The 72,089-nt window shown below is 44.1% G+C and overlaps 2 protein-coding genes across 2 annotated transcripts; both read left to right on the top strand.

Annotated features, from left to right (window-relative positions):
• Positions 1-6,371: 6,371 nt before the first annotated feature.
• On the top strand, positions 6,372-9,354 carry LOC4338290 (receptor-like protein kinase FERONIA). Its single transcript, XM_015782894.3, has one exon. It carries the CDS (start codon positions 6,549-6,551, stop codon positions 9,156-9,158), a length of 2,610 nt encoding a protein of 869 aa, XP_015638380.1. The 5' UTR covers positions 6,372-6,548; the 3' UTR covers positions 9,159-9,354.
• A 32,517-nt stretch (positions 9,355-41,871) lies between these two features.
• LOC4338289 (probable glycerol-3-phosphate acyltransferase 3) lies at positions 41,872-45,082 on the top strand. The gene is made up of 2 exons (XM_015782746.3): positions 41,872-42,639; positions 43,970-45,082. The coding sequence occupies exons 1-2, from the start codon at positions 41,926-41,928 to the stop codon at positions 44,867-44,869; spliced, it is 1,614 nt and encodes a 537-aa protein (XP_015638232.1). The 5' UTR covers positions 41,872-41,925; the 3' UTR covers positions 44,870-45,082.
• Positions 45,083-72,089: the final 27,007 nt, after the last annotated feature.

The following is a 72,089-nucleotide window of genomic DNA, read 5'->3' as shown; positions in this document are numbered from 1 at the left end:
TTTGAACCCTTTTCTTCTGATTCTTTGTAAAGATACTTGAAGGACACCATTGAGTCTTCCTGTCTTCATTGTCCCCTCGGTTATAATCTTGGTTCACTGGGCCCAATCTTTGATGAACGGGAACTCTTGTTTTCCTTAGCCGATTGCTTCTATTATACGATCGGTTTGAACTTTCTGCGACATCACTGCACCCAGGACAGTCTTCAATAGACGGCAGCCTCATACCCTCATTCCAACAAAATCTAAAGAACTCACAACCCCAATGAGGATCAAAGCCATCATCATCTTCTTCATAATGCTTCTCCTGCTGCCTGTCATATTTCTTCTGATACTTATTGATAATCTTAGCCGAATTCACCTGAAAACCTCTTCCACGTCCTCCATCGGCTGTTCGGCCAGCTATATGCACCATATTAACAGGAAAAGGATTACCATCAACCTTCATCGGCCTTTTAGAATCATCAAACTTGATTTTGCCTCCCTCAATAGCTGCTTGGATCTGCTGCCTGAAGACTTTGCAATCATTAGTAGTATGAGACCCAGAATTATGCCACTTGCAATACTTTTCTTGCCCAATTCTTCTGCCGATGGAATTGTATGACCAGCAGGAAGTTGAATCTGTTTCTCCCAAAGTAGCAAATCAAAAATCTTATCAGCCTTAGTAACATCAAAGTCATATATCTCCTTTCCAGAACCCTTAACCCATTGGCATGGTATAACTTTCTTGCTTCTAACCCATTCGGCTGCTGCTATTTCGGAGTCATCTTCATCCTCATCATCCGATCCATATATATAAGGACAGACATGATTAACCTTTCTAGAGTTTTTCCTGGCCTATGCAAACCTCTGTTCATGTAAGGTTACCTTCTGCGTAAGATGCGACAAGCTATCAAAGTCTTCAGATGAGAACTTTTCCCTAATCGGAGCAATCATACCCTGAAAAGCCAAATCGGCTAACTGGGCATCAGTCAAACTCAAGCTGTAGCACTTATTCCTCATCTCTCTGAATCTCTGAATATACTCATGCACAGGCTCATCATGTCTTTGCTTGATTGCTGTTAAATCGGACAGTTTCATCTCATGTACCCCACTGTAGAAATAGCTGTGAAAATGTTTCTCCAAATCGGCCCAACTGTTAATTGATCCATATGGTAAAGAAGAAAACCAAGTAAAAGCCGATCCAGATAAAGACAATCAGAACAACCTAACCCTTAAGGCATCCACAGCCGATGCTTCACCACACTGGGCCAAAAACCGGCTAATGTGTTCATAAGTTGACGTACTATCCTGCCCCGAGAATTTTAAAAAGTCTGGATCTTTAAACCGATTAGGTAGAGGAACTCTCTCAAACCATTTAGGGTGAGGCTGTCGGCACAAATTTCCAGCATCTTTCGGCCTAAGCCCAAACTACTCCTTCATCATATCCGCAATCATATCGGCCCATGGTAGTTGCTGAGGTGCTCTTTGAGGTTGTTGTGGTATGGGCTCGAATTGATTGTATTGAGGAACAAACTGGGGTTGAGCCGATCCTCCCTGCTGATATTGAACTTGCGGTGATGGAGGCTGATACTGATAATTCAAATTGCCCCCTTGGTAATTTTGAAAATCTGGTTGAATATTACGCACCAAATGTTCAGGAACAACTTGAGGGATCACCGTTTGATCTGGCTGTACATGATGAACCAAGTGCTCTGGGACAACTTGATTCGCAGCATGCTGCCCTAGCTGACTGCCAGGTGTTGCAAACCCAGCCGATGCATTCATCAAGCCTTGCTGTTGAATCGGCTGAATGACCTGTTGCCTTGATGGCGTTTGCTGAACTGGTTGCAAAATCTGCCGTCTTGGTGGCATCTGCTGAATTGGCTGCACAACCTATTGGACTGGGAGTGTTTGTTGAATCGGCTATACCACCTGCTGTCTTGGTGGTGTTTGCTAAATCGGCTGCTGCTAGGTTGGACCAACAGTAGGTTGAGGAGGTGAGAACATACCTGCAACCTGATCTTGCGTTAGCTGATTCACATTCTGTCCACTATGCTGTGGTTGTTCTCTCACCAGCAATTGGGGATTAACTAATTGACTTGGTGCCGATGGTGGTGTAGCAGGTGCAGGAGCCGATACTGGTGCCGTCGGCTGAACTGATGGTGCATTAAGAGGAATTGATTGAACAACTGGCTGATTATCAGTGACTAATGGCCGATAATTCGGGAACACTCCTCCTGGTAGATAAACCGGTCCTGTAGCTTGATACTCAGCCATTGAACCATCAACCATTGTTTTCACCATGTCTGACAAAGTGTTGACTAATATTCTAGATTGATTGATCAAAGCATGGTACACAACATAGTCAACCTGATCTTGGAAGTTATTAAACTGTAACCGTACTGCATTGCCATCTTGATTAGGGCCTTCACCTTGAACTCTCTGAACACCATCACCTTGAGTTCCTTGAGAGCCAACACCCTGCACTCCTTGAGAACCATCACCTCAATTTCCTTGAAAGCCATCTCCAGCACCTTTATCACTCGGTTGAGCCGCACCATCTGGAGCTTGTTTCACTCCTCCATCCTTAGAAGAACCGGTCCCAGGAACATCAACATCTACATTTACTTTATACTTCTGCACAACTGTTCCCTTGCGGGTTTGCATGAATGAGTTCAAGAATAGGTTCCGTGCTTACTTCATCATTGCTTCAAGATCCTTCTGCTGATCAGGTGTCAACTTGTCCGGAGTGATATTCACGATATTGTCTTCATCAACTTCAGATAGACCCAACTTCTGCATCTTAGCTTTAACAGAGCCAAGTTCACCAGCCGAAGACGGCGATGGTGGTGCTTTCTCATCTATGAGGAAAACTGTTGACTTCTAATCTGTCCCACCGGGCGTGCCAAAAGCGTGTTGATGAAAAACATGAGGCCTGGGAGATCTGCTTAACTCCAGTGCAGGTCCAAAACTCGCCTTCGGGTGTGCTAGCGTGCCAATTGATTTGATACTGCAATCAACAAGAAATAAAGACAAAGAAACCGTGGTTAAATACATAAACGATAGCCGATCGGCTAAGTGCCGATGACATATCATTTATCTTTGAGCCGATGTCATATATACACCGATCGACAGTTATAAATAGATAATAAAGAACTAAATCTACTCGATCGGCTGTAGATATTAACAATATATAATCCTTATGTCGATATATACTTAAATCAAGTGATTGGGATAGATCGGTCGCCATGCGGAGACAGTATAAATCACTTAGATTGAAATATATACTAACAACAAGACTATATATGTTCATAGCATAGCCGATCAGATAGATCTAGCATGTATCGGCTAATACTCCGATACCACTCTATGTTAAGATATTAGAGCAAGCAGAATATACTAAACAAAAGCCTAATATACTTAAATGCAATAAGATATTGACATAAAGGGCAGATTTAACATGTCAGTAAAGCATATAAAGCAAATATAGTTAAATCAGGTCAGATCGGCTGAAACCTCGATACTACCCTAATCGGCAACCAAGAAGCAGGCTAGAGATTGAGATTCTAATCACGACTCATAAGATCAAACAACTGATGCAACTATAAGTATGAAAAGAAGGACAATATCTAGACAATCAAGCCATTGGAAGTTTCATAGAGTGGTGGATATCGTATATAAACTAAGCCAACGTTGATATTTAACCTAATCGGCTGCCCTCTATTGATAGATGTTAGCCGATTGTAGGTTAGATAGCAATATTGCAAAGATTATATAAAATATATGATAACTCGACGAATTACATAAACAAGATTAGAGTATCATAAAGATGGAAGCACTAATCCCGAGAACGCAAGTCGTCATAACAAGTTTTACCTCTTGTTGAAGATCGAAACCGATGCAGCTCAACCCGAAAGCAAGAACTCGTCGAAATAAACTAAAGCAAAAAGGGTAGCGATGCGCCGAGATTGTATTGAACGTGTGTTAATTAATTACACGGGGTTCGGGGTCTATTTATACCCGAGAATTAGAAACTATGTCCATATCGGACACGACTCTTATCTCTAACAAACTCTAAGATACCATAAGTCTTTGCAGCAGACTTTTGCCAAACATATATCTAAAGAAATTACATAAAATATCCTAATTAATGGATACAATTGCCTACTCAGGACTCTATCCATGCGTGGCAATCATCTTGAAGCATATCAACTCGACCCGATGTCGTACACCAAGTCGTATTGTCGGAATCAGCTGTATCACTTATCCCAGTCTGACTCGGACTTAGCCAATCCCAATTGTAGCCGATTCGGACTACAGCCGATTCTTACTCTATTTCCGTGACAATCCTCATCTTCGGTTCCGCTTCGATCTAATCTTCTTTTCCGATGCTGATATTACCAAATTTGGTCATTAACAACACATTCAATAAAATCTCAGCGCATCGCCACCCTTTTACTTTCGTTTACTTTTGACGAGTTCTTGCTTTCGAGTTGAGTTGCATCGGTTTCGATCTTCAACTAGAGGTAAAACTTGATATGGCGGCTTGCGTTCTCGGGATTAGTGCTTCCATCTTTATGATACTCTAATTTTGTTTATGTAATTCGTCGAGTTATCATATATCTTATATAATCTTCGACAATACTGCTACTTAACTTTCAATCGGCTAACTTCTATCATTGGAAGGCAGCCGATTAGGTTAAATATCAATGCTGACTTAAATTATATAGGATATCTACCACCCTATGAAACATTCAATGGCTTGATTGTCTAGATATTGTCCTTCTTTTCATACTTATAGCTGCATCAGTTGAGTTTGACCTTATAAGTTGTGATTAGAATCTTAATCTCTAGCCTGTCTTTGGTTGCCGATTAGGGTAGCATCGGGGTTTCAGCCGATCTTACCTGATTTAGCCTTATATCTTATGTGCTTAATTGACATGCTAGATCTGCCATTTATATTAAGATCTTGTTGCATCTAGGTATATTACACTTCCTGTTTGATATATTTTGATTGCTTTAATATCTTAATATTGAGTGGTATCGGAGTATAGCCGATACATGCTAGATCTATCTGATCGGCTATATTATGAACGCTTATAATGTTCTTGTTAATATATATTTCGATCTAAGTGGTTTATACTGTCTCGGCATGACGACCGATCTATTCCAATCATTTGATTTAAGTATATATCGACATAAGGATTATATACTGTTAATATCTACAGTCGATCGAATAGATTTAGTTCTTTCTTGCTTATTTATGACTGCCGATCGACTCAAATATGACATCGGCTCAAAGATAAATGATATGTCATCAGTGACTGGCCGATCGGCTATCGTTTATAGATTTAACCGCTATCTTTTTGTCTTTGTTTCTTGTTGATTGCAGGATCAAATCAACTGGCACGCTCACGAACTTAAAGGCAAGATTTTTGGACCTGCACTGAAGTTAAGCAGATCTTCCAGGCCTCGTGTTTTTCGCATCAACAGTAATCCTCGACGTCCACGTGGAAGCAGATGGCGAGGGAACTTAATGGTGGTTCGGCTGAACCTTGGCCTACCCCTCAACCTGTGTGCTTCCTCCAGGGCCTTGATATTTGCCTCGCTAGCCCAATGGTGTGTTGATTGGGTCCATTTTCTGATGTTTCGATGAGTTTATAAGCCTAAATCTTCTATGGATGGTATTCTCCTCCATTTTTATTGTATTTCATCTCAACTTTGGTGGTTTATTACCTGTGTACAATTATTTACCAATACTCGTGGAAATTGTTAGAAGTAAGCCCTACCACTATATGTCTATAGCCGCATGCCGCCGCTCCTGGTGAGGAGAGGATAGGGATTGAGAAAAGGAGATTGGGCATTGTGGAGGGAAGAGGATAAGAGAGGAGTGGAGTGGACAGGAGTGGAGAGAGTAGAGAAGAGGATAAGGATGGTGGGCTGGTGGCTGGCGAGCATCTTAACAGGCTCGCCTACGAAAATTGATTTTCTCGTGGGGTACTTGAACCACCCTCGGGGCAGAAATTTTTGCATATGGAGGTAATTATGGTCCGCCTGTAATTTAGAGGGGTCTCGTCCAGACAAATCGATTATGTAGAAGTGTAAATGATGTTTTAAATTTGTTGTCTTGATGTTTACTTTTCGGACCAGGTCATATAGATGAAAGAGGTTGCAAAAAAGTGACAGCCATTTTATACTAAAATTAGCCAACATGAGTATGAGCTTTTCTTAGTCAGTTTCTACCTGTGTGCTGGTCCACACAATCGAATGGAATGACAGGTACCAAAATAAATGATACGCACAGCAGCTGTTCCCGCCAAATGCTCCCATGCGCCCGTCTTCAACGGCCACAACACATTGGTCAAGCTCCCTTGGCCCCTTATTCCCCCAAACAAACATCCTCTTCGAGGTGGAGATTGCAGAGGCATACACACCTCTGTTCTCCCTCCTTTGCTTCGTTCCCATACCAATTAATCAACCACTTTCACCTCCACATGGCCTAAGAAGCCATAATCTTCTATTGACGTCTGCATTTGCACGGCGGTCGCCAGCGATTGGGCACGACGGGCATGGCGTCCCGCCGGCATGTCCTGATTGCTGCACTTATTATGGTTGGGGTTCTCGAATTCGCCAACGCAGACAAATACAAGCCAACTGAGTCCATACTTGTGAACTGTGGTTCAGACAAGGAGGGCCAGGACATCGACGGCAGAAAATGGCTTTCTGATAAGGACAGTAAGTGGCTCATCGACGGCGAGAAGTCATCTATCATGGCAAATGCAGATTTCCAAGATCCCTCCCTCCCATCGCCGGTGCCGTATATGACGGCGCGGGTGTTCACCAAGGAGACCATGTACAACTTCTCCGTTGGGGAGGAGCGCCACTGGGTTAGGTTACACTTCTACCCTGCGTCCTACCACGATCTGCCCGCCGAGAACTTCTTCTTCTCGGTGTCTACATCCACCGGCATCACGCTGCTAAAGAATTTCAGCGTGTACATCACCGCCAAAGCGCTCAGCCAGGCGTACATCATCAGGGAGTTCACACTCCCACCATCAACAACTGGCTCCTTGTCGCTGATCTTCACACCCACGGCGATGAACAATGCGTCCTACGCCTTTGTCAATGGCATTGAGATCATCTCGATGCCCAACATCTTCAGCCAAGCAGCAGCGAGTGTTGATATCGCCGGCAACGAGGTGAGCACCACTGACAGCAGCCTGCAGACTATATACCGCCTCAACGTCGGTGGTTCATACGTGGCTCCGACAAATGATTCTGGGCTGTCACGTGACTGGTACGACGACACGCCATATATCTATGGTGCCGCAGTGGGTGTGACCTACCAGGCTAATGACACTGTCCAGATCAAGTACCCTAAAAATGACCCTGATGCAGAGTACGCTGCACCGGCAAGCGTATACCTCACCAGCCGATCAATGGGGCCTGACCCGAAGGTGAACAAGAACTACAAATTGACGTGGGTGTTCGAGGTGGATGGCAACTTCACCTACATCGTCAGGCTCCACTTTTGTGAGCTACTGCTCTCCAAGCCGAACCAGCGGGTGTTCGACATCCTGATCAATAACAAAACCGCCCAGTCCGGGGCCGATGTCATCGGGTGGGGAGGTCAATTTGTTCCAGTCTATAAGGACTACGCCACAATCATGCCTGGTGGTGCTGGTGACAAGGTCCTGTGGGTACAGCTGATGCCTAACGTTGGGAGTGGGTCAGAGTTCTTCGATTCTCTTCTCAATGGACTGGAGATCTTCAAGATGAGCGACTCTTCTGGCAACCTGGCCGGTCCGAATCCCGACCCTTCCAAGTTGCTTGAGGAAGCTGAGTCCTCAGCTCAAGGGAAGTTCAAGTCCAAGCCTAGCAACCTCAAGGCCACCGTGATCGGCGGTGCTGCAGGTGGCGCTGCCGCGTTTGGGATTGTTGCGGCCATCTGCATCGTGGTGTATCAATCAAAGAAGAGGAAGGTGCTAAATAACAGTGCATCCCACTCATCTGGATGGCTGCCAGTGTATGGTGGTAACTCGCACACAAGCACCAGCAAATCGTCTGGTGGCAGAAGCGCCGCCCTGATCAACCCAAACATCACGGCCATGTGCCGGCACTTCTCATTTGGAGAGATCAAGTCAGCAACGAAGAACTTTGATGAATCACTGGTGATTGGAGTTGGTGGGTTTGGGAAGGTGTATCGGGGTGTGGTTGACGGTGACACCAAGGTGGCTATCAAGCGGAGCAACCCGTCGTCGGAGCAGGGCGTGCTGGAGTTCCAGACTGAGATCGAGATGCTGTCCAAGCTGCGACACAAGCACCTTGTCTCGCTCATCGGCTGCTGCGAGGACGAGGGCGAGATGATCCTCGTGTATGACTACATGGCGCACGGCACGCTCCGTGAGCACCTGTACAAGGGTGGTAAGCCGGCTCTGTCATGGAAGCAACGGCTCGAGATCACAATTGGCGCCGCTCGTGGACTTCACTACCTTCACACCGGTGCCAAGTACACCATCATCCATCGTGACGTCAAGACGACCAATATCCTCGTCGACGAGAAGTGGGTCGCCAAGGTCTCTGATTTTGGCCTGTCCAAGACTGGCCCGACGGCCATGAACCAGACCCATGTCAGCACCATGGTCAAAGGAAGCTTCGGATACCTCGACCCAGAGTACTTCCGGCGGCAGCAGCTCACGGAGAAGTCCGACGTCTACTCGTTCGGTGTCGTGTTGTTCGAGGTTCTGTGTGCACGGCCTGCTTTGAACCCGAGCCTTCCACGGGAGCAGGTCAGCCTCGCCGACCACGCCATGAGCTGCCAGAGGAAAGGAACCCTTCATGACATCATCGACCCGTTGCTAAACGGCAAGATCGCACCTGACTGCCTGAAGAAGTTCGCCGAAACGGCAGAGAAGTGCCTGGCCGACCATGGCGTGGACCGCCCGTCCATGGGCGACGTCCTTTGGAACCTTGAGTTCGCGTTGCAGATGCAGGAGACATTTGAGAACGGCGGGAAGACGGAGGGAGCAGACAGCACGAGCGACAGCACCACCACTTCTGTGGCGGACAGCATGGCTGCCAACGCCGCAGCGCTGTCGCTGATCAGCGAGGATATGGACGAGGAGGACATCGCTAACAGCGTGGTGTTCTCGCAGCTCGTCCGCCCAACTGGCAGGTGAGATGGATCGATCGATGGGCATGGGAACGAGTTGTATTATTCGGCGGGGATGGTAGGTGGAACAGGCCATGCGTGCATACCGTTTGTTTGGGACTGGGATCGATTTACTGGTGTTGAACTGTTCGTATGTACGTAACATGGGAGATCAGGATATGTGTACATGTGTTGCATTATTCTTGATTTATTATTTGATTCCATTCTAGTTGTCTTACACTGGTCAGTTGTGAAAAAAGAGAGAAGAAAAGTTAAACCGCTAGTTTTTTTTTTATTTGAGAACAAAACAGCTAGTTCAGAATTCAGATTGCAGGTCAAAGGCTACTGTGCTTGGATAAGAGAGAAACTGGGGATTGTCTGTATATATTTTGCCATTTTTTTCTCCATCAACGTCAGTTTTTTTTCTTATAAACTTCTACTATGGTTGTGTTTAGTTCAGCGCAAAGTTTAGATTTTGTTTACTAAAAAGTTATGTGTGTATGATATGTTGATGTGCTGAAAAATGACTGAAATTTAGATCCAAACTTTGGATCTAAACACAGCCTATATGCATAGTGTGCACGCTGCCAAATATAGGGAAAGAGAGAGATAGAAGAGAGATTTTAGAGCTGGTCAATCCAGAGCAATTGTTATGCGGGTCTATCAAGAAATCCATTATAATTTTTTTGGGTTAAAAATATTTAGTTATAATTATAATATAATTATATGATGAATTACCAAATGAGTGGATACATACGAAAGAATGGCTGGTGTTATGATCATCTACATTATAGTCACTGAGTCGTCATCTGACTTATGCAACTCACGTAGCATTGATTCTATGTAATTGGGCGCTGCTATATACTATACCGGAGTTACATTGTCCTGTTTCGATCTCCAGCTCCTCTGCGCAAGGCCACGATTTTATTCCACCCTGCTTAGCATGGATCTCTCTGAGCGCAACAATCGAAAGTTTTCAAAATAAAAAATGTCGCTGGTATTTTTAGCAGAACCGTTATTATGCAGTTGCTTGATGTGAGGCAAGGTGAAAAATGTAGGGATACGCGTAGGTTACGATAGCATAAATCAAAATTTTTCTACCGTGTAAACCAGGAACCATACAAGTATTAGATCATAAATCGTTACCACTCGACGCGCTGCGCAGCGGAAGACGATGCTAAGAAGTCGAAGGAACACTCGCGAAGTAGCGCGCGTAGATGTAGAGGAAGTAGTCGATCGCACCGGCTCGAACTTCTCCTCCTCGTGCGTTCTTGTCATCGTACTCTCACGCCAATCAGCACCGCGCAACGCCTCTACCGGGATATATCCACATGTACAAACATGGAACGCCACACGCAGATGTGCTAGCACACACGCGCGGCTAGGGTTTTGCTCGGGAAGGGAGTGGCGGCTAGGGTTTCTCACGTGATGCAATACCTCCGCCGGTCACATCTGTCACGAATATATTGGATCCATCACTCGGGCCTCCAAGGCCCGTAGGACTCCTGTTCGGATCCCTATCCGAATTAAGCTCATATTGGATCTCCATCCAATCCCCTTATTCCGGCCCATTAAGCGTGCGAGCCTGTAGGTTCATGTACACTCGGCTATAACCCGAAAACTCCTTTTCGGTTCACGCGTCAACAGCGGCCCCTAGCAGAACGTATTGACCCACCAGGCATACATAAAGATCATATCGGCTGAACCTCTAGTGTATACTTGTATGAACCCCTTTGCCTCACGATATCGATTAAGCTCAAGGATAGATATGTGCCATCCTCTAATAGCTCAATCATTCACTCGAACCTGTGATAGATTATATAACTTGTGATTGACTCAATCACCTTTGGCATGGCCATGCACATGCATAATCTACAACATCGAGGGGTCCAGAGATATCTCTCCATAGGAGGGGCAAATCCCATCTTGATTATTCATATCCCACTACATGTTTCATAGCATACCCGAAAACTACTTTTACAACTACCCAATTACGGAGTAGCGTTTAGCAGTCCCTAAGTAAGCTACTACACATGTTGGGAACCATAATAATCTCAGGTCTAAGGATTCAACACCAACACTAAATGAGATCACTGATGACACAACACATATGGCTCTTGCAGTGTTTCATGTTGGGTCTATCCAACAACATGTGTCCACATTATTAATTTGGTATCTATATACCATGATCCATGAGACATGATCATCAATTAATACATGTGCTGATCATCTAAATATATTTGTTCCACATATGATATTTGATCAGGGATCCTTTAGAAATAGCAACATGCAACATAAAGAGTCTCATAAAAGAATCATATATTCATTAACCAATAATGAGTTATCTATTTTAAGGAACAAAGTCGGATAAATATGTAAACATAGTATGTGATACAATCATCTCTATGATTACCTCTAGGGCATATCACTAACAGAAAATGTGTGGCGGTATCTTTACTTGATAAATGAGTATGCATTACCTCCTTTTTCATTTTTATTTTGTCTTTTAATGTGAATACTTCATACCTGTAATATAAAGTTAAAATCTAAATCGAGAGACCTCTCTATTTAGTCTTAATGGAAGACATTACATACAACAAAAAAGTACTACTACACATGCATCTCTTCTTAGCTATTATGTCATACATATCCTTTTTCCCTTCTTACAATTTTTCTCTTAAACTACTTTGGCTGAGTTCGCGAGTGAGGGTCCCAACCCTCACTCCCTAGGACGCAAAACGAAATAGCGTTTAGCGCATGATTAATTAAGTATTAGCTAAAATAATTTTGAAAAATGGACTAATATGATTTTTTTAAAGTAACTTTCCTATTGAAAATTTTTGCAAAAAATGCACAGTTTGGTAGTTTGAAAAACGTGCGCACGGAAAACGAGGGAGGTGAGTTGGGAAAGTAGAGATAAGAACTCAGCCTCATCTGATATACAATCCGATTACACCATTGCGTTCGTTGCAATAAAATCTTTATAATAAGATCTAACATGACTATATATGTAAATTACTTTTATTATATATGCATGTTACTTTTATCGTATATATAAATTATAGATTTGATTAAATTACTTCTTATACATTCATAATGCTCTGAGTTGATTACTTTTATTATTGTTTTAGTCAATTCCATAATTTGTGTTGATTAAATTTAATTTCTAGATAGGCTCATGTTTTTATCTATACATCTGATTTACTTCTAATGTTTTAACAACTTACTCCCATTTTGTACTAAGTTACTTTTATGATTTTCTTAAAATTACTTTCAAACCTTACGGAATTTACTTTCATAAATGTATTTAGTTGAAAATCTTCTCTACACATTTTTTGGTGAATTTACTCCACATAGTTTGTTACTTCAACTCAGTCATAATGTAATTACTTGTGTTATAGAGAGTTACTTCTGTTGCATATCTAAGTTACTTCTACAATTTAAATAAATTATTTTAAATTAATAAAGGTTGGATTACATTCAACGTGGATCTCGTTTTTTCACATGTTTTAAGTAGAGTACAATGATGCAAATAGATCTTAAAAATAATGTGTGATTTTAAATAGATCTTAAAAAAAAACTTGTCATGGCGGTTTGCGTTCTCGGGATTAGTGCTTCCGTCTTTATGACCCTCTAATCTTGTTTATGTAATTCGTCGAGTTATCACATACACTTCGTAATCTCTGATAAGTTGCGTTATATAACTTGTCATCGGCTGGTTCTTACTGTTAGGAAGTAACCGATAGAGTTATGTTTTGTTATTAACTTAGATTATATTGTGTATCTACCATCTCTTAGAGGTTTTCATCATCTTGCCTAGATTTTATACTTCTCTTTATGCTTAATGCTGCATCGGTTGAGTTCGATCTATTAAGTAATATCTTTAATTATGATATCTGGCTTGTTTTATGATTATCGAGAGAGATAGCATCAGGGTTTCAGCCGATCTTACCTGATTTAGCTACTTTATATCTCATCCGCTTGATTGATATGCTAGGTCTGCCATTTATATTAAGATCTTATTGCATTAAGGTATATTAGGCTTCTTGTTTAATATATTATGCATGTTTTGATATCTTAGTATAAAGTGGTATCGGAGTATTAGCCGATACATCCTAGATTTATCTAATCGGCTATGCTAAAAATGTCTATATAATCATTGATTTAATGTATACTTCGACTTAAGTGATTTATATAGTCTCGGCATGGTGACCGATCTATCCCAATCACTTAGTTTAAGTATACGTCGAAAGAATGATTATATGTCGTTAATATCTACAGCCGAACGAGTAGATTTAGTTTTATCTTATTTATTTATAACTGCCGATCAATTTCACTATGACATCGGCCTGAAGATAAATGATATGTCATCGGCAACTAGCCGATCAACTATCGTTTATAGATTTAACCGCGGTTTTTCTTGTCTTTCTTTCTTGTTGATTGCACTGGCACGCTCACGAACCAAAAAGCAAGATTTTGGACCTGCACTGAAATTAAGCAGAGATTAGCCTTGTGAGCTTAATCATTCATCTGCAATTTTGGTTATATTCATTCTTGTTCTTGTTTTTGTTGTTCAATTCGCAAACAGGGATTAGCCTTCTTAGCGAGATCAACTACATTTCGACACGGTTGATAACCAGAGGAGAATTGGTGCTGCGATTGGGGCTCAAGAGCGTGTTTGCTCAAGAAGTCGGATCGATTTGTGTTGCGACTCCACCTAAATCAACTGTCTATCAGAACCTTTCGGAAGATCGGAAACCCTAGTCCACATCGCGTGCTGCCAGCGCCTCCGCCCTCCCTATCTTGCGCGTGAGAAACAGGAAGAAGGAAGCAGAGAAAGAAGCGAGAGAGAGAGAGATGGACAGAGAACGGTGAGGATGAAATCGAGGGAGGAGAAAGGGATAAGAGAGAGAGAAATAAAATAAAAAGAAAGGAAAAGAGAAAAGAGGTGGGGCCCACTAGTGGGACCCACATTCTAGGCTCTTCCTCCATGAGCACTCTCTCCATATAAGTCTATTTTACCTCCCTCTAGTTTTCTGTCTAAGCCTAAGACATCCATTCCTTATTAAAGTCTATATTACACCCCTACACTTTTGGCTGAGCCCGAGGGGTGGATGCCTCTATAGAAGTCCATAGGACGCCCTTCATCTAACCCTCGGGCAGAGCCCATCAGCAACCTCCTCCCTCTACCTAAAGTCTATATCGTGTCCCACTACAACCCAAAGGCTCTCTATAACACCTCCCCACCCGAGTTCTTCCTCCTCAGTTTATAAATCCTTCCAAACTTTGAAAATCCATATCTTTCAAACCGTAACTCCGATTGACTCCTTTCAACGTCCATAATCTCTCTAAAATTGAGATCTGTTTAATGGCACCAGTAGTTGGATTGAATGTTGCTTTATTTTCTTTCTTTTAGGATTGTGCGTGGATATTCTTTGATTGTTCATCGGACATTTCGGATATTCTGGATATTTATCGATCATGGGTATTCTGCTTATTTAATTGCTGCGGATTTCTTGAAGATATTATAATCTAAAGAAAGGCAAGTCACTACGCTCCCTTACTTGAACATATTGAACCTACATTTAGAAATTTGTTGTTTGCAAATAAAAATTGCATGCTAATTATAAAACCACGTACCTACACTTGCATAAAACCCATCCTTGATATTGTTATCACTATGTTATACATTCATCCATTGTTGCCTGAGTCTATTTATTTATACGCAGTCAATTAATGACATCGCTTAGCATTGCTATTATAGGCGATTGTACACTCTATACCTTGTGTTATATGGTTATGGATGTGAGATCACTCTTTGTGAGTGATTGATGATGTGCGGGTGGAGACATGAGCACCACCCGCCACACAAAAATCTTTTGCGAAAACTAAAACTTAATGAAACAAAACAATTTTGACTGGGGCGGCACGATCAGAATATGGGTGGAACGGTTAGTCGCCAACCCTGGTCAGTTAAGGACTGAGTCAGGAAGCTATACAGGAAACGAACCAAGTACGACCACATTTCATGAATGGATAGACCCAATGGACTAGGAAATTCTCGTGGGACGGAACCCCAGTCATGGTAGGTTCTGTATGAGTGTGATGTTGTTGTTGAAGTGTTGATAATTGGAAAATACCGGTAAAAACCTAAAATGCACCCTATAAGTATGTATATGTTAAATATCCCATGATCCCTGGAGCGCTAGGACTCAGCTCACTTCTGGCTCGAGGTAGGTTCGGTGTGCCGGGGGTGCAATGGGAGCTCATAGTCCTTGGAGCGGGTGTCGCAATGCGAGAATTACTAAAAAGCCGGGCCGTGATCAGTCTCATATGTTGGGTAAGTCACAGAATGCGGGATTAAAAGTGTACCGCCCCGATTTTGTTTCCAGATTAAAAATCAATTAATAATGCATTTTCTAGAAATTAAATAAAAGTTGAAGCAATTTAATCAAGTGAAATAATGGGAGAATTAAAATTTTCCCTTAAAAATCATTGGCTGAGAATATTTTGTAATATTCTTTGTGCCCTAAAATAATCACCGGATTTTTCTGTGAATTTTCAGAGCTCAATATCTAATTTTAATGTCACACAGTTCATTTAATCAATTAAATCAAAAAAGAAAAACAAATAAATTCATCCTTCCTCTCTTTGGGCCATTTTTGGCCCAAGATCTTTTCCCCCTCCTTGGCCCGCTCGCCCCTCTCTCCTTCCCTCCTCCCTCTCGGGCCGACCCCTCCCTTCTCGGCCCGATCGACTTTCCCTCGCACAAAGTCTAAATAACCCCCTGCCCGGCCTCCTCTCTCTTCCCCTCGCCGACAGGTGGACCCGAGGCGCCACCTGTCAAGGCCTCCTTCTACTACCCCCAGCTCCCTGAGCCAAAAACGCCGCCATGCCGCCCTTTTGCCGCCCACGTCGCCGCCGATTCCGGCTCCTCCCGCTCGTGCCCTCACGCCCAAACCGCATGAAATCGGTTCCCCTCCACCTCCTCCACCAAATCCCCCACTTTTACCCAATGTTTGGCGCCAAATCGAGTCCCCACTCTGCCCATGTTGAGCTCCACGTCGCCGGCCGTTGCCGCCCCAAATTCGCCACTCCCCGGGCTCCCCGTTGCTCTCTCACGCTATAAAAAGCCTCCCCGTGCTCTCCTCATCCGTTTCCCCCATTTTTCCCAAGCCACCGCGCCCTCCCTCGCTCTCCCAGCGCCGATCCTCATCGCCGCCCCTCGCCGGCGACCTTCCAGCCGGCCACCACTGCCGCCCTAAGCACCGCCAAGTCGCACCACCACCACCGTCGGCTTCGCCGCTCCATGCCGCATCCCAGCCTCCACCACGCTTCCCTGAACCATCGCCGAAACCCTGCTCTCACCGCTAGCCTGAGCCACCACTGCCTCCTACCGCTCCAGCCGCGCATAGCCGCCTGTCCGGTCGACCCCGTGGTGCTCTGTCGCCCTCCTCGATACCGCGGCCATTGTCCGCAGCCCGTCCACCCCTCCATCTTCGCGAATCGCCGCCGAAAATCCCTCCCCTCTGCTCAAGGTGAGTTCGGCCTTTCCCGCCGGGTTCCGGCCACCTTTTGATGTCGTTCTGCGCCACCTCCCTCACTCTAGCTCCCTTCCATACCTTCCCCATGTCCTACCAGTCCTCGGCCGCGCTGCGGTCTTCACCGGGAATCGCCGGAGCGCCGTCCCACCGTCATCCTGAGGCGCCCGCCGTCACCTTGCTCGCCGCCGGCCGCCTCCTTCCGCCGTTTGGCCTCTCGGTGAGCACTCCCCTCCCTCTCCCTCTTCCTCTCCTTCGATGGCCGCCTCCCGGGCTTGCTCGTGATGCGTCGCCGCCGCCGATGGCTGTCCGGCCGGTTTGTCACCGTCGCGCTCTGCGCCAGCGTCGCTGCCGGCTGTGCCTGGCAGCCGACTGCCGCCTCCCCTAGCCGTGCCGCGCCGTCGTTCCCTCACGTGTGCCGCCGTGTCACACCCTGAAAATTCAAAATATATAAATTGTTGTTTAAATGGAATTTCTAGAATTTATTTTAAAAGTCTTGAAAAGAAAATCTAAGTTTAATTAATAAATTCCAATATAAAATTGGGCCAGATAAAATTTCATTAAATACTTTGCTTAATTCTATAATTCCTAGATTTTTCTGGGATTTATTTGAGCTAAGAAAGTATTTTTAATAAATGGAATTGCATTTAAGAAATAATTTAAATTGAAAAAGGTTTTAAAAAGTCTCTTTTGGCTTTGGGCCGAAAGTCGGCCCAAAACCGTTCTCTCTCTCCTCGGCCCAGTCTGGCCCAGTCCGCAGCCGCCCGCGCGAGCGCGCTGTCGCTGACAGGTGGGGCCCACCCGTCAGTCGTCGTCTACCTTCGGCCGCCGCCGCCCGAAACCCTAGTTTCGCGCCGCCGCCGTTTCCTTTCCAAATCCGGCCGTTCCTTTCCTTCTCCGGCCGAATCAATAGAGGGGAAATGATCTCCGGGATCTCCTCTACCTTTTCTCCTTTGGAATCTTTGGTTAAATCGTTTTGGAAAGCGTCGGAGACGAGTTCGATTCGGATCGGTTTTCCCTCTCTCCAAGCCGAAGGTTTCCTTCGCCGTTGCCGTCGCCGTGGGCCTTCGCCGCCGCCTCCGAGCCCCTTTAAAAGGACCCCCGGTGTCTCCTCTACCCGTCGCAGCCCTCGCCTTCGCCTCTCGTCGCCGGAGTAGCTCTAGCGCCGTGTGCCCTAGCTTTGCCGTCGCCGCCGCCGCTTCAGCCGTGCTCCGCCGTCGCTCCAGCTGTCGCCGCCGCTCGGGAAGACCGCCGTCGTCATCGCCAAGTCGCCGCCGTCCTCGTCCGCCCCTTCGCAGCCGTCGGAACCCGCCGGAGCTTCGTCACCGTCGACAACCCGAAGGTAGCCGCCGCTTCCTTCTCGTCGCCGTCGTCGTCCGTTCCTTTTCCGCCGCCGTTTTGGTCACCGGTGTGTTCGCCGCGTTGTCCTCTACGTGCTGGTGCCCTCCGTTGGTGCCGTGGTGCCGCCGTTCGCCGGCGAGTGTCCGCCGCTCGAGCCGTCTTCTTCGCCGAGCCGCCGCCGTCGTCGGTGATGTCATCGTTGACGTCATCGGGATCCTCTCCCGTGAGCCAGTCGTGGACCGATCGATCTCGGCCATCCGATTTGGATCAGATCAATCTCGGCCGTCCGTTCGTGTGAACCGCCGTCCATGCGCCGGTCCACCCAAACCCTAGCCCGCTGACGCAATAAATCCCCTTTTCCTTTTCAAAAATAATTCATTATTGCGTCATAATTCAATTTAAACCGATTTAAGTGTTTTAATCCGATTTAATCTTTAAAAATTCATAACTAATTCATCTTAGCTCCGATTTAGTTGGTTCAAGTCTCTAAATTTTTCTAAAATTGAGATCTACACATTAAAAATATCCACATGTACTGTTCATGCTTGTTTATGTGCTGTTTTGGTGATTTTGCTTCTTTTTGCTTAGATTCCGTCGTTTCTGGAGAGTCCGTTTTCGCGGAAGAAGAGTTTGAAGAGTTCCAAGGCCAGCAAGGCAAGTCACACAGATCCCAAACAACCCTTTGAGCATGTTGATCCTATTTAAAGCTATTGTTTCTATTCAACTATTGCATCTATTTTCGAATGTCATTGGGTGGAATTGACCTATTCTTTGTTATGGCCCTTTCGTACTTGATTACCTTATTCCTTGATACCTTGGGTTATTACAATTTGACTAGTTGAGCTTTATTTATATTGGTTCAACTAGATATTAGATATAATTGCTTAGCCCTGCTTAGAAACATTAGTACATTTATGGGATAACTAATGACTCACTATTATTTCATGATGGCTTATTGATAGTTCACGATGGTCAATCGTGATTAGTTAATTAATTAATGTGCCAACTAAAACCTGGTAATGGTGGGTTGTGAGCACATGGTTTTGATGGTCGTGCTCATGACAATTAAGGACCGGTTCACGAGTTTCGGTTGTGAAACATTTATCGTGCCAACCACAAGCCAGCATGGGCAACGGCTTTATCTTTTGTATAGCATGGTTCATTGCGGGGCACCAGACTGAGAAGTGGCGGAGATAAGCCCACAGGGGTCGCTGGGGAGTCCATGCCTTGTTTATAAGGGGGTGATTATGATCCAGGAAGGTGCGCTGCAGTGGATTGTGTTATGCGAGGGGTATTGTCACAACTCCTTTCCGAGATACCGTGGTGGTATTGAGGCACATGGTGACATGATGTGGGGTTGTGTCTTGTGGGTACAGTGGTACACCTCTGGCCAGAGTAAAACTATTCGAATAGCCGTGCCCGCGGTTATGGGCGGGTCTAACAATGTCTTTCGTGATTAGTCTCACACCTTTCATCATAGTAAAAGATGCTACAACTGGTAATAATTTGATTAGCTCCTGGTTTGGAATGGTACATTCCTGGTTTGGAGATAGAACTGTGCAGCCGGGGTGGTTGTTCAGAATGGTTGGGCCTATACAACAGGGTATGTTGTATAGCGTTGGATTAATATTGCTTAATTATTACTTAACTGTTTTGTTAAATTCTCAAATGTTTGCTAAATGCTGCTTTTGCAAATGCAACCCTATTATGCCATCCTTTGTTATCCTGTGCACTTGCATATTTGCTGCATGGCTTGCTGAGTATGTCATATACTCACCTTGCAATCATTCATCAGAGGAAGAGTTCTACAATGAGGCTGATGGTGTGGAGGATTAGGTGTAGCCTTGGTCAAGCTGCCTGTGGAGTGGAGCCGTCTGCGCCGTTATTTAATTTCCGCTGCTTAGAACTTTATTGATTGAGAGGAACTATCTACCTCTGTAATGACATTTTATTCGCTTATTAATTAGAGTAATATTTGTACTCTATTATCAATTTGTTATTGTGTGCCTCGGCTGATTCCTGGACGAGGGTTCACACACATGTAAGCGTTTGGAATTTTGGATAGAAATTCCGGGCGTGACAAGTTGGTATCAGAGCCTCTTTGACCCTAGGTTATGCCAAATGGTTACCCATAGAAGCCTTCTGAAAAATATTGGAAAAGTAGAACTGTTCTCCTCCCTTTCTCTTTTAATTAAACCAAACTAATGGCACATGCACTTCATAATCTCTTTTAATGGTTCTCATTCAAAATTTATTCCAGTGTTATTAGTACTGTACATCTATTACTGTACTAATGGCTCATTTACCAGCAAAAGTTTTACAATACTGTTTTATTTAATCTTGCTGCAATAAAATAAATTTAGCATGTTGATTTTATAATTTCCTTTCATTTCTTTTGAAACCAGTTATTCAAAATTACAAAATTTGTGACCTCGTTTCCAAATGTTTTAATTTATTTCGCAAAGCTTGGTTTACTTTATTTACTTCCCTTTTTACTTTGATTTTCTAACTTTATTCAAATTAATCCAAAAACTTGTGCTATTAATTGGATAAAGGTCTTAACTCCCTCCTTTCACTTGTCTTTAGATGCCGCGTTACAAGCCTGAGTACCTGTTTGGTGTTGAGGGTTTTGTCCAGGAGTTGCGTACGATGTCCTTTGTCATTGGATTTGGGACTGCCCCTTTTTATGCCCAGATTCCTCATGATCGTCATGAAGAGAAGTGCCGAGTCAAAGTCACCTTAAACAGCAATAGTGAAGATGTCCCCTCAGTGATGTTTGAAGCTGGAGGAAGAAACTACATCCATGCATGTCAGGAAGTGGCAAGGATCGCCATAGGAGAGCTCCGTGATCGCTACAGTGATCAATTGGCCGACACTGAGTATCGCTACCATCCTCGCCAACCTCAGGGAAGTGACCGTGGCAGTTACCTTGAGACTGAAGGAATTGAGAATGATGTTACCACGAAACATTTGGTTGAGATGTTGTGGGCTATGGATGAAAGTCGTGCGGGGACTGTGTTAGCAGCTCAAGATCGTGAAGATCGGAATCGTGGTAAGATTTGCAAGCTAGAAGACAAGGTGGATCGTTTGGAGAAGGAATTAGCCGCATTGAAGGGAGAAGCACCGCCGCAGAAGGCCAGGATTCGTCTTACCGCAAGGAAGAGAGCCCTATTTGTCCCTCGCTATCAATTGGCGCCAAAGGTTCGTGTGGTGGAGAAAGAAGTTGCTCCAGCTCAAGCGGATCCTCCGGTCATCATCATAAGTAGTGATGAAGAAGAAGAATCTAAGCGCAACAATTCCAAGATTGAGTGGGTAGCAACTCAAGATGATGAAGACGAGCCTTCAATTGACCTCCGATGCTTGGAAGAACTAGAGTGACTTGTTAAGTCGTTGTTTTAGATCGTTGTGTTAGTTTGCTTTAAGTTTGCTTGTGTGTGGCTCGCATGTGATTTACATCAGTGGTGGGATGTAAGTGCATGCGTTTGTTTGCTTTTGAGTGTTAGGAAGTTGGTGAGTTTAGTGGTGTGAGAGTCTTTAGTTTGTAATAATGAAACTCAGTTAAGATCAATAAAAGTTAAAGTAATTCTCCGTCCTAAGTAGTTTCCCCGGTTTCTCTTCTTGTGCCCTGTCCATGCCAGATGGTGAATACTCGCAGCAATGGGAATGGCCCTAACAACCCCAATAACAACAACAATGGAGAGAATCCTACTCTGGCCCAAGTTCTTGCTCAACAGACACAGCTTATGAACATGATGATGCAGCAATTTCAGAATCAGCAAAACCAAGGGAATAATCATGCACCTCCACAGAACAAGTTAGCAGAATTTCTTCGTGTGAGGCCGCCTGTTTTCTCTAGTACCACTAATCCTGTTGAAGCTAGTGATTGGCTGCATGCCATAGAGAAGAAGTTGGATTTACTTCAGTGTACTGATCAGGAGAAGGTCTCATTTGCATCACATCAGTTGCATGGCCCTGCCTCTGAATGGTGGGATCACTTCCGCCTTAACAGGACTACTGCTGAACCTATCACTTGGCTTGAATTCACCGCTGCTTTCCGGAAGACGCATATACCATCAGGAGTAGTGTCTCTCAAGAAGAAGGAGTTCAGGTCGCTTTCCCAGGGATCTCGCTCTGTTACGGAGTACCTACACGAGTTCAATCGTCTTGCTCGTTATGCTCCGGAAGATGTGCGCAATGATGAAGAGCGCCAGGAGAAGTTTTTGGGAGGACTTAATGATGAGCTTTCTTACCCACTCATGGTTGGAGATTATCCTGATTTCCAGAAATTAGTGGATAAGGCTATTCGTCAGGAGGACAAGTACAATCGCATGGAGCAGAAGAAACGTCGGATTGCTCAATTCAAGACACAACAGGGAAATAATCAGAAGCCGCGTCTTACTTTAGGACCCCAGCCCATGCCACAGGGAGGTTCATCGTCTGTTGTTCGTCCGCAACGTCAGTTCTTCAACAACAATGCTGGCAACAACATCCGTAATCAAGCTCCACGTCCTGTTGCAGCTCCAACACAGCAACAACCTGCCAAGAGAGAGCAAGGCAACAAGCCCGTGGTGTGTTTCAACTGTGGAGACCCAGGACATTACGCTGACAAGTGTCCGAAGCCCCGACGCGTGAAGGTTGTCCCTGCCCAGAGCAATTCTACCGTATCAGCATCAAAGGCCCGTGTAAATCATGTCGCTGCTGCAGAAGCTCAAGATGCTCCAGATGTGATTTTGGGTACGTTCCTTGTTAACTCAGTTCCTGCAACAGTACTTTTCGATTCTGGTGCTACACATTCATTCTTATCTATGAGTTTTGCGGGAAATCATGGGATGGAAGTAGAAGATCTTAGACGTCCTTTGATGGTTAGTACCCCAAGTAATCAAGCACTCTCTTTGCAACGTAGCCCCTCTGTCAGAATAGAAATTCAAGGAGTACCATTTCTGGCCAATCTTATCTTGTTAGAATCCAAAGACCTTGATGTCATCCTAGGGATGGACTGGTTAGCCAGACATAAAGGTGTGATAGACTGTGCCAACAGAAAAGTAACTCTCAACAGCTATGATGGTCGAGTTGTAACTGTTCATGCATTGTCATCTGAGTTTTTAAGGTCAAGACTGAACCAGATAACTTTGGAAGAGATTCCTATAGTCCGGGAGTATCCTGATGTGTTCCCAGATGATTTACCTGGTATGCCGCCTAAAAGGGATATAGAGTTCAGAATAGATTTGGTACCTGGAACAACTCCGATCCATACGAGACCTTATCGAATGGCAGCCAATGAGTTGGCAGAAGTTAAGAGGCAAGTAGATGATTTGCTACAGAAAGGATACATCAGACCGAGTTCATCACCATGGGGAGCTCCGGTTATTTTTGTGGAAAAGAAAGACCATACTCAGAGAATGTGTGTGGACTATCGTGCACTAAACGATGTGACTATCAAGAATGAGTATCCACTACCCAGGATTGATGATTTGTTTGATCAACTTAAAGGTGCCACTGTTTTCTCCAAGATAGATCTTCGATCAGGGTATCATCAGTTGAGAATCAAAGAGGAAGATATACCTAAGACAGCTTTCACCACTAGGTATGGGTTGTTCGAATGTACTGTTATGTCTTTTGGACTTACCAATGCCCCTGCTTTCTTCATGAACTTGATGAATAAGGTGTTTATGGAATACTTAGACAAGTTCGTGGTGGTCTTTATTGATGATATTCTTATCTACTCTCGAACCAAAGAAGAGCATGAGGAACATCTTCGCCTTGCATTGGAGAAGCTACGAGAACATCAACTATATGCTAAGTTTAGCAAGTGTGAATTTTGGTTGTCCGAAGTGAAATTCCTTGGTCACGTCATCTCAGCCGGAGGAGTTGCCGTCGATCCTAGTAACGTGGAATCCGTAACCAATTGGAAGCAACCAAAGACAGTTTCAGAGATTCGCAGTTTCCTAGGCCTTGCAGGATATTATCGGAGGTTTATAGAGAATTTTTCCAAGATTGCTAAGCCCATGACACGACTGCTTCAGAAAGATGTAAAGTACAAGTGGTCGGAAGAATGTGAACAGAGTTTTCAAGAATTGAAAAGTCGCTTAATATCAGCTCCAATTTTGATTTTGCCTGATCCAAAGAAGGGTTTTCAAGTGTATTGTGATGCATCCAAATTTGGGTTAGGTTGTGTTCTGATGCAAGAAGGGAAGGTGGTTGCCTATGCATCTCGTCAGTTACGTCCGCATGAGAAGAACTACCCTACTCATGATATTGAGTTAGCTGCAGTCGTTCATGCATTGAAGATTTGGCGTCATTATCTTTTCGGTACTCGTACAGAAGTGTACACCGATCACAAGAGTTTAAAGTATATCTTTACTCAGCCGGATCTGAACATGAGACAGCGGAGATGGTTGGAATTAATTAAGGATTATGACATGGGAATTCATTATCATCCGGGAAAGGCTAATGTGGTAGCAGACGCTCTTAGCAGAAAAGGCTATTGCAATGCTACAGAAGGACGACAGTTGCCATTGGAATTATGCAAGGAATTTGAAAGATTAAATTTGGGAATTGTCGGTAGAGGTTTCGTTGCAGCCTTAGAAGCGAAGCCCACTCTAATTGATCAAGTTAGAGAAGCCCAAATTAATGATCCTGATATTCAAGAGATCAAGAAGAAAATGAGAAGAGGAAAAGCTATTGGTTTCTTGGAGGATGAGCACGGAACTGTATGGTTGGGTGAGAGAATCTGTGTCCCCGACAACAAAGATTTAAAGGATGCAATTCTGAAAGAAGCTCATGATACTTTATACTCCATTCACCCTGGTAGTACTAAGATGTACCAGGATCTTAAGGAAAGATTTTGGTGGGCAAGTATGAAGCGTGAAATCGCAGAATACGTAGCAGTATGTGATGTTTGTCAACGAGTCAAGGCAGAACATCAGAAACCCGCCGGTTTGTTGCAACCTTTGAAGATTCCTGAATGGAAATGGGAAGAAATTGGTATGGATTTTATTACTGGTTTACCCAGAACGTCATCAGGCCATGACTCTATTTGGGTGATAGTCGACAGACTTACCAAAGTGGCTCATTTCATTCCGGTAAAGACAACTTATTCCGGAAGTCGCTTAGCGGAATTGTATATGGCAAGGATTGTGTGTTTGCATGGCGTCCCTAAGAAGATAGTGTCTGATCGAGGCAGTCAGTTTACTTCAAATTTTTGGAAGAAACTTCAGGAAGAGATGGGTTCTAAGCTGAACTTTAGTACTGCTTATCATCCGCAGACAGACGGACAAACCGAAAGGGTGAATCAGATTTTGGAAGACATGTTGAGAGCTTGTGCTCTAGATTTCGGTGGAAGTTGGGATAAGAATCTACCCTATGCAGAATTTTTGTACAACAACAGTTATCAAGCTAGTCTACAGATGGCTCCGTACGAAGCACTGTATGGTCGGAAGTGCCGCACTCCGCTTTTGTGGGATCAAACGGGAGAACGTCAGGTTTTCGGAACGGATATCCTAAGGGAAGCAGAAGAAAAGGTAAAGATCATTCAAGAAAGATTGCGTGTGGCTCAGTCTCGTCATAAGAGTTATGCCGACAATCGCCGCAGAGATTTGAGTTTTGAAGAGGGAGATTATGTGTATCTTCGTGTCACGCCTCTTCGAGGAGTTCATCGTTTTCATACCAAGGGAAAATTGGCACCGCGTTTTGTGGGACCTTATAAGATTGTCAGTAGAAGAGGAGAGGTTGCTTATCAGTTGGAGTTACCTCAATCTTTGGCAGGAGTACATAATGTGTTCCATGTGTCGCAATTGAAAAAGTGTTTAAGGGTACCTACCGAAGAAGCTAATATTGAGCAGATAGAAGTCCAAGAGGATTTGACTTATGTTGAGAAACCAATCCGTATCCTAGAAACAAGTGAGAGAAGAACCAGGAATCGAGTTATCCGTTTTTGCAAAGTCCAGTGGAGTAATCACTCGGAAGAAGAATCAACTTGGGAACGAGAAGATGAATTGAAATCAGCTCATCCGTACCTGTTCGCCAGTTCTTCCGAATCTCGAGGACGAGATTCTGTTTAAGGGGGGTAGGTTTGTCACACCCTGAAAATTCAAAATATATAAATTGTTGTTTAAATGGAATTTCTAGAATTTATTTTAAAAGTCTTGAAAAGAAAATCTAAGTTTAATTAATAAATTCCAATATAAAATTGGGCCAGATAAAATTTCATTAAATACTTTGCTTAATTCTATAATTCCTAGATTTTTCTGGGATTTATTTGAGCTAAGAAAGTATTTTTAATAAATGGAATTGCATTTAAGAAATAATTTAAATTGAAAAAGGTTTTAAAAAGTCTCTTTTGGCTTTGGGCCGAAAGTCGGCCCAAAACCGTTCTCTCTCTCCTCGGCCCAGTCCGGCCCAGTCCGCAGCCGCCCGCGCGAGCGCGCTGTCGCTGACAGGTGGGGCCCACCCGTCAGTCGTCGTCTACCTTCGGCCGCCGCCGCCCGAAACCCTAGTTTCGCGCCGCCGCCGTTTCCTTTCCAAATCCGGCCGTTCCTTTCCTTCTCCGGCCGAATCAATAGAGGGGAAATGATCTCCGGGATCTCCTCTACCTTTTCTCCTTTGGAATCTTTGGTTAAATCGTTTTGGAAAGCGTCGGAGACGAGTTCGATTCGGATCGGTTTTCCCTCTCTCCAAGCCGAAGGTTTCCTTCGCCGTTGCCGTCGCCGTGGGCCTTCGCCGCCGCCTCCGAGCCCCTTTAAAAGGACCCCCGGTGTCTCCTCTACCCGTCGCAGCCCTCGCCTTCGCCTCTCGTCGCCGGAGTAGCTCTAGCGCCGTGTGCTCTAGCTTTGCCGTCACCGCCGCCGCTTCAGCCGTGCTCCGCCGTCGCTCCAGCTGTCGCCGCCGCTCGGGAAGACCGCCGTCGTCATCGCCAAGTCGCCGCCGTCCTCGTCCGCCCCTTCGCAGCCGTCGGAACCCGCCGGAGCTTCGTCACCGTCGACAACCCGAAGGTAGCCGCCGCTTCCTTCTCGTCGCCGTCGTCGTCCGTTCCTTTTCCGCCGCCGTTTTGGTCACCGGTGTGTTCGCCGCGTTGTCCTCTACGTGCTGGTGCCCTCCGTTGGTGCCGTGGTGCCGCCGTTCGCCGGCGAGTGTCCGCCGCCCGAGCCGTCTTCTTCGCCGAGCCGCCGCCGTCGTCGGTGATGTCATCGTTGACGTCATCGGGATCCTCTCCCGTGAGCCGGTCGTGGACCGATCGATCTCGGCCATCCGATTTGGATCGGATCAATCTCGGCCGTCCGTTCGTGTGAACCGCCGTCCATGCGCCGGTCCACCCAAACCCTAGCCCGCTGACGCAATAAATCCCCTTTTCCTTTTCAAAAATAATTCATTATTGCGTCATAATTCAATTTAAACCGATTTAAGTGTTTTAATCCGATTTAATCTTTAAAAATTCATAACTAATTCATCTTAGCTCCGATTTAGTTGGTTCAAGTCTCTAAATTTTTCTAAAATTGAGATCTACACATTAAAAATATCCACATGTACTGTTCATGCTTGTTTATGTGCTGTTTTGGTGATTTTGCTTCTTTTTGCTTAGATTCCGTCGTTTCTGGAGAGTCCGTTTTCGCGGAAGAAGAGTTTGAAGAGTTCCAAGGCCAGCAAGGCAAGTCACACAGATCCCAAACAACCCTTTGAGCATGTTGATCCTATTTAAAGCTATTGTTTCTATTCAACTATTGCATCTATTTTCGAATGTCATTGGGTGGAATTGACCTATTCTTTGTTATGGCCCTTTCGTACTTGATTACCTTATTCCTTGATACCTTGGGTTATTACAATTTGACTAGTTGAGCTTTATTTATATTGGTTCAACTAGATATTAGATATAATTGCTTAGCCCTGCTTAGAAACATTAGTACATTTATGGGATAACTAATGACTCACTATTATTTCATGATGGCTTATTGATAGTTCACGATGGTCAATCGTGATTAGTTAATTAATTAATGTGCCAACTAAAACCTGGTAATGGTGGGTTGTGAGCACATGGTTTTGATGGTCGTGCTCATGACAATTAAGGACCGGTTCACGAGTTTCGGTTGTGAAACATTTATCGTGCCAACCACAAGCCAGCATGGGCAACGGCTTTATCTTTTGTATAGCATGGTTCATTGCGGGGCACCAGACTGAGAAGTGGCGGAGATAAGCCCACAGGGGTCGCTGGGGAGTCCATGCCTTGTTTATAAGGGGGTGATTATGATCCAGGAAGGTGCGCTGCAGTGGATTGTGTTATGCGAGGGGTATTGTCACAACTCCTTTCCGAGATACCGTGGTGGTATTGAGGCACATGGTGACATGATGTGGGGTTGTGTCTTGTGGGTACAGTGGTACACCTCTGGCCAGAGTAAAACTATTCGAATAGCCGTGCCCGCGGTTATGGGCGGGTCTAACAATGTATTTCGTGATTAGTCTCACACCTTTCATCATAGTAAAAGATGCTACAACTGGTAATAATTTGATTAGCTCCTGGTTTGGAATGGTACATTCCTGGTTTGGAGATAGAACTGTGCAGCCGGGGTGGTTGTTCAGAATGGTTGGGCCTATACAACAGGGTATGTTGTATAGCGTTGGATTAATATTGCTTAATTATTACTTAACTGTTTTGTTAAATTCTCAAATGTTTGCTAAATGCTGCTTTTGCAAATGCAACCCTATTATGCCATCCTTTGTTATCCTGTGCACTTGCATATTTGCTGTGTGGCTTGCTGAGTATGTCATATACTCACCTTGCAATCATTCATCGGAGGAAGAGTTCTACAATGAGGCTGATGGTGTGGAGGATTAGGTGTAGCCTTGGTCAAGCTGCCTGTGGAGTGGAGCCGTCTGCGCCGTTATTTAATTTCCGCTGCTTAGAACTTTATTGATTGAGAGGAACTATCTACCTCTGTAATGACATTTTATTCGCTTATTAATTAGAGTAATATTTGTACTCTATTATCAATTTGTTATTGTGTGCCTCGGCTGATTCCTGGACGAGGGTTCACACACATGTAAGCGTTTGGAATTTTGGATAGAAATTCCGGGCGTGACACGCCGCCGTCCGTGTGCGCCGCCACTCCCAGCGCCGTCGCCGGTCGTCGCCACCGGTGGCCGTTCCGTCGCTCGGGCGGGCCGGCTTTGTGCCGTGCCCATGCCCCATCGTGTGCCGTCGCTCTACCGCCCGATCGGCTTGGCCGATCTGAGCCAACCATCCTGTGGACTAGCGGTGGACCACCCCGTGGTCTCGGTCCCCTTGACCCGCTGACGTGTGGGGCCAGACTGTCGGCGCCGACCACTTTGATGACATCAGCGCTTAATCTTTTCCTTTGAGAAAATAATTAATAATTGCGCAATAAATCATTAATAATTATAGGAATTCATTTAAATGGCTCAAAACTTCTAAAATTCAAATCTAATTCATTCAAACTGCGAATTGAGCCATTCAACTTGCAAAAATCATCTAAAATTGAGCTTTACATGTTTGTTTACTTTTTATGTACTGTTTCCTTGGTTTTTGTTAGAGTTTTTCCTCCTTTTGCGTGCCAGCGAGTAGATTCCGTCATTTCGGAAGTCCGCGGTCGCAAGGATAAGAGTTCGGAAGATTGTTTGAAGAAGCAAGGCAAGTCACACATTCCCCTTGAGCATGTTGATCCCAATTTATAAATGTTTTACTATTTGCAAATAAACATGCATGTCTTGCTAATTACATGGGATCCGGGTATTACCTATCTGCTCGCTTGTGCCATGTTTACTTGATATCTATCATTTGTCGACCTTGGGTGATAAATCGACTAGCTGGTGTTACTTATGTTGACCTAGCTAGAACTATATGTTTAGCCATGCTTAATTACCACTAGCTCAGTTGATGGGATAATTACAGTATTAGACATGTAGTATCTTGATGAGCTGGTTTTGCTAGTCGCACCCATGGCAATTAAGGACCGGTTCACGGGAAACCCTGGAAGACATACAACGCTTACCACAAGCGGGAGTGGTTAACTGCTTGATCTGAAGTATAGCTAGACCCTTTCCTAGGCACCGGTGGCGAGGGTGGGCGTGATGGAGTTGGGTCGGCCGGGGTGTCCGGTTGTCCAGCTGCCGGATTCACCGTGGCGCATGAGGGGACTGCCCACCTCCGGGGTAGGGGGTGGGGGTGAAACCTTAGCGTGGTGTGGATGGTTAGGGGAGGGTTATATGAAGGGTCTTGTCACAATCACTCGACATGGTGACATGTCATGCCTGGCGAGGTGATATGTCGGTGGATTGTGTCTTGTGGGTACAGTTGTGCACCTCTGGCCAGAGTAAAACTATTCGAATAGCCGTGCCCGCGGTTATGGGCGATCGACCAGATTCACCGTGATTAGTCCCACCTTAATAAATCGACTCAATGCACTGTAGTTCAGGTGGGTTGGTTGGGCCTGTTCAACGTGGTGTATCATTGTTCAGTAGAGAGTTAATATTACCTTAATTAATCAACAGTTTTACTGTTTTGCTCAATAAAATGTTTTACAACTGCCTTTATGCAAATAGCCACAAACCATCCTTGTGTTCCCTTGCACGTCTGCATCGTTGGTGTGGCTTGCTGAGTACGGTGGTTGTACTCAGCTTTGCTATTTTTCCCCTGTTTCAGAAGTGTAGTGCTTCTGAGCTGAAGGCGAAGTTAGAAGACCAAGGTTCAGACCCCAGTTGAGTTTTTGCTTGTGGAGTGGAGCTGAAGCCCCGCTAGGATCGCCTTTTTCCGCTGCTGCTGCTTTTGTTTCGGTGTGAGGACTAAGTGCCTCTTTTGTAAGTATTTTACGTTTTATTTACGTTTGGAAATGTATATTACTTGTCGTTTTGTGTACCCTGGCTGGTCCTGGACAGGGATTTAATACACAAAATAGTCTCGAAATTTGGGTTAAATTTCTGGGCATGATAAAGTGGTATCAGAGCCAACTCGACCATTGGTTGAGCCAAATGGTCAAACCCTAAGGACAAGTTTTCTGAAAACCCTATTTGCAAAATGTCTCCTCTTGCCCTTCGGCATTTCTTTGTGAAATGGTTTTTCAAAATTCTCCTCCCTGTCCCTCCAATTCTTTTAGCTACCAAACCTGCAGTACAAACCATCAGCCTCATGCTTGTTCGGAAGTCAAGTCAAGTCTCAAGCTTCGTGCAGCATGTATCAAGATGGCCAGTTCAGAGTCGTCGTTCCGTGAAGGTCAAGTGATGTTTTCCCAGAGTTTACCTAAACCTAATCTTCCCCAGAAGAGTAGTTTCGTTAGCAGCTAGGTCGTGTGTTATTTGCTTGTGTGTAGGGGTATGGTTTGCATCATTGGTAGGGATGCGACCATACTAGGTTGTTTGCTTAAGCAACTTGGACAATAAAAGTCTACTCACAACAGATCAGTAGGCAAGTGGTTTAAGGTCTTATCTTTAGCAACCCCTCTTACACCTCTCTTCCATCTTGGCAGCTTATTGTCAATGTTAGAGAGAAGAGCAACAACGACGGTATATTAAAGTCATAGATCAATGGTTCAGTTGAAAGCCGCAAGGTACCCCAATGCCAGAAGAACCCCTCCTCGTGATCAGCGTTTGGTGTCTAAGATCAGATGATGGGTGTGCTGATGCAGGAGATGCAAAGCTCGACACAAGGTCAAATGTAGCGGAAGTAACTCCACCAGCAGTATGCTGAGGCCAGAGTCAGTGTATCAGTTCAATACAACAAGCTACCAGTTGAATCAGAGCACCTCGCTCTGGTGAAATTCTGGTTAGCCAAGGTCAGATGATGGATGTGTCAGAAATTGATGATGCAGCCGCCGTAGAGTCCGATGCAGCAGATGCAACGACAGTGTCTCCAACAACAGGTACAAGCCCAGATGCAAGCCGGAATCAGGATCAGGGCCAAAGCCAGTTTGTTTTCCAAGAGCAAGCACCCGCAACCTCAGACAGTACACCACCAAGTCCTTAGCAGACCAGCACAGCTAAGCCACTAATCCCAGGAGCAACAAGTGCTACCTACAATGGTTATGGTTTTCAAGGGTAGTTCTCGCAAAGTATCCAACCATTCAAGGAAGATGTATGACAGGTCACTTCTCAAAAGATTGTTGAACGAGTCGATCAGTTCAGTTTTGAGATATCAACTATACAATCCATTTGGGTGGACGACACCGAAGTCAGGTCAGAAGCAGGACAGTCATGCCAACAGTTAGAACTGATGGGAAAGTTAGTTAAGAGTCAGTATGTTCATGAGCTAAGTGAGAGTCGCCTTTATGTCGAATTTCCTATCCTCGGCTAAGGGTTAAGTTCCAGGTCTTGCCAGGATGAAAGTGCACCGTCATTGTTTCATTTTGATTGATAGATAAAGTTTTCAGTTTTCAAAGTCAGCGCTTTTTGTAAATCCGAGAAGTGTTGGTTGTTTTTCAAGGTCAACAGTTCAATTGTTCCCAGTCAGGCGAAAGTATGACTACTCACTGTAAAGGGGGTAGGTCGCAAAGATGGGTTTTGGCTTACCTCGTCGCCGTTTCACTTGAAGGTTCAACCTAGTGCAACAATTTGGGAAGTACTTGAAGGAGCAAGTTGCAAGGTGTTAGCAGAGTTACCCCAATCTCAAGTCAACAGGTTCGATTCTAATGTACACCCGTGAAGCAGTTAGAGAAGCAGCATTAGGAACAGTCGTCATCCAGACAGGAGACAGTTCAAGCAAGTTTCCTGGACTTACTCGTCATTCGAGTCAGGACCAGTTCAAGCGGACGTAGGATCAATGAGTTACAAATGCCAGATGCAAGTTTCAGGAACAACTTCATCCTCTTCGAGTCAGCATGGTGAATTGTCAGCATCAACATTTCAGTCCAAGATAAGTAAATTCCAAGAGCATCCACAGTTCTGGTCTAGGTCAGTGCAACCAGAACCAGTCGATCTAGTTTTGGCAAAGCAAAGGAACAGAAAGGTCGAATCCAGCCAGTTCAATCGTGCAGGTTTGATCAAACAGTCAATCAGTCAGTTCGAAGCAGAAAGTGGCAGCATGTGTCAGCAGATCAGTCAGACCGCCCGCCAGCACCAGCTTTCTTTCTAGCCATCCCAGAATCTCGGGACGAGATTCCTGTAAGGGGGGTAGATTTGTAACGCCCCAATTTTCGTTCGGTATTAAAAATTAATTAATAATACATTTTCTAGAAATTAAATAAAAGGTAAAGCAATTTAATCAAGTGAAATAATGGGAGAATTAAAACTTTCCCTTAAAAATCGTTGGCCGAGAATATTTTGTAATATTCTTTGTGCCCTAAAATAATCTCCGGATTTTTCCGTGAATTTTCGGAGCTCCATATCTAATTTTAATGACACAAAGTTCATTTAATCAATTAAATCAAAAAGAAAAACAAATAAATTCCTCCTTCCTCTCTTTGGGCCATTTTCGGCCCAAGATCTTTTCCCCCTCCTTGGCCCGCTCGCCCCTCTCTCCTTCCCTCCTCCTTCTCGGGCCGACCCCTCCCTTCTCGGCCCGATCGACTTTCCCTCGCGCAAAGTATAAATTACCCCCTGCCCGGCCTCCTCTCTCTTCCCCTCGCCGAAAGGTGGACCCGAGGACCCACCTGTCAAGGCCTCCTTCTACCTCCAGCTCCCTGAGCCGAAAACGCCGCCATGCCGCCCTTTTGCCGCCCACGTCGCCGCCGATTCCGGCTCCTCCTGCTCGCACCCTCACGCCCAAACCGCAAGAAATCGGTTCCCCTCCACCTCCTCCACCAAATCCCCCACTTTTCCCCAATTTTTGGCGCCAAATCGAGTCTCCACTCCGCCCACGTTGAGCTCCACGTCGCCGACCGTTGCCGCCCCAAATTCGCCACTCCCCGGGCTCCCCGTTGCTCTCTCGCGCTATAAAAAGCCTCCCCGTGCTCTCCTTATCTGTTTTCCCCATTTCTCCCAAGCCGCGCGCCCTCCCTCGCTCTCCCCGCGCCGATCCCCATCGCCGCCCCTCGCTAGTGACCTTCCAGCTAGCCACCACCGCCGCCCTAAGCACCGCCAAGTCACACCACCGCCACCGTCGGCTTCGCCGCTCCACACCGCATCCCGGTCTCCACCTCGCTTCCCTGAACCATCGCCGAAACCCCGCTCTCACCGCAAGCCCGACCACCACTGCCTCCTACCGTTCCAGCCGCGCATAGCCGCCTGTCCAGTCGACCCCGCGGTGCGCCGTCGCCCTCCTCGATACCGCGGCCGTCGTCCACAGCCCGTCCACCCCTCCATCTTCGTGAATCACCGCCGAAAATCCTCCCCTCTGCTCAAGGTGAGTTCGTCCTTTCCCGCCATGTTTCGGCCGCCTTTTGTTGTCATTCCGCACAACCTCCCTCAATCTAGCTCCCTTCCATACCTTCCCTATGTCCTGCCGGTCGTCGGCCACGCCGCGGTCTTCACCGGGAGTCGCCGGAGCGCCGTCCCACCGTCATCCCGAGGCGCCCGCCGTCACCTTGCTCGCTGCCGGCCGCCTCCTTCCACCGTTTGGCCTGACGGTAAGCACTTCCCTCCCTCTCCCTCTTACTATCCTTCGTCGGCCGCCTCCCGGGCCAGACCGTGACGCGCTACCGCCACCGGTGGTCGTTCGGCCGGTTCGTCGCCGTCGCGCTCTGCGCTCACGTCGCTGCCGGTTGTGCCCGGCAGCCGCCTCCCCTTGCTGCGCCGCGACGCTGCTCCCTCACGTGCGCCGCCGCCGTCCGTGTGCGCCGCCGGCCGTCACCGCTGGTGCCCGTGCCCCGTCGTGTGCCGTTGCTCTGCCGCCCGATCGGCTTGGCCGATCTAGGCCGTCCATCCTGTGCACCAGCGGTGGACCACCCCATGGTCCCGGTCCGCGGTGGACCGATCCCCTTGACCCGCTGACGTGTGGGGCCCACCTGTCGGCGCCGGCCTCTTTGATGATGTTAGCACTTAATCTTTTCCTTTGAGAAAATAATATATAATTGCGCAATAAATCATTAATAATTATAGGAATTCATTTAAATGGCTCAAAACTTCTAAATTTCATATCTAATTCATTTGAACTCCGAATTGAGCCATTCAACTTGCAAAAATCATCTAAAATTGAGCTCTACATGTTTTTTTACTTTTTATGTACTGTTTACTTGTTTTTTATTAGATTTTTTCCTCGTTTTGCGTGCCAGCGAGTAGATTTCGTCGTTTCGGAAGTCCGCGGTCGCGAGGATAAGAGTTCAAAAGATTGTTTGAAGAAGCAAGGCAAGTCACACATTCACCTTGAGCATGTTGATCCCAATTTATAAATGTTTTACCGTTTTCAATAAACATGCATGTCTTGCTAATTACATGGTATCGAGGTATTACCTATCTGCTCGCTTGTGCTATGTTTACTTTTGATATCTATCCTTTGTCGACCTTGGGTAGGAGGTGGGGGTGAAACCTTAGCGTGGTGTGGATGGTTAGGGGAGGGTTATATGAAGGGTCTTGTCACGATCACTCGACATGGTGACGTATCAGGCCTGGCGCGGTGACATGCCGGTGGATTGTGTCTTGTGGGTACAGTTGTGCACCTCTGACCAGAGTAAAACTATTCAAATAGCCGTGCCCGCGGTTATGGGCGATCGACCAGATTCACCGTGATTAGTCCCACCTTAATAAATCGACTCAATGCACTGTAGTTTAGGTGGGTTGGTTGGGCATGTTCAACGTGGTGTTACGTTGTTCAGTGGAGATTTAATATTACCTTAATTAATCAACAGTTTTACTGTTTTGCTCAGTAAAATGTTTTACAACCGCCTTTATGCAAATAGCCACAAACCTTCCTTGTGTTCCCTTGCACGTCTGCATCGTTGGTGTGGCTTGCTGAGTACGGTGGTTGTACTCAGCTTTGCTATTTTTCCCCTTTTTCAGAAGTGTAGTGCTTTTGAGCTGAAGGCGAAGTTAGAAGACCAAAGTTTAGACCCCAGTTGGGTTTTTGCCTATGGAGTGGAGCTGAAGCCCCGTTAGGATCGCCTTTTTCCGCTGCTGCTGCTTTTGTTTCGGTATGAGGACTAAGTGCCTCTTTTGTATGTATTTTACGCTTTATTTACGTTTGGAACTGTATATTACTTGTCGTTTTGTGTACCCTGGCTGGTCCTTAACAGGGATTTAATACACAAAATAGTCTGGAAATTTGGGTTAAATTTCTGGGCTTACAAAAAGCGTACATCCACTGCAGTGTGAATAATCCAATCTATTCGAATAGCCATGCTCACGGTTAATGAGCGACGAGACTTGCACTACTCTTGACTAGACTCATAAATTTTAATATTGCTAAGGATTAGAGATGAAACGAACTGTGTGACCTTGCCCACTGTGCGGGAAGGTCGATATGATGAAGATGATATGAAACTGAATGCGAGGCTAAACCGGACCAAGCGAGATGAACCCTCGATGATTAATGACAACATCAACATAACGTTGTTTTCAGTTAAAATTGCTAGGTCATAGGATTGTGAAATGAATTGTGAAAAGTAGCTTTATGCAAATAAACCAAGCCATCCTTAAACCCCTGTGTGCACTACATGCATTTTGTAATGGTGGCTTGCAGAGTACGCTCGTACTCACCCTTGCTTAATTTAAATCTTTTAGAAAGGAGTTGGAGTCGACCTTATGCATGCCATACTGTTGAGAACACATTGAAGACAAGTGTATAGGGACCTAGGTTCACTAGTTGACGCTTGTGGAGTTCAATGGACCGCCGCTGCTTCACTTCCGCTATTTCATTTATTTCATTTGGTACTTTTTGATGTGCATGACCATGCTTGGTGTATTTGGACTCCCAGTTGTGTAACCCTTGTATTATTCATGTAGTACAATACATGTAAAATGATGTCGGCTTGTGATATTCGAGTGTGCCATGTGTGTACCACCTACTGATTCAGGGAGTAGTATTGTAATACACATGGGGTTTCCGATATATAAAACTAGGGGCCCACACATTTTTGATGTTATTTAATTATTTAGTCTAAGTGAGATAGATTTCCATCTTTGCGGGTTTATTGTTTAGTATTCGTACTAAGTGCTCTAGTATTAGGACTCTAGATAAAGAAGCAAGTTCCTGCACAAGTATTAGAGTAGTAATTAATAACTTAGGCGTCGTGTCTAGGTTAGATATTACCTTTGTTTGTTGTATATCCCACGGATTTGTCAGAGGTAGACGGCAGGTAGTGACGGCCCTAAATCCCATCCAAGTAATTCTCCACGTTTGGGTACATCATAGAGCTATAACCGGAACCACACTGACAGACCAACAGTAATAGATAGGAAATTACCTTTACTTAACATAGATAATTAAAACACATAGAAAGTCATCCCTAGCCTAGCTAGCCTACCAATAGTTGTTGTCCTTGGATAACCTTAGCGTTAGGTAGACTACACACGTTCCCTGAGTTCAATATCCTTTTGGGGTCATCCGAAGGTTAAGTGCTACAGTGGTATTTCGTGCGCTTGTCGATTTATCTATGGTCGTTACAAATACCAACACATATATACCTAGGAAGCCCAGCTGGTTTACACATATTCTTAGTTAGGTACATCACATCGATTGCGTGGCGGATGTCTACGACTTCCCAATAGGGTAACTCCCAAAAAATAGACTTCTTCTTCCACTTTGCCTTGTGACCATCTTCACTTGCTATAGGTTGGTTTCCTGGTCCCTTTCCAAATAAAATTTCCATAACTTTCACCATAGCAAACACGGTTTATCCCATTACGATGTTTAGGCTTCATACGGTGATCTGACTTCTATTCAAAATGTTTGCCTTTCTTTCGGACATGGTGGCTTGTAATCAGAAATCGTGGATGGCTCATGTACACAACCTTCCTACAATGCTTCAAGTATGTACTGTCAGTATCATCCATACAATGGGTGCAAGCTCGTAAGTTAAATTGCTCCATACAATGGCCCATGTACACAAATGTCCTCATCTCACACAGGGACACCTTCTTTCTTCCACAGTAGTTTTAGATCTTCAACCAATGGTGTCAAATACACATCAATATCATTACTAGCTTGCTTTGGGCCTTGAATAATAATCAAAATCATGATGTACTTCCACTTCATCCATAACCAAGGGGGAAGGTTGTAGATACACATGGTCACAGGGCAAGTGCTATGACCGTTGCTCATCTCTCCTAATGAATTCATGCCATCTGTACTTAAACCGAACCTTATGTTTCGTACATCCTCTCCGAAGTGTTGAAATGTTCTGTCGATGTTTCATCACTGTGACTCATCCATGGGGGTAGCATCCCGTCTTGTTGACGTTCTTTTGCGTGCTAGCACATCATTCTAGCATGCGCTTTGTTCCTGAATAAACGCCTCAGCTATGGTATTATAGGGAAATACCATATCACCCTAGCAGGAACTCTCTTCTTCCAAGCCTGTCAGTCGACATCACCTAGGTCATCTTATCTAATTTTGTATCGTAGTGACTTACAAACTGGACATGCTTTTAGGTTCCCATACTCCTCACCGCGAAAGACGATACAATCGTTCGAACATGCGTGTATCTTTTGTACTTCCAGTCCTATGGGGTAGACTACCTTCTTACCTTCGTACGTTGTTACGGGCAATTCATTTTGCTCCGGAAGAATGTCCTTTATAAGTTTCAAGAACTCACCAAATGCCTTATCATTTTCACTTTCGCAGTGCTTCTTTACATCGCACAGCATATGACCATGATCATCCGCACCGTCGTTATCTTCAACAGACCCGTTCACCTCACATGTTGTATTTTCTGAAAATCCATCGTATTGAGCCTAGTCCAAAATGTTGTCTTCTTCTTCTTCTTCAATTGCAACCCCTAACTCTTCGTGCGAGGCCCAACAATTATAGCTTGGCATGAATCCCGGCTCCAACAAGTAGGCATGAATAGTTCTTGATGTACAATGCTCCTTTTGGTTTCGGCACTTTTTGCATGGACAACATATAAAACCCTTATGCTTGTTGGTATTGGCCACACTAAAAAAATAATGCACGCCATCAATAAACTCCTTCGACTGTCGGTCTGTGGTGTACAACCATTGCCGATTCATCTACATAAAATAAACAAATGTAAAGGAAGTCCACGAAAGTGAAACTAATTTAATAATCATATAATAATTTTAAACATCATAATTAAACTCAAATCTGGCGTTACACATTTTATGAATTATTCTTATTTCAAAAGATTTTTAACAAGTTTTAAATGGACTTCATGAGTAATTATATAAAAATTCTAAATGTTTTGAAAAGTTGTAAATATATATTTTTAATTTATTATCCTTATATTTATTATTTTTAGAAGTTTTTTGAAATTTCTAAACATATTTTTAATGCATTCTTCTTATTTCTACTCAAGAACTACAAAGTTGGCGGCCAGAAGGAAGAGAAACTGGATTGTGAGTAGGCCATGGAGCTGCAACTGCAATGACTCTCAAGCGGCCGAGAATAAGGGGAGAGGACACTGACGTTTGAACTCGTGTCGCAGTACTTCTGCCTGCCGATCAAACCGGCAGTGCAGGAGCTCAATGTCGGGCTCACGCTTTTGAAGAGGAGATGCAGGGTGCTCGGCATGCCGCACCTCAAGGTCAAGAGCTTGGAGACACTCATCAAGAATGTCCACGTAGTATTTTTCCCATCTCACTTTTTTTCTCTCAGTTAGACGGAAGAGGTATACATACACGCCCCTGTACTCCACTATCCAGGTGATCGTTGATGGGCGAAGTCATTTACCAACAATTCCATTACCATACCAAAAATGTTTTCCTGTAATTTTCCATCTTTGTAAATAGTATAGTGTCTAATCTTATTTCTGAGCAAATATGAATTTCATGTCCTGTGGGAGCTAGGGAAGAAGACCGGCCAAAATGAAGAATATACTAGGAACACAGTGGATAGTATTTATAACTATTTTCATGATTTTTAAATGGACTTAGTTTTTCATTCTCTTGTCCTCATTTTTACAATTCTCCTCTGTTGTCTTTTTCTTGACATTTTTATCCAAATGTTTCTAATATTATGAAGTACCCGTATTTACTCTAATACATTTTTCTCTATCATCTTTTTCCATATACCTTTTTGAGAGAGAATGCCGTATAGAAATATAGCTACAAATGCAATATGTTAACCATACATTAATAGAGTATGAAGTTGTTAACCTTTTTGATCCCTTCAATTTGTATAATATCACCGAAATATTTTCAAAAAAAAATTGTTAACACCTCCCCTCCTCCTCCTTCTAAATTTGCAGCAATGCTTCATGCTAGCTAGAGGAGGACATGAACTTTAGTACCGGTTAGTGTTAACAACTGGTACTAAAAAGATCAATATAATCATTAGTACCGGTTAGTAACACCAACCGGAACTAAAGTGTTCATCTTCAGTACCAACCGGTACTAAAGATCTCATGAGGCCTGACATGTTCTGACAAAAAGTGAAGTGGGCCTAAAAACAATCTTTAATAGCGGTTGGTAAAGATAGCAATGTACCATTGGGCTTGTTAACCGGTACTAAAGACCATCTTTAATACTGGTTTGTAATTGATCTGAGAGATTTGTGATTTTACCCGACCGAGCAAAGATCGGTTCTCCAGCATTGTTTATGCATAGTAATTGGCATGCACCCACCGGTGTGCATCACGGGAGAGGCGAGAAACGGTAATTGGACCAGTTAGGATGGAACGGGTTGGCATGCAAACGGACTCTTGTGTACTGTGCTCTTCATTGCACATTGGCTATTCAAATGGGAATCACTGAATCTTAATCATTGATTGTAGGTCTAATGGCTAGACTAATTTGAGATGATGTGGGACATTGTGGGATGAGAGAATTAGAGTTGGTGAGGATGAGTTGTAAAAATATACTAAGTGATTCTCCGTGCCTTGCTGCAGGAATTACTAAGCAATTCTCACTATATTTTTTTCTGACAACCAACCTAGCGGGAAAAAAAAAAGGAAACTTCAGGATTTATCAGTACATATCATGAAACAAACAAATAATACCCGCACTTTAGTATTAAACATATTGATAAGTATACGTTAAATATTATAAAAATGATAGATCAATTTGTTAAAATATTATGCAAATAATGTGAGCGTTGATGATTGCATATGCTTACATGTTGATTTGCATAATTAAATAAATTGTAGATGATGTTGTATGCTTGTATGGGTTAAATATGTAATTATTACTAGTGGGTGATGATGTGGCATAGTTGGATGTTGAGATTTAAACTTAGTGAGTATAACTTTATAGAAAGTATAGATATAGTAATCATAAAATCGAAAATAACGTGGACTCTAATATAATTGTTCAGAAATTTGTAATTCATAAATAAGAAATCGTACCAGCTAGGACTCAAAGTTTAGTATTTTATTAGTTTCATTTAAAATTTATATGTAATAATTAGCAATATGTAATTGATATGGACTCATCTTTGGATATAAAGCAACTACAATTTCAAAGGTAACCAACACGTTTAACATAATTTTAGAATTTCAATATAGTTTTGTGTAATGCGCAGGTTGACAAATAATTAAGGTGTCTAATTATATAGATAGATACATAATTCCCGATAGATATTTATAGATAGATGAATGGAGGATACATGGAATTAATTATAACCAAATTACCTCAAACGAAATTGCTTCACATACTTCTGAAATCTCACGTGGCATTGGATTGACGTGTCATGCCATACGATCTTTGGACTTTTCCAGCCAGCGAAGTCGATCCACATGTAACTAGAACCCAAGCCATTTTCCTACCTGTGCCACTTACCCCCAACAAACAAAGACTATTCAAACCTCAAATGGATGCGCTGAGAGTACACTTGCGCACGACCCTACAAAAACCCAATCGTTGTCGAGGCTTTGCGAGCAAAGGAAACCAAACTGACGCCAAAGCATCACCCGAACACAGAAAGAGGCCATGGCGAAGAAGCCATGTGAATTTCCAACGGCCGTTCTCTCCTTCCGTCGCTTCCTCCAGAGACGCTTCTTGGGAGGGCGGCACCACCACCGCCCAACGTCGACCACGGCAACTGGTGCAGCTATACCACCGGCAGATAAGCTACACAACCAAACTGTAATGATTGATCTGGAGTCATGGCTACTGAGGTCGCCCATGTCGACCTTCCCTTACTTCATGATCGTCGCCATCGAGGCCGGTAGCTTCCTCCGCGGCCTCATCCTGCTGCTGATATACCCTCTCTTATGGCTCCTTCTCAGCCATGACATGCTTCTCAAGGCCATGGTCATGGTGTCCTTCTTTGGGTTGCCCGAGAAGGAGGTGGTCAGGATTGGTAAGGCAGTTCTACCAAAGTTCTTCCTGGAAGGGATGGCCATGGAGGGGCTGGAGGTGGTGAGGAACGCGAAGAAAGTGGTCGTGTTTAGTCCGTTGTTTCCGAGGGTGATGGTCGAGGGTTTCTTGAAAGAGTACATAGGCGTGAACGCTGTCATCGGAAGGGAGGTCATAGCGGTTGCCGGGCGTTACGTCGGGCTCCTCGTCGACCACATTGACATGGACGATGGAGGTTTTGTTGACGAGGTGATGGAAGAGACGAAGCGCGGCAAGGGCGACGGAGCTGTTGGGCTTGCTGGAGTGGGCAGCAAGATGCATCATCTGTTTTCTCGTTATTGCAAGGTGAGCTTTTCCTCTCTTTTTTTCTACTCTATATAAGAAATGTATAAATAGTCTTCCGGGTATGTATTGATGAACAATTTGGTAGTATTGATTTTTGTCACAAAGAGATTTAATTACCAGATTATTATTATATAAGATAAATTAATTAAGGAGACAATAATCGCTAATCATGTTATAAGTAGACAATAGGTTATATTAAAATTAATTACTTACAGTTCTGATCTATTCGTAAACTATAGCCTCATGGCGATAAAGTATATATATACTATTATTCAGCCTATAATGTTAACGTACTATATGGCCACGTTAATTAACTAATTAACCATATGCGTATTAATAATTTAATTTAATATTATCTAGCTAGATAAGTTTGGTCCGAAATTTCATAACAGTTTTTACTTCACCAGAATTAATATATGCAACGACAGGGAATAATGTTAGCATGTACTTTTAGTTAACATCATGAACAATAAAAATCGTACAAGAACTTCTCAAGAAATTCAAGTGAAACGAGTCGCCAATATTTAGACTTTGGAGACGACTTTTACAGAAAGGAGTATGATCGAGTAGCTAAGTTGCGTTTGGTTTGAAATTGGTACACAGGAGGATTGCATATATATTTGACGCGCTCCAAATATGCCATGCATGCATTTGCTCTCTTCTTAGTTGAAGTTAGGTGGCAACAAGTACACCTAACCTATCTGTGTATGACGTGTAATTTATTTTTGAGGGGGCGCTCGTATCGTGTCCAGACCACAATAAGATCTCAACTAAGGTTATTATATTATTAGGTGGTACACCTGGAATTTTCAATCTGATAAAAATGATGTTGAGCTCTAGCTACTTGCATGGCTTAGGTAAAGCAGTTAAGAGAGATGATAAAAAGAGGAGCATTTCGTTGTGTTCTCTTTTTCTAATTGCATCTTAATTAATTGTCACTTTGAGCGGTGAAAGGTAAAATTTGCAAACTCATCATCCATGTAGATGAACAAATGAAACTTAATTCCTATATGCTAATGAATATATATATATATATATATATATATATATATATATATATATATATATATATATATATATATATATATATATATATATATATATATATATATATATATATATATATATATATATATATATATATATATATATATATATATATATATATTGTTACGAGTTTTGTAGACGGTTCAAAAGTAGTGCGCGCTAAGTGCAGAACAACCAGTGCTTATATAAATGGATATATTCTCCTATTCTCTTCTGTAACATGACTTTCTCTGTGCACGCCTAGTGTATTTGCAGTACACGTAACAGTGCGATCTTAATGCAGGAAACCTATGTTGTATGTGACGCCGACAAGAAGGAATGGCAGCCGGTGCCAAGAGAGAAGTACCCTAAACCTTTGATCTTCCACGATGGCCGGCTCGCCTTCAAGCTGACGCCCTGTGCCGCGGTGGCGATGTACACCTACCTACCTTGGGGTATCTTCCTCGCCGTCTTCCGCAGCCTGGCATTTGGCCTCCTCCCCTACCGTGTGTCCGTCCCTCTCGCCGCGTTCACTGGCATGCGCTCCCGTCTGATCGCCGGCCCGTCGCCTGATGCCACCCGCCGGAACAGCGGGACGGCCGGGGGTCGCCTCTACGTCTGCAACCACCGCACGCTCCTGGACCCTATTACCGTCGCGGCCGTGCTGAACAAGCCCATCACTGCGGTGACGTACAGTGTAAGCCCGGTATCGGAGTTGATTGCGCCAATCCGCACGGCGCGCCTGACGCGCGACCGGGACGAGGACCGGCGGCGCATGGAGGCGCTGCTGGCGCGCGGCGACCTCGTGGTGTGCCCCGAGGGCACCACGTGCCGTGAGCCGTACCTCCTTCGGTTTAGCCCACTCTTCGCTGAGCTCACCGGCGAGGTGACCCCCGTTGCGCTGGAGACACGGATTGACATGTTCTACGGCACGTCGACGAAGCCTGCCGCCAAGTGGCTGGACCCATTCTACTTCATGCTGAATTCGAGACCGGAGTACCACGTCGAGTTCCTGCAGCCCGTCAGCACCGCTCCAGTAGACGGTGAGGCAGGCGGTCACGGCCACAGTATCAACGCCGCAAACAGGGTACAGCGCGTGCTCGGCGAGGCGCTTGCATTCGAGCTGACAGAGCAGACGCGAAAGGACAAGTACGAGATGCTGGCCGGGAATAAAGGGAACGTGAAAGGTGAAGCCAAGATGTAGGTGCGACCTGATATCTTGAGAGATTGTATTGAATTAATGTTCTGTATGGGATTCTTTATTGCGTTCATTTTTTTAAACTCGTTTCAGACATGTTGTTTTATTTTAGTAAGTTTATGCCATGCATTACTTATTCTTGTTCTAATGTTTTATTGTGTGCGAAAGTTCTTGTAAACAAACATATTAATTAAAATAAGATTGTTCTGCCTTCTTTTCTATTAATCCCATGGCCTTTTAAAAAACACACTCTTGATAAGCAATTGTTGGTGTTTGATACGGTGACAAATAAATCCTCAAGCACACGAAAACCGCGGTAGGATTTTACCTTAGAGTATTTAAGTGTATCGAATCATAGGGAACGTATGTTTATCTAGGAACATGATCCTACCCAATGATAATAGGAACATGATCCTACCCAATGATAACAACTGGTGGAAGGATTAGGCCAGAGAAGATTCATATGAGTTAATTTACTATGCTTAAGTTAAAGGTAAAACCTCATTGATTGCTTTAGATACTAGCTCTCCTCTGGTCTGCCAAGCTGAGTACTGCTTACAGCTCTATAATGTATCCGAACATGGAGGCACCGGTGGAGAGACCATCTTTGGTCGGTCTGGCAAAATCCACAATAGTCCCGGATCCAAAAAGAACCGGGACTAAAAATTGTTTTTAGTCCCGGTTATAAAAATTTTGATCTTTAGTCCCGGTTCATCCCTTGTCAGATGTATGTCAGGGGGCCGAGGATCTTTAGTCCCAGTTGGTGTTAATAACCGGGACTAAAGATCACAACTTTAGTCACGGTTGGTACTACCAACCGGGACTAAATATCAAGATGATCTTTAGTATATAATCCCTATCACTTATACTCTCCTCCACAGTTACAACTTAGACAGATCGAATCTCACCCCCTCTCCTAAGATCTATCCTCTCTAACTCTCTTCCTCATCCCCTCTTCTCCAACTCCTCCCCTTCTTCCTCTCCTCCCCCTTCTCCCCTTCCTCCTCCCCCCTCCTCCCCTTCCCATCCGGCGGGCCGACCGGTGGCAGCCGGTGGCGGGCGGCGGCGGCCGTGGCGGGCTGCGTGTCACGTCCAGAAATTTAACCCAAATTTTCAGACTATTTTGCGTATTAAATCCCTGTCCAGGACCAGCCAGGGTACACAAAACGACAAGTAATATACAGTTCCAAACGTAAATAAAGCGTAAAATACTTACAGGAGAGGCACTTAGTCCCCACACCGAAACAAAAGCAGCGGCAGCGGAAAAGACGATCCTAGCGGGGCTTCAGCTCCACTCCACAGGCAAAACTCAACTGGGGTCTGAGCCTTGGTCCTCTAACTTTGTCTTCAGCTCAGAAGCACTACACTTCTGAAAAGGGGAAATAATAGCAAGACTGAGTACAACCACCGTACTCAGCAAGCCACACCAACGATGCAGACGTGCAAAGGGGATACAAGGAGGGGTTTGTGGCTATTTGCATAAAGGCGGTTGTAAAACATTTTATTGAGAAAACCGTAAAACGGTTGAGTAATTAAAGTAATATTGAATCTCCACTGATCAACGCTACACCACGTTGAACAGGCCCAACCAACCCACCTGAACTACAGTGCATTGAGTCGATTTATTAAGGTGGGACTAATCACGGTGAATCTGGTCGACCGCCCATAACCGCGGGCACGGCTATTCGAATAGTTTTACTCTGATCAGAGGTGTACAACTGTACCCACAAGACACAGCCCCACGACACGTTTCCATGCGCCGACATGCCACCACGACATACCGGAAAGAGGCCGTGACAGGACCCTTCGCATAACCCCCTCTAGCCAAGCACACCACACCTCAGGTTTCACCCCCGTCCCCAACGGGCAACGGGCAGTCCCCTCTCGTGCCTAGGTGAATCCGGAAGCGACAGAGGCCGTCGCAGGGCCCGCCCCGCTCCATCACGCCCACCCTTGCCTGGATGCGTCGACTAGAGGAGAGCTACACTACAAGCCCAGCCGTTGCCCACGCTGGCTTGTGGTAAGTACGATAAGTTCTTCCAGGGCATCCCGCGAACCGGTCCTTAATTGCCATGGGTGCGACTAGCAAAACCATGCACCCGCAGCCCACCATTCAGTCGCATTTTAGTTGGATAATTACGACCATGAAGCATGGCCAGATGTCTCGAGCACGCAGCTCAATCTGATACTAAAAAGGTCTAATACTGTAATTATCCCATCAACTGAGCTAGTGGTAATTAAGCATGGCTAAGCATATAGTTCTAGCTAGGTCACATAAGTAACATGAGCTAGTCGATTCATTACCCAAGGTTGACAAAGAACAGATATCAAGTAAACATGGCACAAGCGAACAGATAGGTAATACCCGGATCCCATGTAATTAGCAAAACATGCATATTTATTTGTAAGCGGTAAAACATTTATAAATTGGGATCAACATGCTCAAGGAGAATGTGTGACTTGCCTTGCTTCTTCACTTGGATCTTCTGAACTCTTATCCTTGCGAACGCAATCTTCCGAAACGGCGGAAACTACACGCTGGCACGCAAAACGAGGAAAAACTCTAATAAAGACCAAGCAAACAGTACATAAAAAGTAAACAAACATGTAGAGCTCAATTTTAGATGAATTTTGCAAGTTGAACGGCTCAATTCGGAGTTCGAATGAATTAGATATGAATTTTAGAAGTTTTGAGCCATTTAAATGAATTTCTAGAATTAAACTCGATTTATTGCGCACTTATTATTTATTTTTACAAAGGAAATGGACCTCGCTGACGTCATCAAGGGGGAGGGGCGGCGCCGGCAAGCGGGCCCCACCGGTCAGCGGCACAAGGGCGCCGGTCCACCGTGGACCGGGACCACCGAGGCGGTCCACCGCCGGTCCACGGGAACCGCCGGCCCGGATCGGCCCAAAGCCGATCGGACGGCCACGCGGCGGCGCGGCTGGGGCACGGGCACGGCATGAAGCCGGCTCGGCCGAGACATGACGCGGCGGCGGCAAGGGGAAGGCGGCAAGGGGGAGGCGGCAACCGGCTGCAGCAGCTGGCGACGTGGAACGGCGGCTGGCGGCCGGAGGACAGCGGCGCGCACGGGGACGGCGACGCACCCCAAGAGGCGGCGGTCGGCAAGAAAGGGGGACGGGAAAAAAAGGAAGGGAGGAGAGATCCTCACCGGAAGCGGCGGCCGACGCGGAGGAAGAGGACGGCGACGACGATTGCCCAATGGCGGCTTGCGAGGACGGAGGGCGGACGGGGTCGCCCTTGACCTTCCGAAGGAGAAGAGGGAGTTAGGGAGAGGAGGACCGATGCGGGGTGACTGGAAACGAAGGCCGATGGCGATGACAAGAGGTAGAGCTCACCGGCGACCGAGGAAGGAGGAGCTCCGGCGGATTTCCGGCGAAGAGGGGCGGCGGCCGAGGTCCTCCTCGTCCTTGCGGAGCTAAGGGAGGCAACGGCGCGAGTCGACGTCGACCGAAGCGGCGGCGCGACGTGGCTGGAGTCGGCGGCGGCGGCGGAGAGAGGTGGTTCGCGTGGCTACGGCGCTACGGAGGTGGAGAGGGGAAATGGAGCGGTGGCCGAGTTTGCCCGGGCGGCGGCAAAGCTGGCGGTGGCGGCGGAGCAGTGCGGCGGCGACCCTAGCGACGGGAAACGGCGGCCGGAGTTCGCCGGAGTGTGGCGGCGCGTGGGAGTGGCGTGGGGAGAGCGAGGGAGGGCGCGGCGGCTTGGGGAAAATTGGGGAAATGGGAGAGGAGACCACGGGGATCGTTTTTATTGGCTCGGGGCGGTGGGATCATGGCCGCGGAGGACGGAATCGACCGGCAACGGTCTTCGGAGTGGGCTCCGGCGACGTGGGCGAAGTGGGGTGGTTCGGCGCCGGTTTTGGAGGGGGGGAAAGTGGGGGAGGAGAGTGGAGGAGGTGGGGTGACGCGGTCCCGCGGTCGGGGCGAGCGCGCGGGTGGAGGAGGAGGCGGAATCGGCGGCGACGTGGGGAGGCCGTGGCGGCGGTTTCGGCTGAGGGAGCCGGAGGTTAGGGATGGCCCTGACAGGTGGGGCCCACCTGTCGGCGGCTCGGGGGGAAGGAGAGAGGAGACGGTTGGGGGAGAAGATGACAGGTGGGGCCTCGGGTCCCACCTGTCGGAGAGAGAGGGAGGGAGAGGCCGGCTGGGGAGGCAAAGCAGACTTGAGGGAGAGAGAGAGCCGAGCGGGCCGAGGGAGAAGGCCGGCCCGAGAGGGAGAGAGGGGGGGGGGAATTGGGCCGAAAGGGGACCAAAGAGAGGAGGGAGGATTTTATTTGTTTTCTTTTTATTTTAATTGGTTAAATGATCTTCGTGACTTTAAAACTATTTCTCGAGCTCCGAAAATTCACGGAAAATTCCGGAGAGTACATTAGGGCACAAAGAATATTACAAAATATTCCCGGCCAATGATTTTTAAGGAAAAATTTTAATTCTCCCATTATTTCACTTGATTAAATTGCTTTAACTTTTATTTAATTTCCAGAAAATGCATTATTAAATGATTTTTAATCCCGAACGAAAATCGGGGCGTCACACTGCGGGGCAGCGCCCGGCGGAGAGCGGCGGGCGGCGGGGCGAAGGCCGGCGGGGCCGCGCCCTGCGAAGGGCGACGAGCGGCGGGCGGCGGGGCCGCGCCCGGCGGTCGTGGCGAGCAGCGGCATTCTTTTTTTAAAAAAAATTTGTGATGATTCACTGAGATGTATTTGACTGAGAAGTTACAAATTTGTGATTCATTGTTTTGATCTGTGATGTATTTGAGTAATTTCCTAGGATATTGTGATGTATTTGATTTGTGTGTATAAGTAACTTTATGATTTGTGATGTGGATTTGGTGATGTGAATTTGGGATGTTAGTTTGATTTGGGGATTTGCCTATTTGATTCGGGAGAAAATAAAAAGAAAAAAAGAAAAAGAAAAAGGGACCATCTGGTAGTGCCGCTATTCTCTCTTTATTCTCTCTTTACTCCCAGTTGGGACCCCCCTTTAGTCCCGGTTATTTCGACCGTTCAGGTCTTCAAACTTGTCTGACTGTGTCATTCCGGTCCCTAAACTTGTAGATCACTCGTTTAGGTCCTCCAACTTGTTCAATTGTGTCACCCCGGTCCCTAAACAGGACGGTCTAAAAACTTTATATCAAAAAATAATTCATAGCTTTTTCATGTGAACTCTAATAAAGACAAATTTTATATAAAAATTGTAGCCCTCGACGCGACCTACAACTTTGTAGTTGAAAAGTTTTTGAATTAAAACTGTTTCGGGTCCCAAAATATTGTTGCATGTTTATAGATTTTGAAATTTTAATTTTAAAATTACATTTTGGGACAAAAAATGACTTAAAATAAAAAAAATTCAACTAAAAAGTTGTAGATCGCGTCGAGGGCTACAAGTTTGATATAAAATTTGTCTTCATTAGAGTTCACATGAAAAAGTTATGATTTAAATATAAAGTCTTTAGACCGTCCTATTTGACCTAGATGATATTCAAATCCAAGTTTACAGACCGGGGTAACACAACTGAACAAGTTGGAGGACCTAAACGAGTGATCTGCAAGTTTAGGGACCGGGATAACACGGTCAAAAAAAGTTTGAGGACCTGAACGGTCGATTTGCGAGTCTAGGGACCGGGATGACACAGCGGTACAAGTTTAGGGACCGGTGATGGACTTTACTCTTGTAGTTATGTTGTTAAAAAAATACTAACAATGGCCATGATAGGTTGTCGTAAGGAACATGGCAATCAGGGGTGGTCCCTCAAAACACCAGGAGGGCATAGTTAGGGGGTATTGGTTGCATGATTGTATACTAGAGTGTAAATTAAAGATGTATATTATAAAGTATTACAATGATTTCTTTTCTTATTGTTTCTCTACTTAGCCTAGGATTTATTTAATAAGAGCAACTAAGTTCTTCTTCTTCATGTCACTCAACCCTTGAATTAATTAACGCTTAGACTCTAACTATACAAGTAATATATAAATTATTAGCAGAGTCTTATTTTATCAATCTTCTCTAGGGATTAAATAAATACAATACCTTGGAATACTTTCAGGTGAAATGCTACAATGGTATATCCGTGTGCTTGCAGATCATATCAGTAACCGTAATATACCAATAATATTTTTTACCATTGCTGGAAATTATATTTCTAGTAATGTCGTTAAGAAATACGATCATTGATTAATACATAAAGGCAAACGTATTGAAGGAATTGTTTACACCCAAGGCTCAAATTAAGGAAGATTGCCAAGATTTGGGAAAGTCGTCGGTTTCCTCCTTAGGGCCGGACTGAAGACCATTTGTTGGTTGGTCTGACCGTTGCTTGAGGGCCGGTCTGACCAGCGGCATGTGGCCAGTTTGACCAGCAGAGTTCGAGACCGAGTCTATTTTCGTCAGGTGTCGGGATTCCTTACTCGGGAGACTATGTTTCGGGTTTCTTTCAGTTTTTATCCCGAGTTGTTCATGGAGGAAGACCTGTAGAAGGCAAGACCAACCCCTGTATAAGGGACAAGACCGGTTCAATTGAACACATAATCTACAAATAATCCAATTTAGCCAATTGAATCTATTTTTCAATATTTCAATCTAGTTCTAGTCTAATTCGTCCATATTTGTCGATTTGTGCTGTAAATCGTCCGCCTTTGTAGGTTTGTCCCGTAAACCTTCTATTTGCCCACGAGACGGATTGTTATCTATTGTTTTATCTAAATCGGCTACTACGGATACAACCGTTGCTCACATCATGGGTGAACAACAGGATATCAAGTTCAAGCCCTCCAAGTGCTAGAATCCGATTCAGCCACCTGCTACACTGCTGACTTCAAACGGCCACCGAATCTGCATACGACCTCCGTTTTCAGCCCGTAGTACTTGATGGAAAGCTCTCGGAGTCCTCTTTCCAATGGATTCAGCCTCATCTCTAAATTCCAACTCGTTTGGCCGCAATCAAAGAAACAAGGTGCTGCGTCACCTATAATGGGCTTATGGGCTTGTAACTTTATTTGGGACCCCGGCCCAAGTGGGGCCCATGTGGGGTGCGCCCCAATCTGGTGGAGCACAACCCTAGGACACTCTTGGTCATTCTCCCACACCTATAAGTAACTAGTTACCCCTTAAGGGTTTCTCGGGTTTTGTTAGATTAAAGTTTAGCCATCGCTACTTGCTAGCAGCGCGCGTGTCGGCTAGACCGTCCGTCTGTTTGTTCTTCGGAACCCCAACTTATCATTTGTATTCAATTCCTATTTGCAATATCAGATTGCTTTTATATTTTTCTTGCTTGTTTCTTCGATTTGCTTGCAGGAATAAGGTGGATATGCACTGGCAAGATCAACAACCCACGGAGAGGTGTATTGATTGCTAAGGCGCAACGCAACGTCTTGTATGGTTGTAGTCAGATCGTCAATGTCTCTCCTAAATCATAGTTATCATCAACTCACCGAAAGATCGGGCCAAACAACTGCCTTGAGTGTCGAGAGGAACTCAGGGTTCATCAGGTTGTATCAGAGCTTTCGCTGCTCGGTGAGTTTTTATCTTCTTATAACCAGAAAATAGCCATACAAAAAAATTCGCATCAATTACCTAGCCATATTTGTGACATTGCATTGTTCATTTCAATTTTTGCTTTGTTGAGTTTGCGTTGCATCGTCGCTGCTAGTCTTAGCGTTTAGTCCGTTTAGAGTTTCGAGTTCTGGTCATGTTTAGTACCACTGTCCCGCCGCCGTCGTATCTTTGTTGTCGTCGGGACCTATAAAAACGGAATCGTCTTTCCACCAGGGTTCCATTTTTCTAGTTTTCAGAAGTTTCTGTTGGTCAGTTTTGGAGTTACATCTAGGTTTCTATCGTGTGGTTCTCCCTGTCCCGAGGATGTGCTGTACTGTTCTGTTGTGCGCGAGAGAGGAGGAAGTAAGTTACCAAATCGGTTTTTGGAAGTATGCAAGTTATATCTAGAAAGAAATAGTAGATAAGATTGATTGAATATAAGTTTCCCTTTTTCTCTAACCAAATCCGGACTCCAATAGTGCCGCACCAGCACCACCGAGAGGAGGCGAGTCCGACTCCCTCCCTCTTTTTTCTCTCGGTTTAGATCTATACCGTGTCTTCCCACATAGCTAGGTGAAAAATTTTCGTGTATTGGATTGAAGATCTGTTTGCAAAAAGGGAACCTACGGGACGAGAGCATTCCATTTTTGTACAATTTTAATTTTGTGTTTATACTTTACAGTTGAGTCCCTGTAATTTTTTATTTACATTTGAGTTCCTGCAATCTTGCATTCAGGCCCTTGAGGTTGTTTTTGTAAAAATAAAAAGAAAAGAAAAAGAAAGGCAGAAAGGTGCTAAAAAAAGAAGAGAAAAGAAAAGCCGCACCAAAAAAAAAAAGGAGAGAAAAGAACAAAAAAATAAAAGAAAAAAAGAAGAAGAAAGAAAGAGAGAAAATCAGCTTGCTATCATTCAGGTTGCTTTCATATATCAGAGTTGTGCTTGAGTTGTTTCTAGTGTTATCTGGTGGTACCGTTTGTGTCTAGGCTCGCGTCTCAAGTACGCTCTGTCCTAGGACCAGCACGATACTTGAATGATTATTCAACTTTGCATTCTCTGATTTAAGCATTTGCTATTCCCTTTGCTACATATTTAAGCCTACCTAGAGCTCCACAGATCTGATTGCAGCCGTACAACAAGTGTTTGCAAAGGCATCGATACATCCTGCCTCCATTGGGGTGCTTGGTTGAGTCGGTGTATGTCACCATTCCGCTTGCATTGGTAAGATCTTGTAAGAGCTTGGTTAAAAGCTTGAGTGTGTGTGTGTGTGTGTGATATTTGAGCTACCACTACCTAGTAGTTGATAGGGGCGTGCATATATATATCTGTATGTTTCTTGTTTTCTACTAACCATGGCAGGGATATGTAAGACCATTGGAGATGACCTAGCTCGACATCGACATCTTCGTCGAGACATGAGGAGTGATTAACATGATGCTAATGAGGTACGTGATGTTGCTCTAACTAAGATCAAATCTGCACTACCTTATTTCGAAGGGAATTATGATCCTCATGCTTATATTAATTGGGAGCTAGCAGTTGATAGAGAATTTCAAAAGCATGTATTGTCTGAGAAACAAAAGGTTATGTGTGCCTCTAGTGTTTTGAATAAACATGCTTCTAATGATTGGAATATCTTTGTAGGCATAACAAAATACCACAATCTTGGAAAGACCTGAAACGATATTTCAGAAATGTTTATGTTCCCATGTATTACGCTAATATTCTACTCAACAAACTGCAATGTTTAAAACAAGATACCAAAAGTGTTACTTCATACTATTATGATATGCATGCTTGTTTATTACGTTGTGGCTTAGATGAATGCGAAGAAGCTACAGAATTGAGGTTTTTACGTGGGCTTAACAAAGAAATTTAGGACATGCTTGCTTGTGAAAAATATAGATCTCTTTCTCATTTGTTACAACTTACTTGCAATGCTGAAAGTAAAATAGAGGAGGACATGAAAAACAAACACGCTATGTCTTTGCCTCCAATTACTCACCATTTGCAGGAACTGCGTAATCACGAAAAGAAGGAGAGAGGCATGAAAGAGCCGCCAATTCCATTGTTCGCACTCAAGTTCGAGGCACCTCCATCATCTAAAGAGGACATCAAAGGTAAAGTAAATGGTGCTGAACAAGGTGAGTGTGTTGTTAATGAAGTAAATTTGTCCACTTTTCATGCTAAAGTAGAGCAACGTTAGTGGAACCAAATGCTGAAATTCCTGTCACAAGTTGATTTACTTGTTGTTCCTTGTGATAAAGAAGAGTTGTGTGATAATGCTTCACTTATATCTATGCCACAACTAGTGAATTAACATGCTATTTCATGTGTTTCTTTGTGTGTTGATTTCAAACATGTTGTTCACATTTCTACTGAAGTAGGGGAACGTGAATTGCTATCTTCTTCAAATACTTTGGGCTATGTTCAGTTTAATGATTTTTGTGAGCTCGATAGTTTGAAGGAGAAATTATTTGCTAAATCTGATATGCCATGTCCAACTAATGCTATTTTTCATATCTTTGGTGAATATAATGATAGAGAAATATATTTGGTGCATAGAGTTTTATATGTTCGGATTTAGAACCTCCTGTACTTGTGGATAAAATTTGCAAGCTAGGGACATGTTATTTCTAATCATATTACTTTGAGTTTGTCTTGTTTTGATTGGATAAAACAGGTTGTTTTAAATCGACCACGGCGATGAGCACCATATGGAAAAACTGAGGACGGTTTTCCGTGAAGAAGGAGAGGATGATGTGACCATCGCTACTACGGATACAACCGTTTCTCACATCATGAATGAACAACAGGAAATCAAGTTCAGGTCCTCCAAGTGCTGAAATCCGATTCGGCCACATGCTACACTGCTGACTTCAAACGGCCGCCGAATCTGCATACGACCTCCGTTATCGGCCCGTGAGTACTTGATCTCAGAGTACTCTTTCCAATCGATTCAGCCTCATCTCTAAATTCCATCTCGTTTGGCCACAATCAAAGAAACAAGGTGCTGCGTCACCTATAATGGGCTTATGGGCTTGTAACTTCCTTTGGGACCCCGGCCCTAGTGGGGCCCATGTGGGGTGCGCCCAATCTGGTGGAGCACGACGCTAGGACCCTCTTGGTCGTTCTCCCACACCTATAAGTAGCTAGGTAACCCTTCAGGGTTTGTCGGGTTTTGTTAGATTAATGTTTAGCCATTGGTACTTTCTAGCAACGCGCGTGTCGGCTAGACCGTCTGTCTGCTTGTTCTTCGGAACCCGAACTTATCATTTGTATTCAATTCCTTTTTGCAATATCAGATTGCTTTTATCTTGTTCTTACTTGTTTCTTCGATTTGCTTGCAGGAATAAGGTTGATCTGCACCGGCAAGATCAACAACCCATGGAGAGGTGTATCGATCGCTAAGGTGCAACGCAATGTCTTGTACGGTTGTAGTCAGATCGTCAACGTTTCTCCCAAATTATAGTTATCATCAACTCACCTAAAGAATAGACCAAACAACTGCCTTGAATGTCGAGAGGAACTCAGGGTTCATCACTGGATATGGTCAATATAACAATATTGTGCCACCGCCGCCACCTTTTAGACCACCAAAACTACCAATGCTTGAAAATATGGAGGAACGTGTGAGAAACATTATTAGGGAAGCTTTTCAAATTGAGCCAAGGAATCATGCTAGGGTTTAACAAAAGTTGTATCCTGATTATTTTGATAATATCCCATATCCTCGTGGTTTTAGGGTTCCTGAGTTTACTAAGTTTATTGGTGAGGATATTAGAACCGCATGGGAACATATAGGCCAATTCTTAGTATAATGTGGTGAGGCTAGTAATGCAGATGCTTTTAAAATGCGTTTGTTTTCTTTATCTTTGTCCGGTACTGCTTTTACATGGTTTACATCTTTATTGGTAAATTCTATTCATACTTGGGCTCAATTAGAACAGAAATTCCATGATTACTTTTACACTGGTGAAACTGAGCTTAGATTATGTGATTTAACATCGGTTAGGCAAAATTATAATGAATCTGTCACTAATTACATTAAGAGATTTAGGGATGCTAGAAACCGATGTTTTAGTTTGAATATAACTAAAAGAGATTTAGTTGATCTTGCTTTTAGTGGTTTGCTTGCTCCTATTAACGAAAGATTAGATGGCCAACAATTTCTTGATATTAGTCAACTTATGCAAAAAAACTCTGCTCAAGTAAGCCGGGTTAGGGAAAGTAAGATGTTTGTTGGATCCAATGACAAAAAGGCAATGTTAGTATTGTTGATTACCCTGATGATAGTGATTCTGATAATGATGATGGTAATAATGATATACATGTTGCTGAGTGGTCATGGACTAACATGAATAAGCCGTTTGTTTGTTCTAACTTAATGTTGACTCCTCGTAAAGATCGGCAAAGTGAGATTAAGTATAGCTTTGATGTGGCCAAGTGTGATAAAATCTTTGATTATCTTTTGCAAGAAAAACAAATTACATTACCTAAAGGCTATGTCATTTCATCTCCAGAAGAATTGAAACGTCATGCTTATTGTAAGTGGCATGATTCTCATACTAGTAACGATTGCAATGTGTTTCGACGACAAGTTCAATCAGCCATAGAGGAAGGACGATTAAAATTTATTGAGGGTTCTAAGATGAAGCTAGATCATGATCCTTTTCCTATGAATACTATTGATTTCAATGATAAAAGGTGTTGATTCGGCCGGAGCAAGCCCTATCTACCAAGAGGAAAGAAGTAGTAGTTGGAGTGCCTAGACCCAAGATGGTTGTGCCAAAGAATCCGGATGTTGGTGTTTGGAAGGAAAATAAGGGTGAGGCTTCAAGCTCTAGAACGCCGCGAAAGCCGAAGGTGTCTTTTGATACGCTTTTAGACAGGTATGGGAAGAAGAGTGCCGAACGATATCGTAACAAAGGAAAAAGATCAAGATCTCCTCCTAGAGAGACATTTGGTTCATCACCAATATCATTGGAGCCACATTTTCCATAAAATCCTCAACTCATGCCATGGGGCCTTGTCCAATGCCACCGCCGGGTTATCCTTTTTTTGTCATGCCATGCGGGGGGTATTGGCGGCTGTTATTGACAAATTTTATGCCACCAATGCCTGCATAAATCAAAGAAAACAAACATCCTACATAGTGTTAGGGTTTACTACTAACATATTCCACGAGTGCTGGTGTATATTTGTATGTAGGTAATAAACTGTCGAAGTTGGACCAAAAACAGACTTAAGTGAAGGAGAAAACCTATCCATACAAAGAGTGGGCCAGGAACTACACTAAAAAGACTCCAATTGGGCATTCCACTCGCAAAAATGGATAGAGGGAGTAGAGAAGGAGTAACAGGCCGAAGTTGGGCCTTGTCGGGCCAGACCTGGGTTCGGCCGAACCACTCCCACGGCCGTTCGATCCAGGTATTGGCATGGACGGTCTGTATGAGCTCCTGATGGCAGTTGGAGGGCAAAAAGACAATTCGCATCGTGCAATCGTCATACTTGCCCCTATATAAAGACCTTACTTCACTCACTTCAAGACACACTCCAAGCTTGAGTTGAATTATAAGAGGCTCTATTGTACTTTATTGTATAGTAGATTAGAGAGAGAGTAGAGTAGAAGAAGTCGGAGGAGTTTCGGAGTTGTCGGTAATCCTCTTCTTATTCCTTTTTGCTCTGTTAATTACTCTGGCAATACCACCACTTCTCGGACTTTCGATCTCAATGGCGAGCCCTCTCCGGCAAATGTTGGAGGAGGCTCGGGCAATCTTTATCGATCCACCAGAGGCATTGCCAGCCGACCTGCCAAACAAGGGGCCAATTAGCGATGCCGCCAGTTCGGTCGAACCTACCCTGGCCGGCCCCGCTTGCTGCCCCGTTCGGTTGGTCTTTCCCTCTCGCCACGTCGAAATGCACCCATGAAGTCAAGGGGTGTTTCTGGCTCGCAGAGGCTGACAACGGGCGAGCTCGGCCCGTTGGTGCGTCGTTTGTTCCACGACCAAGAAAAGGCCGCGACTCCTGCCAAAGAAACATACAAGGGAAGTTTGGCAACAGCAGCAGGAGTTGTGGTGTTTCATAAGTATGAAGCACCCGCCGGTACTCCAAAGACACCGCAAGGAGAAAGATTTAAGGTGTTTGGAGTCCGGAACGCGGATGGAAGCTATGGAAAGGGGTTGTTTTGGGCGTCAACACCCCATGAGAAGGAGGAGGTAGCGGAGTTGGGAAACTCCTCACCTCCGCATGTCAACCGCCATTTGTCTCCGCCGATTATCAAGGAAGAGGCCAGGAAGTTTGAGGGAAGCAACTCCCCTCAACCATCCGTCACCAAGCTCGCTAAGAGAATTAAGCAACTCCATAGGGAGAATGAAGAGCATAGGGAGCGCGATGCGGAGCGTAGGCTAGAAATAGCCGACCTTAGGAACGAGTTTAGCTTGCTTAGCAGTGCATTATGTTCCAAGGTCAAACGCACTTTTAGGGAGATGGAGAAGGAAGAACTTTATTATGCTAACTAGAGGCCTTCCCCCTCTCATTGTATCTAGATAGGTGCATTAGGTTTGTTTTTATTCGAATTTTGCTTTGGTCAATGTAATAAAGCACATATCTCAGTTATTAAAGAATGAATAAAGTTTTGGGCACATTGGTGTTTTACCCCAATGTTTGCCTTTCTATTTCCATGCTTGTGTTCAATAAAAGTGTAGGTTGAAAATAAGTGTGGGGGGAGACCATTTTGGACTTCTGACGTGCAAGTTCAGATTCTAGTGACAAAATTCTGAATATTTCTAAAGACTGCAAAAAATTGGAGGTCGATTGGGCGTCAGAGTGGTTTGGCCGAACCCACACTAGCCCCAATCCCTGTCAGTTTTTCCCAGAAGGCAAGTTTGCACGTCTACATCCTCATTCTCTCCCCCAAATAAATAGTACATGAGCAGAAATTCAATGAAAACATGTTCAAGCTTAATGAAAGGATAAAAATTCCAACTAATAAAATTTTCCTATGATTAATCTTGTACACATTTTATTCTTGACTAGACTTGTTGCTTGTGAACAACTATCTATGTTAGGGAACCTTATACATCCAGGTGATTGATATTTGAGATATAGTTGAGATAAAGGAAATTCTTGTTTTATATCTCATGATAATTGGGGATTTTGTTTTTTTAATAAAAAACTCATTTGGAAGCTTACTCCTCATATTACTTTATTCCTACCTACCAAGGCCATTGATGAGAACACAACTAGCTCGGATATAACCATGGCTACTTTATGTATTAATCAACCAAAGGTGCATATGTTCTATATTAGATTTACTTGTTATATATTTGAACAAACGTTGCTACACAATGAGTTTTGTGTGTTTTCGTTTGCAGAGCTACTTGCTTGGGCGAAAGAAAAGAGATCGAGCGTAAGGAATGCATGGATGATTAAAGAAGTTGATTGGGGATCAAACCAAGACCTTCTCCAAGTCTTCTTTCATCTCACCACGTCACTTTTGGTCCATAGAAGACAAGATATAAAGTTTTACATGTTTTGGATTCGGATTCGGCCCTCCTGACAGCATCAACTTCAAATGGACCTAGCCACTGATCTAGAAAGAATTTCGGGGCCCATGAGTACTTGTTGGAAAGCTTATGAAGTCTACTTTCAGATGGTTTTGGTCCCACATCAATACTCTTACCGAGCTGCCGGGAATCTGCAAAACAAGCCATGCACCTCATCCAGTCCGAACCCTAGGACGTCCCTAATCATATTTATTCAGTAGTCGTTATTGTTTAGTGTCTGGTTTTGCTTAGATTATTCTGTCAAGAACAGTTTCGCCGCTAGATTGGTTTGTGGAACCCCAAATTCGTGTGCTTAATCATTCATATGCAATTTGGTTGCAATCTATCTTGTTCTTGCTTGTGTTCTTCGATTCGCATGCAGGGATTAGCCTTCTCGGCGAGGTCAACCGGGTTTCTACACGGTTGATAACCAGAGGAGACGTGGTGCTGCGATTGCGGGGCTCGGTAGCGTGTTGTCACGCCTAGAAATTCACTAGTAATTTCCGAACTTATTTGTGCATAAAATCCTCGTCCAGGAATCAGCCGAGGTACACAAACTGACAATTTAATATATAGATTCATCACAATAATAACGTAAATACTTACAAAAGAAAAGAAAAACAGCAGCGAAATTACAGTCTAGCGAAGCTCCGGCTCCACTCCCACAGACAGCACAACTAGGGTATAAGCCAAACCTCTTCTCCATCTGGATCCTTTTCTTCAACTGAGATTTGATTGATTATTGCAAGGTGAGTATATGGAATACTCCGCAAGCCACACAGCAAATATGCAAGTGCACAAGGATACCAAAGAACGGCATAATATATGGCTCTTTTGCAAAGCAGCATTTAGCAAACATTTGAGAATTGTAAAACAGTAGAGTAATTAATCAATATTAATCAACACTGAACAGCACACCCATGCCGCACAGGCCCAACCATCCTGAACAACCATACCCGGCTGTACAGATCTATCTCCAAACCATGAATATACCATTCCAAACCAGGAGCTAAATTAATTACCAACAATTACCACATTATTATTAATGAGTAGTGTGGGACTAATCACGAAAGACATTGTTCGATCCGCCCATAACCGCGGGCACGGCTATTCGAATAGTTTTACTCTGGCCAGAGTTGTACCACTGTACCCACAAGACACAACCCACCATCATATCACCATGTCCGCGCAGACATGTCACCATGGCGAGTGATTGTGACAAGACCCCTCGCATAACTCAACCCAAAGCAGTGCACCGTTCCTGGATCATAATCACACCCTATAAACAAGGCATGGACTCCCCAGCGACCCCCATGGGCTTATCTCCGCCACTTCTCAGTCTGGTGCTCCGCAATGAGCCTTGTTATACAAAGTGTCCAGCTGTTGCCCATTCTGGCTTGTGGTTGGCATGGTTAATGTTTCACAACCGAAACTCGTGAACCTGTCCTTAATTGTCATGAGCACGACCATCAAAACCATGTGCTCACAACCCACCATTATCAAGTTTTAGTTGGCACATTAATTAATTAACCAATCACAATTAACCATCGTGAGCTACCTTTACCATGTACATCATTAAGTAATGGTGAAACATTAGTTATCCCAATAGTGTGCTAATATTTCTAAGCATGGCTAAGCAATTATGTCTAACATCTAGCTGAACCAATATATAAAGCTCAACTAGTCAAATTATAATAACCCAAGGTATCAAGGAATAGAGTAATCAATGCGAACTAGCCATAACAAAAGAATAAGTTCACACCACCCGGTGACATTCGAAAATAAATGCACAGTTGAAATAAATAGAGAATTTAAATATAGGATCAACATGCTCAAAGGAATTGTGTTTGGGATCTGTGTGACTTGCCTTGCAATAACGGGTCTTCAATTAATCTTCTTGAACACTTCCGGCGCACTCGCGAACCTTCGAAACGGCGGAAACGACAAGCTAAAACGCAAAACGAGGAAAAAGACTAAGAAACTCAAAATAAACAATACATATAAAGTAAACAAACATGTAGATCATAATTTTAGATGAATTATGAGACTTGAACGGCCTCATTCTGACTTCATATGAATTAATTACGAATTTTACAAGATTTAATCTAATTAAAACCCATTTAAAAAGGATTAAATAAATTTAATTCAATTTATGAATAATTTTAATATATAGATCTTTATTTTATACAACTTTTGCAACTTGAACCACATTAAACCGAGTTACAATGAATTAGTTATGAATTTTTAAAGGTTAAACCGGATTAAAGCATTTATATGAATTTTAATGGAATTATGACACAATAACGAATTATTTTTGAAAGGAAAAAGGGATTTATTGCATCATCAAAGACGGTCCACGGTAGACCGAGTGCACAGAGGCGGTCTACCAAACCAACGGCCGAGATCTAATCTAATCCAAAACGGACGGCCGATATCGAATCGATCCACCGCGGGTCTACGGCTGACGTGGCGCTGACGTCGACGATGACGTTATCGCCGGCGGCGGCTCAGCACCTCGTGCTCGCCGGCGAACGACGGCGCGGCGGCGCAAACGGAGGGCACCAACGGGCAGAGGGCGACGCAGCGAACTCACCGAGCACTTGGACGACGACAAACGACGACGGATGACGACGGCAGCGAGGTTGAGGCGGCGGCGGTCTTCGGGTCGGCGGTGACGGCGGTGCTCCAGCAGGAAACGGCGGCAACGGAGGGGTGGATGAGGTGCTGCTCCTCCTCACGATCCCGACGGTGGTGACGACGACCAAAGGCGGTGGCTGCAACGGCGGCGCGACGCGGCTGGACCGACGGCGGCGGTGGAGAGCTTTGGGGCGACGGTGTCGGCGGCGCTCCGACGGTCTTCGGTGGAAACGGAAGACGGCGGCGACCTTGCGAACCTGGCGACGGCCTTCCCAAGCGACAGCGGCGATTGAGCAGCGACGCGGCACGGCCGGACTCACGGCGACGACGACGACACACGAGCTAACGCGGAGGCGGCGCTACAAACGACGGCGGGCTAAGGCGAAGGTGGTGGCGGATAGAGGAGGTCCCGGGGATCCTTTTATAGGGGCTAGGAGGCGGCAACGGAGGCCCATGGCGACCGGCGGCGAGATGGAAGGTCTAGGGTTAGAGGAGAGAGATCGATCCGAATCGAGCTCAAATACGTCGGTTTCCAAACGAAATTAGCCAATGTTTCCAAAAGAGAAAAGGAAGAGGAGATCTCGACGATCATTTCCCCTCAATAAATTCGGCCGGAGGAGGAAATGGGCGGCCGGATTTTGGAAGGAGATCGGCGGCGACTTGCGCGCTACAAGCGGCGGTTGGTGGCTGGAGGAGGAAGACAGCCTTGACATGTGGGCCCCACCTATCAGCGGCACCGAGAGAGAGAGGAGGGAGGGGCGGCGAACTGGGCCGGCTGGGCCGGACGCAAGCAGGCCGAGGAGAGGGAGAGAGAGAGACTTGGGCCGACTTTCGGCCCAAAGCCAAAAGGGAGATTTTAAAACCTTTTTCTATTTAAATTATTCATGAAATGATATTCCATTGATTAAACATACTTCCTTGGCTCAAATAAATCCCAGAAAAATCTAGGAACTATAGAAACAAGAGAAGTAGTTAACAAAATTTTATCTAGCCCACTTTTATATTGAGATTTAACAAATTAAAATTAGATCTTCTCTTTTAGGCTTTTAAGATCATTTCTAATAATTCCTTTTAGACAACAATTTATAATTTAAGGATTTTTAAAAAGAAAAGCACTTAACATAATTATAATTAGATCATTAATTGATTAACTAATTACTAAATTGTTCTTTGTATCATTTAGGAATTGAGCTCTGAAAAATCCGAGAAAATTTCAGAGAGTGTAATTAATCATGGAGAATTTAATAAAAATTAAATCCAGCCATGCTTTATATTTAGGAAATTTTATTTCCCACATTTAACTTCACTTGGAAATTAATGAACATTTAATATAAATTATATTAATAATTTATTAAATAATTTATAAATCCTGAAACAGAAAATCAGGCTGTGACACGTGTTCGTTCAGAAGCCGGATCGAGTTGTGTCGCGACTCCGCCCAAATCGACTGTTTATCAATACCTTTCGGAAGATCGGGACCTAGCATCCCTCATTAGCCATACACCAAAATATTAATGATGAACCTTATACATGTGTATGACGGCTTGTCATTATATTGAGCGTTACCAAATTATTGTGACTCGTGTTAGATGTCTCTCATACTCTCTCAATCAAGTTATTGACAAATCTTATGCCGCCAATGCCTGCATAAATCAAATAAATAAAACATCCAACATAATGATAAGATTTAATTCTAACATATTCCACGAGTGTTGGTGTATATTTGTATATAGGTAATAAACCGTCAAAGTTGGACCAAAAACAGACTTAAGTGAAGGTGAAAACCTATCCATACAAAGGGTGGGCCAGGTAGGCTTGAAGCAATGAGGCCCGTGCAACATGGGGCGGTTGTCAACCACTCGGTGATCTTTGGATGTCTCAGCAGATGGCTGGCGACAGCTGTCCTAGGTGTCTCAGTGAAAGATTCCTCTGCTCAGCGATAACCCCTAGTTCCTTGTCATGTTGTGTGGCCGTCGCGACAATCATGGTTTTGACTTCGTTCAGCGTTGGAGTCATGTATCCACTGCGGCATCGATGAGATTGTCAAGCAACATGACAGCTGTGACAACATTCTTCTATGGTGTGGCAAAGACATTGGTGTCGTCTATGCGACTTTGAATGATGTTGTTGTGTGCAGCACGTCCACTTCGAATTAGGTCGTGCGGTCTTCCTCTTATTTGCGTTTGTGCTCTTCCTCAGCCCGTGCACGTTCCTCCTCCTTGCGTTGACGATCCTCTTCAGCTTCCTTGCAATGCGGGCTTCTTCACCTTCGTCTGGAGCACCGGCCATGAAAACTTCGAAGATCTGAGTCTAGTCGTTAGTGTACTTGGAGCTATGGTTGCTTTCGATATCGAAGTCTATGTAGCCGTCTGAGGAATCAAAACTATTGACAATATCCATGACACCGCAAGAATCGATTGGCTGGATCAATATGCCCACTTCCCTAGGCCCTGGTCCGGACATGGTTGAAACATGCCCTAGATCGAACCCTAGGGGGAAACCAATCTAGATCCGAATGTTGCGGTGCGGAGTGGAGGCAGTCACATGGAAATCTGAGGATAAGTCATAAGTTGTCCCATTGCTAGAGATGTCACGGTGTTGAGTCGATGTTAGTGTTTCCTCCGAGTGATTTGAGGCCACATTGAAAGAGAAAGCTTCTGAATTGATCTCGGTGGCATTCGGGAGATTGAACAGTACTGGGATAACGCGACTCCTCTCCAACTAGTTCGAATCCGAGTCGAGGAGGGATATTTTTCCCAAAGTTGTTGACGAAATGAAAAGTGCGGAAGTGGTAGGCTTGTCCTGGAGGGAGTGGTGAAGTCATCGGCTCCGAAAGTTGATCCCATCGTACTTGTCGGCGAAAAACTCGACGCAACCCCTGCCTGGCGTGCCAACTTTGGATTCTAGAAATCAGCGATGAGAAAATGGGGTAGCGCACGAGATCTAAAGTGGATGAATAAAAGGCACATGATTTAGACATTCTTGATGAGAAGTAATACCGTAATCATGTTCTAGGAATTGAATCTGTTGGGTGTTGTATTGATATGATGATCGAGTTGTGTTTATGCCCTTCGGGGCTCCCTGCCCATCTTATATAGGTCTAAGGTAGGGTTACAAAGAGGAAAACCTAGCCAAAAACACAACATAAGTTTCCTTATCTATTTACATAATCATATCTAACAAAACTATGGATCATGTCGTAGGAACACAAGGCAATACAAATCCCAAGTCCTAATCTATTATATAATACATGAGTCCGGTCCACCTCCGATTTCCATGTCGGTGTTGACGAAAAAAATCGAACACACCGGCCTGGGAGATCTGCTTAGCTCCTGTGCAGGTCCAAATCTTGATGAGATGCGGGCGTGCCAGTCAGTTTGATCCTGCAACTGACAAGATATGCAAATAGTAGATCAAAACAGCCGACCGGCTGACAAGCCGATGGAGTAATTCCAGCCGATAGCCGATAATAGTTGATGCCAATACCAGCCGATAGCGATAGGGTTTAAGCAATCGGCTATATGTCCAATGTAGATAATGATATAAAGGCAATCGGCTAATGATGATGTAATAAAATAACAATATAATCCAGTATAAACCAATCAGCAAATAATGATATGATAAATAAGCATCGATTCGAAGGTTAAACAATGAAACCTTTGTTGTCATCGGCTAAATCCAACATATATGTATATGTAATTCTTATGAGCCGATGCAATGTCCAGATAACTCACCGGCTGAAACCCCGATGAAACCCTTATTGGCAATCAAGAAGCGGGCTAGAAATTATGGTTCTATAATCACGACTTAGTAGATCAAACTTAACTGATGCAGCACTACGTATGAAAAGAAACATAATATCTAGACAATCAAGCCGTTGACTGAGTTTTCAGGGTGGTAGATGTCTAAGCTAATCAAATCTAGCAACGCGATTTAGCTAATACCGGCAGAAACCCTAAAACGAGAAGCAGCCGATAGAGCTAAATTGATATGCTAAGACTAGATTAACATAGACATATGATAAATAGGTAGGCAAATATATCATCCAAACCAGAGCAATCCAAGAGGTCGAATGTACCGATGTAGCCTTGAATGACGCCGACGTAAACGATACAATTGCCTGGGCCGGCGGAACATTGGACTTACCCCTTAGCCGGAAATCGAACACCGATGCAGCCCCGCATCAGGTGCCAAGTCCCGCCGAACAATAAAATAAAGTAGAAAAGGTAAAAAGGTGGCGATGCGCCGAATTGTATTGATCGTGAAAATAAATTACATAGACCCCGGGTGTACATATTTATACCCATGGGTAGATACTAGTCCTTGTAGGACAAGAAAAAAAATTTTCCTAAAGATAAAAGGAAAACATAAAATCCTTATAGGACACTAAACACACTTTCCTAAAGATAAAAAGGAAACTAACAAACTATTTCTAATTAATAGATACAACTGCCTTCTTCGGACTCGATCCGTACACGGCAATCATCATGAAGCACGTCAACTCAATCCGACAATGATTCCAATATCACCTTGCCGGAATCGGCTACATCGGCTTGCCTTGTCGGCTTGCCTTGTCTGATTCGGTAACTGCCGATGCACACTGTAGCCAATGCGGTTCCGAAGCCGATTCATACCCTGTTTAAGTTATCGATTGTCACACCCTAAAAATCCTAAATATATAAATTGTTGTTTAATTGGAATTATTAGAATTTATTTTAAAAAAAAGCCTAGAAGAGACGATCTAATTTTAATTAATAAATTCCAATATAAAATGGGGCCAGATAAAATTTCATTAAATACTTTGCTTAACTCTATAATTCCTAGATTTTTCTGGGATTTATTTGAGCTAAGGAAGTATTTTTAATAAATGGAATTGCATTTAATGAATAATTTAAATTGAAAAAGGTTTTTAAAATCCTCTTTTGGCTTTGGGCCGAAAGTCGGCCCAAAACCTTCTCTCTCTCTCCCCGGCCCAAGCCGGCCCAGTCCGCCCACAGCCGCCTCGTGCGCGCGTCCGCCCGCTGACAGGTGGGGCCCTCCTGTCAGGTCGTTGTCCACCTCCGGCCGCCCGCCGCCCGAACCCTAGCGCCGCGCCGCCGTCGTCTCTTTCCAAATTCAGCCGCACCTTTCCTTCTCCAGTGAAATCAATTGAGGGGAAATGTTTCCCGAGATCTCCTCTACCTTTTCCCTTTTGGAAACATCGTCTAAATCGCTTTGGAAATTCGCGGATTCGATCTTGAATCGGATTCGTTTCTCTCTCTCGAACCCTAGTTTTTCCTTTGTGTCGCCGGTCGCCATGGGCCTTCGCCGCCACCTCTTTGCTCCTATAAAAGGACCCCCAAGCCCGCCGCTACCCGCCGCCACCCTCGCCTTCGCCTCTTGTCGTCAGTAGCGCCCTAGCATCGTGTAGCCTAGCGCCGCCGTCGCCGCCGCAGCTCCAGCCGTGCGCCGCCGTCGCTCCGGTCGTCGTCGCTGCTCGGGGAAGTCTCTGTCATGATCGCCGTCGCGTCGCAGTCTTCGTCCGCCCCTCCGCCGTCGCCGTAGGTCGCCGGAGCACCGCTATCATCGTCAAGCCGAAGGTTGCCGCCACTTCTTCCTCGACGCTGTCGCCGTCCGTTGATCTTCCGCCGCCGTTTTGGTCACCGGTGAGTTCGCTGCGTCTTTCTCTACGTGCTGGTGCCCTTCGTTCACGTCGTCGCACCGTCGTTCGCCGGTGAGCTTGCGCGCCCGAGCCGCCGCCTGTGGTGACGTCACCGCTGACGTTATCGTCGTCGTCGTCTCTCGTGGTCCGGCCGTGGACCGGTCGATCTCGGCCGTCCGTTTTGAATGGAAAGATCTCGGCCGTTCGTTTCCGTGAGCCGCCGCCGTGCACCCGGTCCACCGCAAACCCTAGCCGCTGACGCAATAAACCCCTTTTTCCTTTTCAAAAATAATTCATTATTGCGTCATAATTCAATTAAAATCCATATAAGTGATTTAATCCGATTTAATCTTTAAAAATTCATAACTAATTCATCTTAGCTCGGATTTAGTTGGTGCAAGTCTCTAAATTTTTCTAAAATTGAGATTTACATGTTAAAAATATCCACATGTACTGTTCATGCTTGTTTATGTGCTGTTTTGGTGATTTTGCTCCTTTCTGTTTAGATTCCGACGTTTCCGGAGAGTCCGTTTTCGCAGGAGAAGAATTTGAAGAGTTCCAAGGTCAGCAAGGCAGGTCACACAGATCCCAAACAACCCTTTGAGCATGTTGATCCCGTTTAAAGCTATTGTTTCTATTCAACAATTGCATTTATTTTCGAATGTCATTGGGTGGAATTAACCTATTGTTTGTTATAGCCCTTTTGTTCTTGATTACTTTATTCCTTGATACCTTGGGTTATTATAACTTGACTAGCTGGGCTTTATATATTGGTTCAGCTAGATATTAGATATGATTGCTTAGCCATGCTTAGAAACCTTAGCACACTATTGGGATAACTTATGATTCACTATTATTTAATGATGGCTTAATGATAGTTCACAATGGTCAATCGTGATTGGTTAATTAATTACTTGCCAACTAAAACTTGGTAATGGTGGGTTGTGAGCACATGGTTTTGAGAGTCGTGCTCATGACAATTAAGGACCGGTTCACGAGTTTCGGTTGTGAAACATTAACCGTGCCAACCACAAGCCAGCGTGGGCAACGGCTTTACCTTTTGTATAGCATGGTTCATTGCGGAGCACCAGACTGAGAAGTGGCGGAGATAAGCCCATGGGGGTCGCTGGGGAGTCCATGCCTTGTTTATAAGGGGGTGATTATGATCCAGGAAGGGTGCGCTGTGGTGGATTGTGTTGTGCGAGGGGTACTGTCACAGCTCCTTTCCGAGGTACCGTGGTGGTATTGAGGCACATGGTGACATGTTGTGGGGTTGTGTCTTGTGGGTACAGTGGTACACCTCTGGCCAGAGTAAAACTATTCGAATAGCCGTGCCCGCGGTTATGGGCGGGTCTAACAATGTCTTTCGTGATTAGTTTCACACTTCTCACTGTGCAGCCGGGATGGTTGTTCAGAATGGTTGGGCCTATGCAACAGAGTATGTTGTATAGTGTTGGATTAATATTGTTTAATTATTACTTAACTGTTTTATTAAATTCTGAAATGTTTATTAAATGCTGTTTATGCAAATGAAACCCTACTGTGCCATCCTTTGTTATCCTGTGTACTTGCATATTTGCTGCGTGGCTTGCTGAGTATGTCATATACTCACCTTGCAATCATTCATCAGAGCAAGAGTTCTACAGTGATGCTGATGGTGTGGAGGATTAGGTGTAGCCCTGGTCAAGCTGCCTGTGGAGTGGAGTCGTCTGCGCCGTTTATCTTTTTTTTTTCCGCTGCTTAGATTTTTATTGATTGAGAGGAACTATCTACCTCTGTAATGACATTTTATTCGCTTATTAATTAGTGTAATAATTGTACTCTATTATCAATTTGTTATTGTGTGCCTCGGCTGATTCCTGGACGAGAGTTCACACACATGTAAGCGTTTGGAATTTTGGATAGAAATTCCGGGCGTGACATCGATTTCCTCCCAAATCCGCTTCGGCCTTAACTCCAAATCCGATGTAAATTTACCAAATTTGATCATTAACAGTCGGGTAAGCTTTCAGTGTGTGTAGAGGGTACACACGATCTGAACAAGTTGCTCTAAAAAATCATACTAATCCATTTTTCAAAATATTTAAGCTAAAACTTAATTAAGCATGTGCTAATATGCTATCTTATTTTCTTTGTTGAGGGAAGAAGTTTCCAACCACCGCTACTGCACACAGCTAAGGGTGTTTTTCTCTCACCCATCACAAGAATTTCTCCTTCCTCGTTTTTCACCCTCACTTCCTGAACTCTCGTTTTTGCAAAAGGATGTCATAAGAAAGTTATTTAAAAAATCATATTAACGCTTATTAATCGTACGCTAAACCGTTATTTCGTTTTGCGTGTCAGAGGAAAAAAAGAGTTCACAACCCCTTCGAAACAACATAGCTTAAATGAGCTAACTATTTTGTTATCCATCCCTAGGGGCAGCATTGACTTTGAGGGATTGGGAAAAATATAAGTGGTTTAACATTTTTTTTAAGTGTGATTTTCTCATACCTTCTGATTTAAATAGTTCTATAAACTAAATACATGGCATATTACATTCATTTTACTGATACATCTATGCAGGCTATATTTACGTATAAATAAATACTTTTAGAATTTATTTATGGTTAGATTTATAAATTTTTAAAAATATATATATTTTTTGACCAGAGGGATTCTACTAAGGTGGGACTAGTAGCCATCGATTTCCAGTCGGTTAGAAGCTGAGAAAAGATGGCCTCTTGAACCCTTGGACCCCTTTTGATTTGTATGAAAAGTGTACCAAATTTGAATGATTTCAATCCTATGAAAAAATTCCTATAGAAGCCTTTGAAACAATGAATTGAATTCTATCCTATCCTTTTAAATTTATTAACTTTTTAAAGGAATAAAAAAAGGAGCCTCCACGTTCGCTCTCACGGCCTATAAATTATCATATTAATCGGAAAAAAAAATAGAGTCCATATATAAATACAATTTAGAAATAGTTGAAATTCGGAATTAAAAAATAAGGAATATTGGAAGAGGAGACTAGAGTCCATATAGAAATATAATTAAGAAATAACAGAAATTCGGAATTAAAAATAAGAAATGTTAGAATTAGAGTATACAGTCTATATAGAAATACAATTAAAAAATAATAGATATTTAGAATTAAAAATAAGGAACATTAGAAGTAGAGTATAGAGTCCATATAGAAATACAATTAAGAAATAATAGAAAATCGGAATTAAAAATAAGGAATATTAGAAGTAGAGTACATAGTCTATATAGGAATTTAAAACTAACTAAAATTCTGAATAAACATAATAAAATTAAAAGTAGAGTTTAGAGTTCGTATAAAAATAAAATTTACAAATAACTAAAATTCGAAATTAAAAAAAATGGGAAGAAGAGTCTAAAGTCAGTATAGGAAAACAATTTAGAAGTAACTGAAATTCGAAATTAAAAATTAAAGAAAATTGAAAGATAAATTTAGAGTCCACATAGAAATAAAATTAGAAATAATAAAAATTCAGAATTGAAAATAAATAATATTGGAAGAAGAGCCTAGAGTCTATATAGAAATACAATTTACAGATAACGAAAATTCAGAATTAAAAAAAGGAATATTAAAAGACGAGTCTAGAGTCCATATAGGAATATAATTTACAAATAAATAAAATTTGATAATATAAATAATTAATAACTAACACATATATAAAATACAATATGCATGTTACACATTAGTAGTTTCGTAAAGTTAGTACAAAATTTAAAATTATGTTGCTATTTTATTATATTTGAATAATACATTGAGAAAACATATATGCTATTATATGAGAGAAAATATAATGATGCTAGCAGCGCAATCTGCGCGGGCCGTTCC

Source organism: Oryza sativa, chromosome 5 (genome assembly GCF_034140825.1).
Source record: "Oryza sativa Japonica Group chromosome 5, ASM3414082v1".
NCBI lineage: Eukaryota > Viridiplantae > Streptophyta > Magnoliopsida > Poales > Poaceae > Oryza > Oryza sativa.
Note: the sequence above shows the minus strand (reverse complement) of the source record. Positions and strands in the feature narration are given on the sequence as shown.

Coding starts and splice junctions, on each gene's coding strand:
- LOC4338289 (XM_015782746.3), top strand. CDS start 41,926: ATGGCGAAGAAGCCATGTGAATTTCCAACGGCCGTTCTCTCCTTCCGT. Junction 42,640..43,969: donor TGTTTTCTCGTTATTGCAAG/GTGAGCTTTTCC, acceptor ATCTTAATGCAG/GAAACCTATGTTGTATGTGA.
- LOC4338290 (XM_015782894.3), top strand. CDS start 6,549: ATGGCGTCCCGCCGGCATGTCCTGATTGCTGCACTTATTATGGTTGGG.